The sequence below is a fragment of the Diceros bicornis genome, chromosome 17 (assembly GCF_020826845.1).
Source record: "Diceros bicornis minor isolate mBicDic1 chromosome 17, mDicBic1.mat.cur, whole genome shotgun sequence".
NCBI lineage: Eukaryota > Metazoa > Chordata > Mammalia > Perissodactyla > Rhinocerotidae > Diceros > Diceros bicornis.
In genome coordinates this window covers 16,095,006-16,165,371 of record NC_080756.1, presented here as the reverse complement: position 1 = coordinate 16,165,371, position 70,366 = coordinate 16,095,006, and the positions used below count along the sequence as shown (strand labels likewise).

Genomic DNA, 70,366 nt, shown 5'->3' with positions numbered 1-70,366 from the left:
AGGGTCGGCTGTCTGAGTTTCGTCCGGCTTCAGCAGGGGGCGTGGCCAGGAGAACAGAGATAAGCAGAAACTCGCCCATTTGTGGCCAAAGGGTGAGGGGAGGCGCAGGGCGGTGCCCCCTGTGGCCAGCAGAGGGCGCGCGGGAGGCGGGCCGGACCCGGAGAGGGCTGCGGCGAGGTGGCAGCGCGGGCCTGGGCGCCCTCTGCTGGGGGCCGGCCCCGGAAGCCCGGGCTCGCGGCTCCCACAGTGGTGTGTCTCCTCCGGGTCTCCCATCTCGCGCTGGCTGGGCTACGCTCGCCCTGGAGAATCGGTCTAGGTCTGGGACAGCCAGTTCTGGGGCCACCCGTCGCACTCTTGGGTTCCCTCTCTAGCTTCTCTGACAGTTGGCTCTCCAGCTTTGGCTTCATCGCCTTCAGGGACCCGGACCGAGCCCCTCCCACCCCCTCAACACGCGTGTGAGAATGTGGGGGTACCTAGGCCTGCGCACGCGGCAGTCTGTGCGGCTGGAACTCCCATAGCCCGTATTTGCATAAAACAAAATGCTTTCACCTCCATGACTTCACGCAGCCCTCCTTTCAGAGAACAGGACGGGAGTACATCTCCATTTCACAGATGAGCAAATGGAGGCTTCAAACCGAGGGCGCACGGTTAGTAAGTGCGGGACTTACACCTCGGCCTCCACTCCAAGGCTATATTCGGTGTCCCTACGCTGTGCTAATCCAGGTGTGGTCCCTGTTCACCGATGAAGGGTCACCCAGGGAAACGGAGGAGCGAGAGGACTCCAGCCCGGCTGGCGCAAGCAGGGCAAGGTTCCCGAAGGAGCCCAGGGAATAGGAATCGGGGTACAGGGAGGACATTTCTGGAAGTGCCCTGAGCGCGCCAAAGTGGGAGGCAGGTGGGCGAGGTGCCGCGGGAGCCTCTCTGCGGATCTCCGAGGAGGTCCGCCTCCCGTGTGCGGTCCCAGCCTCATCCAGACACAGCTCGCCCCCTCCGGCTGGGGAGAGGCCCCGGGCGGGGCAGGTCGTGGGGCCGTCCAGGTGTCTGTCCCGGGAGGCGGTCACAGGGAGAGCACCTGGCAGTATGCCGCCTACCCCTTGGGCCCTGCAGCCCCTTTCTTGCGGGAAGGACGGCTGAGGCCACCTAGGCTTCCGCCAAATGTGTCCAATCCTTAACCATATTCTCGCTCCTGCTCCCACCGTCGCTATGGGTTTTCACGGTAAGGGAGTTGCAGGTAATTCGCCTCCAACCCCCGGGCACGACGTCGTCATTCCTTTACACCATCCCCCCACGTCTGACTCCAAGGGGGCAGTCCTTCCTGGTGTCTGACCACCATTCCTCCTGCTGCAGCTTCAGCTAAACCTTATAAATTCTGTCCTCACCGGAGAAAGTGGGTGCTTTAACTTTCCTTTTCTTAGCTAAACAACCCAAACCTCCAGCCCCTTTTCCACGCTGCCATCCCATTTCCCCATCCTGACAAGGCCTCCCTTTAGGGGTCCCGATCTTTGTTTCTGCTGCCTTTCGTCGTCAAGGTAATCCAAGGTTGCTTTCTGATTGGCTGTCCCTTCCCTTCCAATTTCCCCTCTCACTACAGGACATCCCTAGCCTACCAGTATCCAAGTCCCACGCGCCTGAGCACAAAGGATTGCCTCAGTTTCCCCGGTAGGAAGTTGCACTACCTCCGTGGCGCCCTCTTGGTTATCTCATCCCTCCCCCAGCTTCTGAACAGGACGCCGCCACATTCTTTCATTCATCTCAAAAATATTTATTGAGCGCCTAGTATGTGTCTCGTCCAAGTTCCTCGCCTCAACTCCCAGCCCCTCGGGCGACTCCTTAGGCTTAGAGGAAGGAGCGGGAGATCCAGGAACGCCGATCTCCAGCCCAGAGCGCAGAGTAAGAGAGCTGAAGGTCGTCGGCAACTGGGTGAAGCCACTGGGGTAGGGCGGAGGTGGTCAGACGCCGGCGGGTCTGGGTGCTGGGGGACCGCAGAGAGGGCACTGCGCCAGGTGCCCCTGCCTCCCAGCGCGCAGCTTAGCGCAGGATTTCCCATTCTTAGAGCAAGGAAGACCCCTTGTGGCTGTTGTGAGAAGAGCCGGCAAAGAAAGGAGGCCAGAGCAGGGAGATGACAGTCTCCAGCCCAGACTCCTTTCTAGGTCCTGCCTGGGGTAGGGACTTGTTCCCTAGGGGGCCTTGGTGGGTAGCTGCACCCAGATATCCTTCATCCATTCCCATACCATCAAAACCCAACAGCTGGGACCTCGAGAATAGAGTCGTCTCGCCAAACCACAAGGAAAAATAAAATAGAAACAGTAGCAAGTGTGACTGTGGTTAGACTTCTGGAAGGACTTCTCTCGAAGCGGATGGGAAGCAGGAGGACAGATTGCAATGAAGGGATGAAAGAAGACAGATCTTCTGACCGTTCCCTTCCCTGGCGGTGGGGGGAAAATTCTCTGAGGCTGGGGCGCGCGTGGAACATTCCATCAGACCCTGCCCTGCGGCTCCTTCCCGCTCACAGTGAAGGAAGCTCTCTCCAGCCGGGGGGCTCAGGCAGCGTCAGCGCCAGGGGCCGTCCCTCTGCCCACCCTTAGGCGGGATGTGGGGTGTACAAGGTCAGTGGGGACAGGAGGGGACCCCACGTTCCTCACCATAGACTGTCACGGTCCTGAGAAGATGCAGCCCACACCCACACACACACACACACACCCCGTCTGAATTCCTTTGGGGAGCGGAAGAGCACTAACAATGCTGCGCCCCTTCCCCCACCCTTTGACGCTGCTAGCTACCCAGCCCGCGCCCGGGGGATGCGAATTTGCATACATTTGCATACCCAGCTGCGCACAGCTGCATCCGGCTTTGGGCCATAAATTCGTGGCGGGCGGCTGCGGGCGCGCGGGCCCCACGCCGGGCGGGCGCTCTCGCCGCGCCGCCGCCGCGCCTGTTCGCGCCCCGGGGGCCGGCGGGTTCTCACGCCTCCCTGAGCAGCCGCCGGCGCGGCGCGGCGCGGCCCGGCCCGGCCCGGCCCGGCCCGGCCCGGCCCCGCCTCGCGCCACCTTCTGGGCGTCTGTCTGCCTCGCACAGCCGCAGGCCGAGCCTGAACCCCCGGATGCCGGTTCCTCCGTCTGTCCTGGACTCGACCCCTCGACCCGGTCAATGTCTCCTGAGTCTATTCACCTTTCTCTGACGCCTCGGGCCACCGGCTTCTGGTGAGACTTTCCCGCCAGGACTAGTGCGTAGCCTCCTGGGTGGCAGTCCTGCCTCCGGGGGTACCTTGCTAAAAAAGAGGTCTAATCATGGTCAACAGCTTAAAACTCTGCGGACTCCCTAGGCCTGCAGAATAAAGCTGATATATTCACTCTCGCCAAGGAAAGCCCCGCGCATTCTGCCGGCATCCGTCTTTATCTTTAGCCTTATCTCCCGCATCGTAGCCAGACCCAGGCACACACAGCCTGTGCTTCAGTTACACAAAACTGCGGGAGATTCATCAAACTCCCCGGGAGCTCTCTCCCTCTGCCTGGCTTTACCTGCGCCCGTCACCACCTGGACCGCCCCTCCCTCTTGTCTGCTTGACAAACACATCCTTCAATCAGCGCTAAAACATTCCCTCATCTGGGGAGATCTCCCTAATTTCTCGTACTTCGTTGCTGTGTCTCAGTTCCCAGACAGAGCCTCGCCCCAGGAGATGCTCAGAAACACTGAATGCGGGAATGAATGAATGAATGAAGCTGCAGTTCTCCCAGGCACTAGGAGTATGACACACATACAGACACTCAGGGCTCTGCTGGTCCCAAGCAGCCTTTCCATGACATCTGTGAGCCCACAGGAGAGCCCCTCTCCCTGTTCCTTTTGTGTCCTCTCATACCTTTCCAAGCACCCCCCAGGGGTGAGAAACCGGGCCGATTATGAGTGGAGAGCTGGTGCAGCGCAAGCGCACTGGACTCAGTCAGGAGGCCCAGGTTCAAACTCTAGTGCTGTGTGACCTTGGGAAAATTAACTCTCTCTCCCTGAGGCTGTTTCCTCAACTGTAAAAATGGGAATAATAGTGACCACTTAATAGGGTCTTCATAATGATTGAATGAAATAGTTCATGAAATGCTTACTCCGTGTCAGAAAGTGCTGGATTCCTTGAGGTCCAGGCAGATGATGTGAGGATCCATCTCGCCCCCTTCCCCTGGGGAGAGAGCACCTCCACTAACAATCCAAGCCAAGAAGCTAAAGGGATCGGGGTTTTCAGGGCCTTGAATTTCACCAGCATGCATTCTACAAGAACGCCTGGGACAGCAAGGCATTCACCCACCTGGTAGGGTAGAGGTCATACCTGTTTGTTGCCTGAGGACAGTCTGCACTGCTGTTCCCTCAATGGCTACCAGGGGGCAGCACACCCCCCCAAATCACCTCAGGCTGCCTAACGGTTACTGGCAGGTGACCCTTCTGGGCCATCCTCTGAGAACCGAGTCCTGGTCCCCACCTCCCTCCCCTGTTCTTACCATTCCCTCCCAGGCAGATCTTGGTGTCCCATTCACACACACCCTCACCCCAACCCCCGACCCCCACCCCCACGCCTTCTGTCTCCTCCAGTGGCCTTGTGCTCCCAGGCCCCCTAATTGCCCAGTATGCCCTCGATCATGGCTAATCTTGCCGGAAGTAGGCATCGCAGGATTGGGAGGGGCGCAGCCAAAGCCTCTGTGAACAGAACACAGCAGAGAGTTCTGGGGCAGACAGACCTGGGTTCCAGGCCTGGCTCTACCACTAATCAACTGGGACTCCTTGGGCAGATCACAGAGTGCTCAGTCTCCTCCTAGAGTTGTGAGGAATAAATGCATTCATCGCATAGAAAGCTCCACTTTGCTCTATGCTTGTCTTGTTCAACACTGATCCCTCCGACTCTGCCCAGGGTTTACCCTAGGCAGTTTACCCTAGGCACTGCTCAGGTCAGAGCCTCCCTCATACAAGCCCTATTTCTGGTCTGGTCTCAACTTCCTTGAACTGGTGCCAAGACCCATCATCCTTAACCCTGACATCCCCTTGGATACACACACCCAGTCCTGCCTCACCAAGAGATGCAGTCTGGATCCGGCTTCACACCAGACAGGCATGAGGGGTGGTGCCCAACATCAAGGGAACTGATACAGGGTTCCAGCCCCCTCTCACCTATAGAGCCTACCAGGCATCATTTCTGGGTGAGACAACTGACAAATCAATTACCTTACAGGAGGCTGGTAGGTATGTGTGTCAGGGATTACGACATCCAACAGGCTGAGCACCACTGGAATGTCCAGCCCTCTCGCCCCATCCCAGACAGGAGGGCTTGGTGAAGTTGCCCCTGCCGAGACTCATCACCTTCTCTCATGGTGAGGGTGTCCAGGAGGCGCCCCTCCCTCATGTGGTGCCTTTTCCTTCACTCCCTACCATACCTTATCCTTCTCATCTTCCTTTTTACTCTCTTTTCCTCTCCTTTTATGCACCCACCCACTATACTTCCATTTCTCTCTCCTCTTTCTTCTGGGGCTTAGTTTCTTCCCATCCTTCTCACCCTCTAGAAACCCTATCCTTTCTCCATCCCAAATGCTTTCCCCCGCTCTCCTAGGGGAGCCCTCCATCATCTCCCTCCAATCCCCCCTCTGTCCTCTGTGCTTCCCCTCCCAGGCCTGAGACACCACCAGAGCCCTAATGATTTATGAGCCACTTTTTGGAGATCCCAAACTCAGAAACCAACACCTTCTGGTGCTTCAAGGGACGTAATGTGTAACCTCCACTGCTGGGGCAGCCTCACTGCTAGGAGTGTTGAGACTGGGACAGTCCCATGCAGAAAGCAGGAGGACTGGGGGGCTGGGGCCAGAGGTGGCCAGACAGTCTGAGCAGGGAAGGTCTTGCCAACCATTCATTGCTGGCGTTCTTGGTGAGTTTCACACTTGTTGGTGATGATGGAGACAAATCCAGCCTCCCTCGACATCATATCATGTCATTCTCTAAATTACGTTCACATCCTTGTTCACTGTCCATCCTTCTATAATGACCATCTGGTCATCTGTAATGACCATCCCTCAGCACCAACTATGTCTTAGACTGTGAGCTCCAGAAGGCAGGGATGACATGTAACTATCGGTAAAGCTCTTTGCTTTGAGAAGTCTCCAGAATACTCAGGAGGCAGCGAAAAGCAAGTGGATACAGAGGGAACAGAGAAACAATTGACGCCGAGAGATGTAGATTTGGGTGTCATGAACCTTATGATAAGCAGAGGTTGAAATCATGAGAGTGGATGAGCTATCTCGGGAGCAGGAAACAGTGGGATGAGAACAAGAGCTGAGAATGGAACAACAGAACCACCACTCTTTCAAAGGTACGAGGCTGAGATGATGCAGCCCGAGAGGTAGAAGGGGGCCTTCCAGACCGCAGATCCTGACAGAATCCATACATAGTACATTCACAATAATTTTAAACAATCGTTGTTAAGAGTACTTAGTGCTATAGAACTATTTTATGATGTTAAGTAAAAAAATACAAAATAGTACACAGACTGTAAAAACAGGAATTTGGACAAAAACAGTCAATATGGACAGAACCTAGTCAAGCACACAGACATAAAAATATGTATTATATTAACTAGAATTAGGCTTTTTCCAATTTTTCCTTTTATCAATTTTTGTTATAATAAAAGAAAAATAGTTTATGAAAAATGAAATCATTATTCGACATTTGAGCTGAGTCTCCTCGGGAAACTGATATCCAGAGGAGGAAATTAATTCGCTCAATATCACACAGCCTATGAATGACAAAGCTCGACTTGAATTCTCACCTAATGATTTTTTCCCAGTCCCCAGGCTGTTCTGGGCTGGTGCTCTGGCTAATTCTGGAGCAAGGTCAGTTGTGAGCTCATGTTGCTTCCTACCCTCTCCCAATCCACACTGTATCCCGCCACTCTGTGCCCTTGGCCTTCCTAATAGCATGCTGCCCCTGAGGCCCTCTTTGGCCTCCCTGCCTTTCCACCTGAACAGACACATTGCCTGCAATTTTCTGCTTCTGATCTGTATGGCTGTCCTGGTGCAGAACTAAGAGCAGCTTTCCATCGCCTTCATTAATGACTTCTCCCTCTTGGCCCAGAGAAGCCCACAAGGCATCTTCCACAGCCCATCCCGAACATAATCCAAAACACTTTTCAATCGTATTCATAAATGATTTGGGATTATCTGCTGCCTTGAATTACCTAGGCCATTGCTTCCCCTCTATTAGTGACTCAACTTGGACTCAATAGAATTTAATATCTTCAAATGAACACAAACGTATTCAGAGAGTGATATTCAAATTAACACATCCCTCCAACTCTCACACACAAAGACCTGCCATTTTGTTGGGAGGAAAGGGGAGGCTATTTGCCCCATCTCTTCCTTGGAAATAGCAACAGCTATTCAATTCTGAGAAATCTCTGATGTGCATTAGGGTACGTCATCTGCAGCCAGTGAGACACCTGTACTGCCACCCGCCTATTCCGCCCCTCCCCCCAAATACATTCCCCTCTCATTCACTTCCTGGGACCACCTGAAGCAAGATTAGGGATTGAGGGAAGAAAACATCAGGATTCCAGGCCCTCTACCCCCCAACCCACGGTGAAAACTGAAGTCATTCAGGATGCAGACGGGCCTCCTAAAGTAATCAGAAATATTTTTTAGATTTTCAGGGCGGTCATCCAGTCCAGAGCAAAGACTGTTCTAACTCAGAACACATGAGGGTAAATGCTAAATTGAGTCATTGCCCAGAGCTCTTCAGAAGTGAAGTCCCAGCCGTCTGTGCCTGGGTGAAGAAGACATTCTGCCTGGAGGCAGAGGATGCAGCCTGGAGAGCCTCACAGGCCCCTCTGTGAGCCTCCACACTCCCCGCACCTGTGTTTTGGTGCACACACACATCCCCTGCACCTCATCTGTTTTTCTAAGCCTCTCATCTCCCATCCTTCCTCATTTCATTCCAGCCTCCCCGTTTTTCACAGGGACAACCTTGTGCCTCCTCTCTCCCTCGTCCACCTCCCCTATCCAAGCTTGCAACTTCATCCCCAGCCACAGCTGATCCAGCTCCTAAATCCAAACCAGAAACCCTCTTCTGTGCTTTGAGTCAAAGAGACGGGGAGACTCCAGTAAAGGGTGGGGCTGAGAGATCGAATCACCGGTGCTCACCTCCCTCTACAGGCAGGCTGGGGAGGGGAGGGGGTCAGGGAAACGGTTTCTACCTGCCCTGTGATTCCTTAGGCTGATGAATGGGGCAACAGGAAATCCCCAAAGAAGGAAGTTTTTACTCCCATGCTGAAAGGCAGCAAGATTCAGACAGAAATGAGGACCCCGTTGTTTTAGCTGGACACTAAAGACCAGGATTTCCAGTCTTCTTACAAGACCCCAGACTCCAGTCATCTCAAGGAGGGTTATAAAATTCTCAAAAGTGATTATGTTAAATTTTTAAACAGAAAAATAGCACACACAGAACTGACTTTGTTTCTGTGGGGATGGCAAGGGTCTCTCTCACATACACAATCACAAAGAACACAGTAAAAATAGAAACTGTTTTTCAAGTTTAAGAATCCTGTTTTGGACATCATTGCTGAGAGAATCAGGAGGGCTGAGGATGGAGAGAAAATCCCCAAGAGGGATGGGCAATTTTCCCTTCCCCACACCTACAAAGGGGAAGAGGAAAAAGTCTGTACTTTTCTTTCCCTCTCAACCCCTTCCCTCAAGCCCTCTTATTAGCTTTCTACTCCTAGAAACACAGAAATAAAAAAAGGGAGAGAGGAATGAGAAGATGGTAAAAAGAGACAACAGGAACAGAGAAAGGATGATGAACAAGAGAAAAAGTCAGGGAGAGACAAGCAAAAAGAAGGGCAGAGAAAACAAAGAGGGAGCATCTGCGTCCTAGTCTAGAAGCAGGAGACGTGCCCGCACCACACCCTCTACAGCACCCTTGAGGAGCAGGTAGCCCCAGCCCTGCTCTCTCCCTGGAGCATCGTGGCAGCTCTGTCCCCTCTACCTCCTAGCTCCCTGTGCAGACATGCCTGGAATGGTGAGGCAGGACCTAGAGAAAGGGGGTTCGTGGCAGAGGACAAAGGAGCAGTCAGGCCAAGGTCTCTGGGAGCTGGGCTTTCCTGGCTCCTGCCAGGAAGAGCTGAAACGTAAAGCAGCAGAGGGTTGCAGGATGGGGAAAGTGAGGGGGGAAAACGCTGCACAGGGAGGTGCTGCATGGTATTGGAAATCGCAGAAGGAATGGTCCATCCCATTCTTACGCAGCACAGGCAAGGGCTTCAGCTCACCCGCCCTCCCCCTTGCTGCAGAGCTCACTTGCCCCCACCCCGACGCTTGCTGCAGATGTAGAGGCAGAAGTTCATAAGCTGCAGCAGCTGTGGCCAATACCTCAGCTCCCCACCAGCATCCTTCCCCAGAAGACAGCAGCGGCAGGAAGGTGGGAAAAAAGGGTGCCACAATAACCCCAAACCTTTTCGTCTCGGCAGACCCCATATTTATCAGCAAGCTCGATTCTCAGCATCTCTTCCTCTCCCTGGCTCAGAACCAAATGATCACACAAGGCTTTGCTGGGAAGAGGCACCAGGCTGTGGAGCCGGCATCGCCTCTCAACGTCTGGGAGGGGGCATCACATTATACACAGAAAGAGATGCACCTGTTTCCAGAGGTGGCATGGGGTAAAAGAGCTTGTAAAGAGTCCCAGATTGTTGCAAGAAAGATAATAATTTGATGGGGTGGAAACTAAATGTCCAAATTGAGGCTGCTTATGGAATTTAAAGGGGGTGGAGAGAACAAGGGGTGGTGAGACCAGAAATGAGAAGCAAAACGACAAAGAAAGAGAAAACCACACAAGATATAGTAGACAAAGGGGAGAAACCATAAAAGACAAATAAACCAAATAAAGACAGAAGCTGAGAGAGGAGGGAGCCGGCACCTGGAAATCAAGATGTTACAGCTGCAGAGGGGGTGGGGGAAGCAGGATGGCTAAGTGGGCAGGGGGAAACAAAGGCCAAGACCCTTCCCCTCGTGTGCCTTCAGCTTGTCCACGACTCTAAGCAGGTGAGTTCACCAGGTTTCTCACTCAATCTGTCCTCCCCCATAGCTGCTGGAATAACAGAGCCCCAGTACCTGCGTGGGGTGCTCCACACACCAGCTGGCCCCAGCATTTGCACTGTTTACCCCCGCCACCCCCACCCAGGACACACTCAAGGCTTGGGTAGCAGCTTGGCGTGTCCACAGGCTGTAATGGGCATGCTCCCCGCGCAGCACATGCTCCCGTGCAGCAGCCCTCAAGGCTAGGGCTTTCACCCCCAGCTCACACTTCCTTCCAAAGGGCAGAGGCTGCCTGGGGGCTGTTTACTCCTAACAGGGTGATTTTGAGCTGTGCATCAGCAATCCAGCTAAGCGCAGACGCCCACACAGCAATCCTCCATTTTCCCCAGGCTGTCAGTGCTGCATCGATTTCACTAGCTCTGCAGCCCTTTTGCGGAGACAAAAGGGGAGGCAAACTGCCGGGCTCCGGCCTTCTCCAGCACATGGAGAGGCAAGATTCCTGGGAGAAGAGTTATGAGCGATGATGAGCTCATCTGAATGAGTGCCACGCAGGCATACCCTCTGACATGCTGGAAGGAAACAAAAACCAAGTCACAGTTGTTTAGGAGCGGGAGTGCGGGTGTCAGAACGCTGGAGTCTTGTTTTCCGATGGGCCCGAGGCAGAGACACAGAGGTATGATGGTGAGAGAACTAGAAAGAGATCGAAAGGGAAGGGGGCAAGCAGTCCCAGGCTTCAGAGGCAGCAAATAAATAATGTCCAGAAGGGTCTGGCTCTGAAGTGGACCAAATGGCTCTCCTGTCCCATGTTTATGGGGTCACGGACCATTAAACCAGCCAACCTACAGATGTCTTCATAAGACTTTATGAGATTAGACTGGGGAGACCCTATAACTCAGCAGCAAGAAGGGAAAACTACAGGGAGAATTGCAGATAAGAGATGGTGGAAAGGAGGGCTTAGCCTTGGGGGGGGGGGGTCTCATCTCAGTGGGAGGTCGTCTGGGTCCTCAGATCCCTCCATTTTCCTCATTTTTTACTCTTCTGTGAATTTCTGCCCATCTACATTAGATTCAGAACTGCATCAGGCTTACATTACCCAATAAATTCCTGATTTTCTACCTACTCTCTCACTCCTGATCCAACTTGCAGCTGCCCCACCCCACCCCCATGTTCGTGACCCACAATCTTTTGATCCTGAGAAGACAGTTTCTTTGGTATTTGTGAAGCAAATCAGAAAGATAGTAAAATAATCATATTTACAAACTCGCATAACTGAGATTTCCAAACCTGATTTGGATTGTCAATGTGATTTTCCCCAAATTCTAATAACCAGGAGCTGACTTTTCTAGTGGGCCCTGAAGGCTAATATTTATTCTCTGAGCCACTGGCAGCAGAAACGAGCATGGAGGCCAGGAAGGCACACAGTCTGGATTAAGGGAACAGAATAGGGAACAGGATAGATTCTCTTACTGCCTCAGAGTTGCGCCACCCTGTGGCTATTTGCAGCAAGTCAGAGACCAACAATCCTTAGAAAAAAGCCCTCGTTCTCCAAGCCTCGCTGCTCTTTCAGAAAGGCATATGTGACTACTGGCTGACCTTCCAGGGCCCGATTTAAGGAGGCGGTGTAAGACCCAGATCTTTAAACCACCACTCATGATCCATATTTGAAAAGCAACCGTTTATTAGAACCAATACAAGAATATGAAAAGAGGGAAAAGAGGGGAGTGGAGGAGGGGGAGAGAATGAGGTCTGCACTGGATGTCAGTTGTGGAAACACATAAACTGCCTACTTTAAACATTTACATTTAAAAGGCGAACATATATATATATCACTTATCCTAAAAAATAAAAAAATCAAAAGCAGACATGTTTGGCTGAAATAGAACCAAGAAATACAACCAAAACTCCCCCACAAACCGAAAATGTCCATAGAGAACTCAATTTCCCATTTTTCCATTCAGAAATCTGGCTACAAAGTGTGATTTGTTTTACTCAGGATGGTACAGAGTGCTGAAAAAAACCCAGCCTCTGGAGTCTCTAGATCCCATCCTGTGGGAAGGGGTGGGGAGGCCATGGGCGAGTCAACTCCTGGCTACTTGGCAGATGTCAGACTGTGCTCTCCATCCTCCGGGACTCCACAGAACCTCCTGGTGCCGCCAGTGCTGGGTGAACAGAAGAGCCGAGTCCACAAAACACGGAAAACCGGAATGTGACCACAGCAAGGGGCCAGGACCTTGTGCTTTTTCATGGGTTACACATCTAGGGCCAAGGAGAGGAAAAGAGAAAGAGCCCTATTGGGAAGGGAAGCTGGCTGAGTCCCTAAACTGAGATGGAGAGTAAGGCTCTTGAGCCCACACTTGGGCAAATAGAAATAGTGTCCAAAGTTTTCCCAAACGAGAGTGAAAAAAGGTCAAAGTCAGGTTCAGACTGTGGACACTGAGAAAGAGATGACAGATGCTGAATACAGTGAATTGGATGAAGCTTTGAGGAGTACCGATGCCCAATTCTGAGTGTTCAACCTATCTCTAGGAAAAAAAAAAAAAATTTCCAACGTGGCTCTTTTCTGGTGGGGGATGGAGGAAGTGGTTATGTTTACTGAACCAGCTGGTTCCTACGGGAGGCAGAGGCTCGGGGACAGATATCACGAAGCGGTGCAGTGACCTAGATGTCCAGGGATCAGTTCGGGGAGCGACAAGCAACTATATAAATCAAACCCACTGTGTCTGCTTTGCTCCTGAGACAGCCTCAGTCTGTTCCAAGCCCATGGGGCATGGGACCTTAATTCCCAACCTGCAGAGAAACAAGCAGTAGCATCCCTGCCTCATGATTTCCTAATTCAATGCTCTTGGGTTTGAAACAGCCTCTCTTTGTGGATGCAAGACATAGAAAATACTAAGTGCCTTCCTCCATAACATCCTACATCTGCACTATTAAGACTCCAACATTCACGAAAACACTGTCAACATCTGAACTAGCAGCTTTGATGAGGGGTGGGGGGCAGAGAACTTGCCGAGGTCACTAAGTAGTTCCAATCTTGGGACACCTTAGCAAGGACTAAAGCCTATGTCGGGCCTAGACTTCAGCTCAAGGCATCCTCCGTCGAGGACCCTAAAGTATTCTATCAACTGTGATTTATAATGCCTCACAACACCCCTGTGAGGTAGGTCAGTATTATTACCCCCATTTGACAGATGGGGAACTGAGGCATTGAAAGGAGCGACTTGCCCAAGGTCAGCCATTATGAATCCATTGAGGAGGTTGGCACACATAGTCAGCACCCACTCAGTTCTTGTTCCACTCTCTAGAGCATATGACTTCTTAGAGTGCACCTGGGAGCAAAGGGAAGTCAGCAGGTACACTTCACTCTGCAAACTAGATGAACTCAATCAACCAATAAGGATTAATTGAGGGCCTATTCTTTATCTAGCGAGGAACTTGGAGAAACAAACTGCTTCTGAAAGTCATGTGTTAACGGATGTTTTGAAAATAAAATTACGCTTTAAACATTAAGGGCATGATTCTTTCATAAAGAAACATTCACTTTATCCTAAGAGGTGAAGGACCAAGACACACCAATTTCCCAAAGTTCTATACTGAGTAATCCAAATTCCTAAAATCCAGAATGACACAAGACCACACTCAAGCAGGAAGATAAGAACCGTTTCCCAGGGGTGGTCTGGGTAGTGCTCTGAGCTGCAAGGTTGGTGGGGAAAGGCCAACACCGGCCAGAGCAGTGGCAACATTCTCTACAGGCTAAGCTAGAAGCACAGGAATCCCGGCCCACGGAACACCCTCCTGCTGCTTCCTTTCCCTCCCACAACCCTCAGAGGGCAGCACCTTCCCAACCTTCCTCCCTCAGCCCAACTTCAGGAGTTGCAGCATCTCCACACAGTTGAAGATGAAGAACATAAATGGTGACCCTACCTTTCCATTCAGGGAGAGGGGATGAAATGTTCTCCATAATTAGTCATAACACTTGTAATATTTTTTCCTCTTGCCAGAGGCATAACTCCTTAACAAAAGAAAAAACACTTCTTCCCGTCCTTTGGATTTACACTGGATTCTGGTGAAAATCATTATAACCCTTATCCTAAAACTAGGGGGAAAAACCTACACCCACAGCCAGCCCTGGTTTACAGTCAAATCATAAAGCTATTGGAAACTGCAAATGACTGACTGAACCTTAAAAGTGCCTTAACATGACTCAACTCTATGTTCTCAATCTCCAGGCAGGAAGCCCCTCCTTTCCTCCGTACCCACTCGCAGGAGCCAGAGCAGCAGGATTCTACATACATTGGGAGCTCAAAGAATGATTTATCAGCACACCAGGGACACTCCAGTTCCAGGAAGGACCAACCATTCCAAGACCTAAATATAAATGTTATAGAACTTTTCCATTGATTGCTGATCACACTGAACAACTCCAGGTGATGAGAAAGTTCAAGGCTGATGAAAGCAGCAATGACAGCCAGGTTCAGTCTGTGTTGGAATTTCTCAAAAAGTGTGATGAACTGGCCACCGGGGCCTGGATCAACCGTGAGGGTCACACCTGCCAATGCCAGGGGACACCACAAAAAAAAAAAAGAGAGAGAGAATGACAAGATAAAAAGTTCATTGCATTCAATTTGGCCTAATTTCTTGATAATAGTTTCCTATTAGATTTTCCGATTAATACTGATGGCTCTTACCTAGGCTGTGATAATTAGGTTTTGATCTATTGTGACATTAATGATCACAATCAGTTGACTTTGAAATTGACTTAATTAATGGCTCTTCCCTTGTGGGTGCCTCCAGTGTGGTTTCTGTCCCCTCCCCCACCAACTTGTTTTAACTCCTTCTCTTACTGACCTCAGAGACAAACAGCACTGGAGGATCACTTTCTTCCCACAAACCAAAATTTTAAACTATTTTAAAACATTTCTCTGACAGAGGAGCAAGACGAGATGATGTTAGGTGAAATGAGGATCAGGACGAAAAGGCAAGAGAACATGCTGTCAACGAATAGGAAAAATTCCATCTTAGGAAACAACCAAATCAGGCGTGATGTTAAAGTGGCAATGACAAGATGAAGTAACTCTAAAAAGAGAATATGAGGTAGTTTAAAATTCAAGAAATCCAGCGCAAGCAAAAAGAAACTAGAATTGTTTTTATGAAGCTGGCCAAAGAACCTTCACACTTTAATTTTCCAGAACAGTTACTCTAATTCCTGGGAATTCTGACTTTCAAAGCTAGTCAGCTCTCAATTATCCAGGCAGAGAAAAGTATCTTTTTCTTGTGGTTATGTGGGTCAGAACTAAGAAATTTCTTAAGGTCAGACTGTTTCCCAACAAGGCTAGGCCTCGCCCTAGACCTCCCTAGACTGACTCAAGCAGAAACTCCAGGGGATGTGCATTTCCGAGAGAGAGGTTTCCACATAATTGACACAAGTGTCTGCTTAGAAATTACCATCTTGCAGTGTTGAATAAAACTACATTGCCCAGAATAGATGCCCAGGTGTTAACAGATGTGCCCAAACCTTCTTTTTAGCAAATTTATCACTGGAAAGTATGTCCCTGTTTTAGGCTTCAAGCCAGTCATGTTAACTCTTCCAAAAGAGATGAGAAACTGAAAAAGGTGTGAGCAACTGTCATAAAATGTCCATGAGGAATCAATGTTACAGAACTCACAATAATGTAGCAACACACAACTGGATCTGCAACACACTTAATACTTCCCACAAGCAAGGATTAACCAGACCATTAAATACTTTGGCAAAGAGCCTAAAACAGGGATTCAAATCAGGGGTTCTCAATCCCCACTCACCTGTTTTCTCGCTCAGAAATAGCATTTCTAACCTTCAGTTATCTTTATTTCCTGGAATAAAACAAGCCTTTGTTGTGTTCTATCTACAGCTAGTTAGCTCCATTCATTCCAGGTCATATAGGCCTTTTCCACAGATGAACCAACCAGCACCTTCCTACTTTAGCGCCATGAACTATACCAACCAGTTGCCTCTGCCTCCAAATCAAAAATGTATACCCATTTACAGCATTTATTACACTGAACTATTAACGGATCATCCCACACCAGTATGAAAGTTGAGGTCAGAGACTGCATCTTTTTGAACTCTGTATCCCCAGGGCCAAAAAATGTTTATTGAATGAAATGTTGTGTACACTAATGTGGCTGAAATATGGATGGCTCACTACAAATCCACCACTATTAATTAGGTGGGGGGCACCCAATTCTGAGCATATGCTCTTGGGCACAAGGCTGGTAACATCTCTATTTTCGAAAACATAACTTTTATGATTAGTGGTAAAGCCAGGATGAAACTGGAATACACTGGGTCCAGACCTTTCCTCTCTGCCTTGCCACAGGTATGCTTGCTTGGTGGTCTGATTACAAAGGTAGAGACTTCAACACTATAATTTTTACTCTAAAAATCTAAACCAAAAGGATGGAATCATGGCTGCAAAATGAGCTTTTCCTTTGACCTAATTTGAGAGAAACAATTGCCACATTTTAAACCTAATGACACGGCCCTTCCTGGGGTTCGCATGTCATTGCAAAGTAGTATTTTAGGCCCTCAAATTTGAACCCTAAGGGCAAAGACAATTGCTCCCCAGCCCACAGATCCCTCTGATGCCTCCCTATACCTTAGGTGAGCTGGCCTAAACACAGATCCAACAAAATCACATGATGAAAATCCCAAGCACCTTCCCCAAGGCCCTACAATTTGGCTTGAATACAAGGAAAATGGATTGCAGGGTGGCTACAGAACAGAAATGAGAAGAGTTAAGAATAACCTAACTGCCCAAGCTACAGGAACAGGACCAACTTTTCATCAACAACACATAGTATAAAGCTATGGCTGGGAGACAGCCAAGGACCACGTAGCCTTCTGAGTGCTAAGGAGCACCACAGGTCCAAATGTTCCCTTGTGTAGACAACCCTGGATTGCAGCAGGAAAAATGATACGGCTCTCCCCAGATTAAAAAAGGGTGCTTCCATCAGGGCTGACATTCCTAACAGCTGATCTTAACGTGAAGGCATATGCCCAGCCCAGGGCTCAGAAAAGCAGCTACGATGACCTTGGCAGACTGCTGGACAAAGCTCTGCTACACTCTGTGGAAAGGGAGATCCTTGAATGCTGATCACCAGGAGAAATTCAGCATTAGAAAAGATGTTTTGAAAGAAGACCAAAGACAGGAAAAATAGACTTTGAGCACCTGAGACCTAGATGTTTAAAAGTGCTTACTTAGCCTCTGGCTACTAACTCTTCTGAGAGGAGAAAGCCCCATGAAAACAGGTTTCTGTTTGAGGCTGCAATTCTCCAAGGGCCAGGACAGCTACTCAGCACTAACAAATGCCGGAGGCAAAGGCTGGCATCTGGTTTCCTTTCTGCTGAGGTCTGAAAGCAGTACTGGCCTCCGGCTCCCTCCATTCCTAGAGAAGAAGCTGTGGATAGGCAGGGAGAGAACAAAAGTTGTTTCGGTGGCACTCCGTACAAGACCATGATTCAATAAACCGTGTACAGAAAAGAGGAATGAAGCAAAGAGCAAGGTATTAATGGGGTAATGAGTAGTCGATGATACTGGGCTTATTTTGTTAAAAGAAAATCACATTTTGATGAATGTCTTAAATATTACCCATAACCACAACCACCACGTATCCCAAGTTTCTCAGGACCAATCTCAGTACAAAATAATTCCGTTGTGTTCTTCGTTCACATGCTAGATTCTGGCTTTAAAAATATGGTCACTGTAGTTTACATGCCCACTGCTCCTGGGAGACACACAGTGGCTACTTGGAGAAGCTGTCATTTTCTCTACCTGCAAAGTGAGAGCCCAGATCACCTCCTCAGGGGCTATGGTCTACTTCTGTCCTATTCTTGTCTACCCTAATTGATATCCTTGGTTACTTATATGACAAATTTGTTTCCTGACCACCCTTTCTTTCTTTTAGATACCCATCAGATTAAGTACTAACAACTGTCAATTAACTAGCACTTGATCTAGGCCTTTAATTCCTTCAGAGAGTAAAAGAAGATGGAGATAAAACTCCTACCCACTTGAGGTATGGATTATGAGTTCTCACCCAAACACATTACCATTCAGAAGGATTTTCCTGGATGACTTAAACCAAAAGCTTCATTGTTCCAGTCTGTCATGTCACTGCAGCAACAGCTGTCTTCTCAACTGTGCAGTATAATTTTTGACATAATTTATACAAGCCCACAGAATTCAATCAGCAGCTGAGCAGGGAAGCAATGTTAACAAATGCTATGAATGGGCATATGATTTGCATGTTATTCGGCTCATCTGTGAACTGCAGCAATCTATCCACTCCCCTCATTACTCTGAATAATCCAGAAATGGTTGAACGCTCCTGGCCAGACAGCTATATGTTTTAAAAATCAAAAGCAACAACAAAAAAAACCTCAATGGCTGGTGAACTCTAGAGTTAAGGCGATTTTAAGCATTTATTCTTATTTCCTCAGCTTTGGGCTGGGACAAGGATGCTCAAACCCCTGCTATTTCCTTACTTTTAGTCTTGATTCTCTAGCCTCCCTCAACTACAAGACGAAAAGGGTCAAGAGAAGCAGGGCATTTCTTGGGGGACAAAGGCAGAAGGATATGATCAGAAAAATAATCTCTCAATATAATGGCAAGGCAGGAGGAAGCCAACAGGGAAATATTTTGCTGAGTAGGGAGAGAAGGTTGTGTCAACACACTAATGCCAGGGTTTGTCACTCTCTGAAGTGATAGTCTTCCATAGAAACGCATTTTTAAAAATAAGATACAAGTAAGAGTTTGAGGGTGGAAAAAAGAAAGCACGTTAACACTTTGGGGACTCTTGGTGGCAAATCCAGGAGTCAACAAAGCAGGAAATTTATGACTATAAACGCTGTGAATATTTATGATATTGTGACTATCATAATTGATATCGTGGCCAATGGCTCCCCTCCAAGAATTCCCCACTGAAAATAATGGCACAGGAGGGGAAACTTGGGTCCACTGAGAAGTGAGAGTCAGGTTTGAAGCCTCTTTGGTAACAGGAATGCTTTGGGAGGCCACAAAAGTTGGCAGGGTTGGAGGGTGCCTAGCACCTTGGCACAAGCAAGCACCAGGCAATCACACACCTACATGAATATATAATCCAAATGCGAGGGGTGGAAGGAGATAATACATATATGCCATATGTGATAATAAAGACAACTGTACCCTACCCCATCATCCTCATGTACCAATAGCTAAAAATCTCCACAGTTAATTATCTTGTCATTTTATGACAGATACACCACCTTGCAGAAGCAGAATCAGGGATTGCTAAGAAACAAGGCCAAAAGTCCTGGGGCTAAAAGAAGTGCCTTGACAAATTTGAATGTAAAATTTCAAGTCCTCCAAAGGATGGAGCTATTCTGGGAGGTTGGGTGAGGATGAACAACAGAGGGTGGCCCAGAAGACCACACTAGGAACCCTATATTCTCCTGGGTAGAGCTGAATGACGCTGGGAAAGCCCCAACAGGTAGGCAGTTGCTATTGGCTTTTTAAAAAGATGGGCAACATCTTTTCCATCCCAACATCTCAAAACAAAAAGCCTAGGTGGTCATCAACATGTTCTAAGAACCAAAGCAAGAAACCTAAATTCATCACCATTGTAACAAAACCCCCCAATCTAAAAAGCGACCAACCCTGAAAAGATCAAGACTCTAAGGTGATTAAAAAGTTAAAACTCATCTTGAGGTCACAGGGGAGCAGAAGGAAGAGATCAGGGCAAAGGAAAAAAATTGTAGGAATAACACACAGTATGTAAATGCCTGGTCTTCACAGAGAGACACTTATCATGAATCAGACCATCAGTTATGTTACAAGAGAACCAATATCAACATTTCTCCTGTGGAGCACAGTGATAAGCACATTTTTTATGGATGTGTTTAGGATAGAAGGGGGTGGATAGAAGGGAGAGGAGGCAGGGAGGTAAATGTATTATGTACAAAGAGAAATGACAGACACCACCCCCTCCTTTAGCTCTTTGCTGTTTCTTTCTCTTTGTTTTCCGCATCCTCAGGATATGCGTGCCACGTCAGTCTCTCTTCATAAAAGGCTATCACAATCTGTGGACATTTTACATTAGCTTCTTTTGCAAGAACCAGGTCAGCTTCATCTGTGTCTTTCCTGGAGAGAAAGAATACGAGACTTAGAAGGAGAGGAAGTAAGAGTGAGAGTCTGTCCAAGCATAGGTTTATGTCATTAAGGATTTAGCTGACTTGATTTCCTGGTGAAAAGGACCCTAACAGTTCAATATTTTCAAGGAAAAATTTAAGTAAATGAATGATTAGTGAATATCACTTAACTACTACATCAGATAGAAACAGAAGTCTTCAGCTAGAATTTAGATGGAAAACATAGGATTAATCAAAAGGCTGATAATTACATTATATAAATTCTGCTCCTATAATTTTTATTTGTTTGTATGAGCAGGTGAGTGAACACACAATCAAACCTACATTCAGCCCTATTGATTATGCATAAACTAATCAATCCAGTTTCTAGATCATCTAAGCCAAAGGGTCCTAACCCTCCTCATATCTTGTGGCCTTTTAAACACTCATTATCCTTTTGGTCAGAACTGGAGATTGGAACAATGAGAAAACAGAAATGTACATCAGCAACAGAACTTATAAAAGGGAGAGTAAGGGAGAATGTAAAATCTAATCACTAAAACTAAATGTAGGGATTAGCTACAAATTTCAATTATCCAAGTCACACAGGCTCTACTACCTGTATAACAAAAAATCTAGAGCCAGCCCTGATGGTCTAGCGGTTAAAGTTCAGTGCAACACTGCTTCAGCAGCCTGGGTTGGGTTCCCGGTTGCAGAACTACACTACTCGTCTGTCAGTTGCCACGCTGTGGCAGCAGCTCATACAGAAGAAGTAGAAGGACACACAATTAGGATATACAACTATGTACTTAGACTCTGTGGAGGGTGGGGAAAGATTGGCAACAGATGTTAGACTCAGGGCAAATCTTTCTGGGCAAAAAAAAAAAAAAAAAATCTAGGGAGTTCCTTAATCAGGATTCCAAACCAAGAAAAAAAATATTTTAAATCAAAATTCCACTGAGATGTGAGCAAAAACAACTACCCCCTTTTCTAGAAAACTGAGATGTTCAATTCACAGAGGTAAATATTATGGGTGAGAAGAAGAGGGGAAAAGACACAGCTTAGAGCAGATACTCATATTTGGACTGTGGTGGAAAGAGCTAGTTAACATGTGAACATAAATCATAAGTACACATACGGCTGAGTGGGAAAAGCAGTCAATACACCTCCACACTTCTGACAGAATACAGTGATTCTTCAAATATAGGCTTCTGGGTAATTTACTAGCAAAATTTCGATCAGATAAAATATTAAACCTTTTGATTATACAACTTTTAAGGTAATTAGCTTCTTTAGTGGCACTGTAGCACGAACCCTCTATTTAGAGACCCAACTTAAATCACAAGCCCAGAACACTTGGAAACAGAGAGGTAGTGAGGGCCACACCATAAATCACCCTGTCTTTAAGAAACCAAATTGAGGGGAAGTAACTACACTTTCCTCTAAGAGCCATTCCCTCTACCGGATGAAATAACTTGTGCTTTGGCCACTATGATTCTTAATGCTTTTTGCTGAGATTATTTTTCCCTTTTAGACATTATTCAGTGGTCTTGGTCCTCAGTGACGGCAGAAAGCCTCACTCAACTCCTATCCCACGGCCACAGGCTCACGGTCTGACGGTAAATGATTCAGAACCGTGTAAATAAATGGTTAGGTCATGTTTATATGTTTCCTACCTCAAATCTACCTTCTTCTGGTATGTGGGCTAATATATCTATAATTTGGCTTTAATACCAAAGCCTGAGAATGTCTTAAAACCATTCTGAACCGTAATTCCCATTTGATACTGACAGCTGGTATCAGTTAAAGATCCTTGACAAGCAAAATTCTTCTTGGGGAATACTCAGGCTTCCCTCCCTATCTTCCATACAAATTCAAGTCACTGGGAAAGAAACACAATAGTAGAGTGAGGCCCAATCTCTCTCACCATTTCATTAGGAACATTAAATCACCACAGGAATCTGTCGCCCCAATGATCTTTTCTGGTTCCAGTCCTCTCTCAAAGCCCCGAGCGATATCATTGCTCTGCTATAAATAGAAGATGAAGAAAGGTTACAGCTTGGAGAAAGAGTAAAAAACCTCCTGGTTTCTCAGCTCAACAAAGCACAACCTACGTTAATATGACCTGATACCATTTTTGTCACCAATTCATAAAATTCTTAGAACTTAAGAAATACAATACTGGGTCAGCCAGTGACCGTAATGCCAAGAGATCTTTTTGCAAGATGCAGTTGTCCTTCCAGCATTCCTTCAAAAGATTAGGAGCGGCCCCTACAATTCTTTAATATCCCTTAAGATATTCTGGAGTCAACATCTAGGAACTCCTCTAATCTAATCTCCTTAATATTATAAATTCAATAGCCCTAAGTTGTTGCTTCCAAGATAACAAGTCCATGTTTAGCCAAACTAATCCCTTTCTTTCATTTTATAAACTTTAAATACACCACCCCTCAATCTTTATTTTTTTAGACTCTTAGTTTACCTTGACACTGACCAATATTTTTAATCCTTCTTTTCACATGTCATTTACATTGATGAAAGAATGGAGGTAAGAAGGATTCAAGGCACTACCATAAACTACAGCATTCTTCCAGAGCTCACATCCCACAGAACCCACGCACTTGGGGAAGAGGCCCTGGTCTGTGCCCATCCCTCCTGATGTGCACGAGGCAGTAAGTAGCATTCGAGGGCAGACCTGGACAGTGATTTAAAACAAACAAACGGATAATTCTTTAGGGGATTATTCAAACTTGGTCAAAATGCAATCATGCCATCTAGACAAGGAGCTCACAGTCTGGTTCAGGTGTGATGGCACTGGTGAGAGCAAAATGGAAAAATTTTATACAAACTAGGTAATTTAAAAAATCTTATTATAGAAGATAAAGCAAGCTTATCTAGCAGCAACACATAAAAAAAATTTAGAAAGACTGCCCAAATGAACTAAATCTCTGATGTCCGATTTTCATAATAAAATCTCTTTGATCTGACATTCATCTTGCTTTCCTCCAAGAAATACAAAGCATTCAGGGTCCAGGTGGTCCCTAAAGATACCAGAACCCACATTGGGAAGGAAATTCCATGTATGGATCAGGGGAGATACTGACTCAAAAACACAGCCTCTTTTGGGGGTGCTTAAGAGGAGGAGGTTCCCAGATGTGCCCACAGCTGCTCACAGCTGGAATGCTGGCGCAAGAACTGAGTCATAAATCATAGCCGGCGGCTGAAAACAGTTTGCCACATAGGGAGGGAAGGGAAGAAAAATGTTCCAGCTGCTGAAAAGGAGCCGAGGTGAGGAAAATGCTAAAATCATCACACAGGCAGTAATCTTAAATCAGGCATAATGTCGACTAACAAATTTCTTCTACAGTGATCTAAAGAAAGAAACTCAATCCCCTCCTGTACCTTGAAAACATACAATCACCTATCTTCCCAGCTGCCTACCTGACAGCCGCCAGCACTGCTGAGAATGCTGTCAGGGGCCCCAGGTGAACATTACAATGTAAGGGACATCGTGTGGGGGTTGTTTTCAAGGTCGGCAGCATCAGAACCTAGCCTGGGAACGAACTCTCTGCACTGGCCAATGGCTCTATGCCAGACTGCTCCTTTTTAAAAGGACAGAAACCTTAGGTTGAGGAAATATACAGTATAGTCATGAATGGCTAGTCAGAAGTCTTATGCTGTGTTGTTTTTTGGTCTCTTTACTTAGCTAGAAAATGAATCAAATGACAAAAGCCAGGATACAAAGGACTAAGTAAAAAAAAAAAAAGCAAGAAGGAACCATGTCTTAGCTCCTTAGAGAAGGGAAGGCATTCTCAAATTCTTTATCAATACAGTATATCATAATAATATACACACCTCACCAGAATAGGGTAGTTTTAAAAAGCAGGTTGTAACAAATAAAATTAATCAGTGAAACAAATAAGGAGACAGACACAAACTCAGAGTCTACTTTCACTTGCAGCCGCCAGTCTTTCACTTTTATTTCACTTCTTTTTGGAAAGCTGGTCTTCTATTTTCCCTCCTATGGAATCACTTGTGTAAGTCTTTATAAAATACTGATGCCTAGGGCCAAACCACAGAAATTTGAATTTAACTGGTCTGTGGTGCATCTTGGGCACTGGACGTTTTTTAAAGACCCTCCCTTCCCCCAGTGCTTCTAATGTGCAGCCAGGGCTGAGAACTAATGCTCTAGAAAAATGGGTATCCATGTAGAATGAAGATAAATAGGGATGCTTATGGCAGTGATGCTATAAGATTCAGAAGCGGACTTATGCTTTTATTTTATTAAACTTTAAGGGTATGATACATCCTTCACCACAAAAGGCTTCACAACCTTGAAATAAATAAAAGGAGTGGAAGCTAGTGGGTGGGGTATGTGTATGTGTGTACAGATAGAAAAGATACAGATGAAAAAAGAGAGAGGCAATAACAGTGCTTAGGCTAGTTACTTGAGAGCTGAAGATCAGAAGGATTAAAGCAACCAAATCAACCCAAAATTTCATAAATACACTTTCAAAATAGAATAATAAAAAGATTCAAAAGGAAGACGAAAATTAATTTCTTATTTGCAGTATATAGAAATAATAGGATCAAAAGAGAATATACATGCCACTGAACTGTACACTTTAAAATGGTTAATTATATGTTAGTGAATTTCATCTCAATTAAAAAAAGAAAAAATATAATGGCTTGGAAGTAAGTACTATCTTTGGAACAAAAGAAAAAAGGAACTGAAGTGGTAAACATTTTAAAGCCCTTTTCTATCCTTAAAAAATTCAACAAAGACCTTCCCTCCTTAAGATAACTTAGCCGTCTATTCATGGAGAAGGCAGAGAGTAGCTGAATGTTTTACAGTGATTTAATTCAGCACAATTCAGTGGACGTACACATATTACATTTCTCACGCAGCCAGGAGGGGGAGCTGTAGTTAATCAACATACCTCCCTAGAAGCTCTTTTGTTCAACAATTTACCTTGCAGGCCATCCTTAGAACAGAAATAACCAAAATAAGGCTTTTTTGGTGTGGGGGAGGTGGGGCGGCGGCCGCAAAAGAATAGTTTGTGGGAAAAAGGGGAAAGGAAGCTTACCTCTCTCTTTTTTTTGGATTTGATATCATCAGCACTGTTCGAGAAATTGGATTTCCTCTTGTTACTTTCTGACTTCTCCCTGGGTTTGTTATTTTCACCCTCCTTCATCTTCTTATACTTTTTCATAAACTCAGAAATTAGCTCAGGGCAATCCAAATTTTTCTCAGGTTCCCAAGTATTGTGCTCCCTGGGCACGAAGAATGGAGAAAAAAGGAAAATGAGGAGAAAAATAAAATCCAATGCCTTATTTTAAAGAAGACAAGTAGGCAAAAAGGAAAGAAACCCTATGCTTAAAGGAGATAAAAAATTTGATCCTAGAAATTTATCCAAGAGAAATGAAAAACTATATCCACAAAAAAACTTACAATTATTTATAGCAGCATTTCAACAGCCAAATACAGAAAACAATTCAAATCAACTGGTGAATGGACAAACGAAATGTGGTATATCCATACAATAGAATACTATTCGGCAACAAAAACAATCACAGTACTAATTAGTACCTGCTTCAACATGGAAGAACCTCAAAAACATTATACTAAATGAAAGAAACCAGATGCAAAAGGCTATAGATTGTCTGATTCTATTTCTATTTATACAAAATGTCTAGGAAATACAAATTTAGCAGATCAGTCGTTCCCTAGGGCTGGGGCTTGGGATTAACTACAAATGGGCTCAAGGAAATTTTGGGTGGTTATGGAAATGTTCTAAAACTGGAGTGTGGTGATGGCTGCACAACTCTATAATAATTAACTAAAAATCATTCAATTGTCCATTTTCAATGAATTTACGAGGTAAATTATACCTCAATAAAGCTGTTAAAAACTCAAATATGCATTCTGCTTTATAAGTGGCAAAAGAATGTGATTTCAGACATAGAATCATTTATGCAAATCCTGAAGAGAGGACAATCTAATAAATAATGCACCCCCAGTTTAAATAATGCACCCCCAGTTTACACTGTCTTAAATATGCTACTTTTATTTTGAAGAAATGTCAACAAAATTTTGGGGGATTGAAAATAGTCATTTAGAAAAAAGGCATTAAGTAAGGGCTCAATTAAGACTTATTTGAGAGTAAGGGCTTAAATCATTAGAATATAGGCAAAACCATAAGAAGGAGAAGACTCAGAAGTGGGACTTAGAGTGCATTAATTCAATGCCCTGGATTCAAGTCTACAGTCACTAGGTAATCAAATACATTTTTACAATAAGCAAAAAAAAAAAAAAAACCCAAACCCAAACTAAATAATTGGGTCTAATTAAACTTGGATCAAGGGAGTCCTATTATGAAGAAAGCAAATAGTTGGTACTCACAAAGTCATTCTCTGTATTCCTGACATGGGTTTTAGAACTAAACCAACTACATCATAAGCTTATAGAATCAAAGCAAGAAAACATGGGAAAAACTAGAGCAGGTATTGTCTTCGCTCCTGGCCACTGGCAGAGGTTCTTTTGATTTATATAGTAAGGACTAGTTTATATTAAGATACATCTGTAAATATATCATAGAAGGAGTATCTACAATCCCTTCATTGACTTGGGAAAAAAGTTCTTAATGTATACACTATCCAAATTAAGTATTTTATTGGTTTTGTTTTTAAAATAAGGTATCTTTAGACAGGAATGGTTTGAACACATGCCATAATAACTTGACTCAAGAAGCAGAATGATGGAAAAATCTGAGATATTTACTCTAGACTTAACTTTCTGTAAAACGAGCTTAAGAATGAGAAAAAATTTATTTCTAAATCATTTTGAGCTAAAACTGGAAAAGCCTCTCCTTCATAGCTCCTTTCAGCAAAAAAAAAAAAAAAAAAAAAAACCCACAAAAACCTCATACAGTAACCTTCCCCCAAATCCACAGACCAGAAGGTTTACTATCCCAGAAGAAATTAAGGCACCAAAATCAAGAGGTGTGCCAACACTATAACATAAGTAAGTAGGTGTGGGAGTAGGAGTCTCTTTTAATAGCACTGAAAGCCAGTCCTATAACGGGATTATTCCTTTTCCTACCATATTGGTATTGCTGTTTCTACATCAACCAATTTTCACCCAAAAGACAGCATGGTATAATTTAAAAAGTCTTGGTTTTAGGGCCAAAGAAATCTCATATTGGAGCCTTGTTCTAGCACTTACCAGTCATGTTATCTTCAGCAAATAACTTCACTAATTTCCTCATCTGTAAACTGAAAATACCTCTAATGGCGTTATGAGAATTAAAGAGAACACAAGATAGAATCTGACCACTGCCTAGCAAACAGTAGGTACTTCGTTGTACACAATGCTGAAGGGGCAAAATTTATCCTAGTCTTTAATGAAATCCTGGGCATTTCCGACAAAGTAAGAACAAATGCTTAATCTGTCTACCCCAAACCTTGTCTTTCCCTCTTTGATCTATGTAAGGTACCAGCAGCTCAACTGCAGTTATAGACAGTTTCAAGTACCTTCTAAATGCCCAAGAATTTCCAGTGGTGATTCAACAGGCCCAATAAACACCTGCAAAATCTTTAGGTGTCATTTAAATTCCTATTTCATAGTTCTCAAGGTCTCTCAAACTCAGTTCCCATGTGCAGAGGATGCTGTGATACTACTCCTCTTTAGAAATATGAGGGCATATTCTGATGGCTGTGCTACCCACATTTAGTGCTCTGTGGGCTAGTGATGCTGAGCATCCTGCAGTGCATGAACTGTCTGACCTAAACACCAACGTGCTCTAGATGAGAAACTTTCATCCATGTAATGAAATAACCTTAAGTATGTTCTGAAGGCTCTTGATTCATACCTTTGTCCAAAGGTACTGTCAAAACACTGAATCTTCTAGTATATTTAAGTCTTGACTTTAAAGCTGTGATATTCAATATGGTAACTACTAGCCACATGTGGCTGGTGAGCACTTGAAATGTGACTAGTCTGTGCTATAAAATCTAAAGTATACATCAAATTCTGAAGACTTAGCATGATTTCCATCAGTTTTTATGTTGATTAATGTTGAAACAGCATTTTGATATACTGTTAAATAAAATATATTATTTAAATTAATTTCACTTTTCTTTAATGTGGCCACCATAAAATTTAAAATCACATATGCGGCTTGTATTATATTTCTATTGGACAGCACCACTCTAAGGAGCCTAAACCAGTTCCTATCAGTTCACTGGGGTTCTGAAAAATCCATTCGTTGTTATCAGGCATCCTAGGAAGAGAATTAATCAGAAATGCCTAATGAATACACAGCTTCACGTATTCCACCTTTCAAACTACCTCTTCTATGCTTCAATATGTGTCTAGTTCTATACATTCCAGAGGAAAAATAATCTATTTCAGCACTTCAGCACAAAGCCAGTTACTGCCTAACAGACATTCTAGTCAACATTTCAGTATCATTCTTAAAACTCATTGTCTTGAAAAGAGGGTTTTTAAGGTCTTTTTTTAAAGAAAAGATAGAGCGGGGCTGGCCTGGTGGCATAGTGGTTGAGTTCAAGCGCTCCTCTTCGGCGACCCTGGGTTCATGGGTTCGGATCCCAGGTGTGGACCTGCGCACCACTTATCAAGCCATGCTGTGGCAGGCATCCCACATACAAAAAATAGAGGAAGATGGGCACAGACATTAGCTCAGGGCCAATCTTCCTCAGCAAAAAGAGGAGGATTGGCAGCAGATGTTACCTCAGGGCTAATCTTCCTCACCAAAAACAAAAACAAAAAAAGATTAATGGATACAGGGATAGATGGATAGATTACATTAAAATGTTAATTGTAGAAACTAGGTAGTGTTTATCTGAGTGTTTACTCAATTTCTTTTGCCTCAGCTGTATATTTGAAATTTTTACAAATACATATTGGGGGGAAAAAATGTGGCCTTCAGATTTAAGTTTCTTATTAAGATGAGTGCTTCGTTCTAGGACACTTCTGAGATCCAAAGACCATTTTGGAAAGCTATGGGCTATGGGATCAAGGATGACTTCTGCTGCTGCTTAAATGTATCTATTTTAGCTCAGTTATATCCAAAAGAATAGTAACAACTGTTAATACTTACACTGAGCTTAGGCATCAAGCTCTGTACCATCTACCCAACATCTCTATGACAAGTACCATTTCTTATCTCTATATTTTTGAGGAGGAAAAAAGATTAAGGAACCTAACCAAGGTCATCCAGCTTATATTATAAGTTGTGGAACAAGAATCTGGACCCAGGCAATCTAGCTCCCAAGTCTACATTCCTAACCAATTCATCTTACTGCCTCTCAAAAGCATTATTATTAGAACACCAGCTCCAAGTATAGTTTATTGCTGTGTCTTCTGACTCTTAGGAAGGAAGTGCAGGTGGGGAAAGAAAAAAACAAAGATAGCCATGGTTCATGGAGAAGTAAACCAAAGGTGTCTACCTCTGCAGTCCTAAAGCCTAAGAGAAGGCACTTACTCAGAAAAACCTTTCCACTTCAGTAGGTATTCCACTTGCCCCTTAACCACGCGCCTGTCTAGCACCTTCTCCACAACATACTCCTCCTCATCCTCTGAAGAAGAACTGTCAGCTGTCCGCTTGGTTTTCTTTCCCATGTCGCACACTGTCCCACCTGAAGGACGAAGGCCACCGGGTTCCCTGCAAGTGAGAAGGACAAAATGGTCAATATCCGTGTGAGGAGTTAAACTTTGGGATGTGGCAGGTATAACACAAAGTGGCCATGTACTCTTCTCTTGGGTCTGGAAGCATTCCACAGACGAGTCCTAAGAATTTAATCTAAAAATAGGTCAATCCCCACTTTCCCAACCTCAACTTTCTCTTCAGCTAACAAGACCAAAATTATTAGACAATTGTCTAACTCCTCTGATTTCAGATTCCAAAAGACCAGTAGTGTGGTATGTTACTTCTGGTGACTTCCATAACTGTTTAAAAGCCAGGAATTCAAAGAGAAATGTCGAAAAACCTTCTGTTAAAAGAACTGTGATAGAAGGAAAACCTTTCCCTCCAAGGTGAATAAGGTTATTCATAAAAATGAAAAAAGAAAAGCCACCAAAATGTAACTTTCCCCTGCTCTGAGCATCCTGACCGGTCTCTTAGAAGCACAAAAAAGGCCTGCTCAGGCATCTTTCACTACATTTTCAGTGACTCGCTACATTTCCCTTAAACAAATTGAGCTTGGCCCTTCAGAGCATCCATCAGCTCACAAAAGCAGGGCTGACATCTCAAACACACTAAGCCTCCTTTTTCATTTGGGGATGGGAGGGAGGCCAGGAGGAGAAAAAATTTTTTTAGTCCTAAAAATCAAAATTAGCCATTGGATTGTTCACACGTCTCCAAGTTCAACTAACCCAAATAGCTAAGGAGGTACCTCTCCTCTTAACTGAAGTTGACTTTGGGCCAAAGGAAGAGGAGGAGGAAAAAGTAGTCTGGCCCCAGACTCACATCAACATGAAGCCTCAAAACACAGAGGAACCATTCATAGGCCCAAAGAAAGCTGAAGCACGGCAACACAAATGGAAATTGAGTTAAGCTCAGAAATATGCACAACCAGGGGGTACTCAGCAGAGATTCTAGTTTTTTTAATTTCTACCTTGTTGTTACCATAATCATTTTTAAGAATTCTTCCTTAACTATGTTAAATGGTGCCCACAGTCTGGATGATAGAGTAGCAGGAACTGTTTTCTTAGCTGAACTCCATTTTAATTTTGCTGTAATCCTTAAAGATTTTTTTCAGCATTCTCTAAAATATTTCCATCGTGACCAGAAGACCACTCCCAGGAATAGGGAAGGCCACTACTAATCTCAGAATTTTATTTAAGTCAAGCAGCATAAAAAGTTGCATTTATCAATTTACTTCAAATTAGCAAAATTTAAGGAATTATTCCAAGAATATATAGTTGGAAACCACATCTCCAGAACTTACTAGCAATAGGTCTGCCCACCCAAAAAACTGTCTGTACCCATTACTGCCCTGTAATAAAACTAAGTTTTCATTAAAATACTTTATTTGGAAAAGGGGGTAGGGGTAAGAAAGTAGGTAAGGGGTTTCAACATAATTTTTCCATGAATTTAGGAGAGAGTCCTAAGCTTCAAGAAAAAAAAATCTGATTTATTTAAAATAAAAACAGCCTCCGACCTCACCAGAGACAGGAAATGTCATATTCCAGGGAGAGTACCCCACCCCCACCCCCACTCACCTTGGAATTTCCGGGAGTTGAGCAGTTTAGGTCAGAGCGCTGGGGTTAAAACCAGCCCTGGGTTAGATGCATGCAGTTAAGCATTGTGGCTATGGCCTCCCCTGCCTCACGAGGAAAAACAAGGATTTACATATGTGTTCTTCAGTTTGAGGGAGGGAAGAGGAAAATCTCCCTTTATACCTTCATGCAGAAGAGAAGCCCTAAAGGTAGAAGATGAATGGGGGTTCCCTCCTTTACCTACCGGATCGCCCCAGTTCTTTCTTTCCCTCTGGGCTAACAGGAGGGGCCTCCCCTCCCAGGTCTGGGGCTTGGCGGGCTGGCAGCTCCCCCGCCCCCACCCAGCTGCCTGGGCGCCACTGCGCAGCTGTCCCAGTCCGTTGCCATGGCAACTGGCAGCAGTACTAGACTAAAGGGGGAGAGGCAAACGGAAAAGTTAAAAGGCTTAACTTTCTTTTTCAGTGAAGACTGGGTGGAGAAGTTGGAAGGTACCTCCCTTAGCTTCCAGGCTAAGGCATTCAGAGCTCAAGGGAATTGGTTCTTGCGTTTTAAGTGCAAAACTTGTGCTTATTCCTCTAAGAGCACTGGGAGTTAATCAATAGCATTTTAAGATCATCTAACAGGATTATAGCTCAACTGGAAGGGGGAGGGGAAAAGCAAGGTCCTTCTACAACAGGATCAGTACAAACCACCCACCCCCTAATCCAGCCCACCAGAAGCACTTTAGACAAGGCCTTTTCTACCATCTGTCACTGGACAGTTAATTAAAACTGCTGGGGGGAGGCGGGATAACAGGAAAGGGGGGAAGGGAAGTATTTCAAAGATACTATAGAACTTTCCTCCTTTGGGGGATTATTAGATACGGAAACAGAACCCAGAGACTTGAAGCACTACCAAAGAACCTTTCAACTGAAATTACAGGTAGAAAAAAAATTTAATCCTTAAGTAGTTTAAAAAGGGAGAAGGGAGAACAGTCCCGCCATCATCATTACTGTTAAATTTACACCACTTCTCATTAGCTGTTCTTGTAATGTTATAAAACAAATTTTTTAAATAATTACTACCCACTTGAAACATTAATATATAATAATTTAAAACTCTGTGTATCAATAATCCCTAATACTTGAGAAAAGGACTGAGATAAAGAGACACTTAAAGACTTGCAATCCTATCAATTCTCCTTTCTCCTGGCTCTAAAGAACATTTTAGAGAGTGCCAAAATCCTGCTCTGCTTTATAGATACGGGTCTTTAGAGCCAGGGGTTGCTGCCACAGGAGAATAAGAAAAAGGGACCATCAAAAGCAAAAAACCCAACCAAGGAAAAAACCAAGAATGGTGATTGTTTTGGTTATCAAACAGAAGAAACTACAGAGTATTGAGAGCAAAGCAGACATTTTTCAACTACAGAGGATTTCCTCAACTTTGAATGGACCCATCAGGAAATCTCTCAGTAAAAACAGCCTTTTTTGACTCTTCCTAACTTTTTAAAAAACTTCTTGTAGTTAAGGGATATGAAAACAACGCCAAAGGAATTAGACCAGGGTTCTGATTCTGTGATTAACTTGCCATGTGTGATCTTGAGTGAATAAATTTTAGATCGTACCCTGGAATCATTAAAACAGTCCAAATAAATCCCCACTGCCTACCTCCTAGGGAAAGAGCGAGTTTATATTGAAACCAAAGAGCTGTTAAGTCCCCCCAAAGAGAAGCTTTTGTAAAAATGTTATAGGGCCAAATATAACAGCAGTAGGAAATATGTGACCTTCCAAATTCCTAAGCCCTTAAACCGTATCACAGGCAGTAACTCCTGCAGCTCAGCATGTTAGATAGCAATAAAGGAGGAGCAGTGTCTGTTAACTAGGCGCTGGTAAACTAATAAACCTTCAGAGAACAGACAGGTACGTTCTCTCTCAAGGGTAAGATACTTACTCTTACTTCTTAAAACTCAGAAAAGCACTGGAGATGGCAGAATGAAAAAACTAATTCAGTGAAGGGATAAAGGACAGGAAAGAATGACAGCAACACTAACATTTTGGCGAAATGTTTCAGGGAAAAAAAGTAAATTCGACGAGGAGAGGGACAAAAATATTCTGGTGCCCACTCCTCTCCCTAAAACATTAGGGGGGCCCGCCCCAAGGCGTAGTGGTTAGGTGTAGTGGTTAGGCTCAGAGCGTGCCCCTTCAGCAGCCCAGGTTCGCGGGTTCGGATCCCAGGCGAAGACCTACACCACTGGTCAGCCACGCTGTGGCAGCAACCCACATATAAAATAGAGGAAGACTGGCACAGATGTTAGCTCAGGGACAATATTCCTCAAGCAAAAAAAGGAAGACTGGCAACAGATATTCCTCAGCAAAAAAAAAATAAAATAAAACATTAGGAAATAAAGAGTCAGATCAATTCCCTCTTTCCCACTCTTTAAGAACTGCCTAAAGGGCACACGGCTCAGGTCCCTTTCTCTTTGGGAAATGGGTTTTGTAACAGCTGACAAATCAAATTGGGCCTGATGCCAGGAGTCTGAGACCAACCATAATATTCTGTAAAGAATGGCATGCAATTGTCTTGTAAATCTCCTGGACAGTCACAGATCAGAAGCTGGCAAGGATGACGACATAGTTCTGATGGAATGTGTCTTATCTTAACCTTGAAGTTACAGATCTGCTCAGGAGCAGCAGTAAGAAATGAGAAATGCACTCAGACACTGGAAGGAACATAATTCTCTTTTAGACAGTGCGACCCAGTACATTAGGGTCAAATGAAACACAAAGTCAGACGGACAATTTAAGGGCTAGAGCCTGGACCAGATAAAGCATCAAGACTGGTGGTTCACGCTGAGCTTGGGAGGAGGGAGCATTCCCATATGAGAAATGAGACACAGCTGGCAGGATGATGGAGTGATTAAGGTAGAATCCCGATACCATGACGGAGGAAGAGAAGGATGAGCCTCTGAGTGCAACCTTATCCTTATGGAAATCTCCATGGGAAGGGGTAAGGAGATTCTCAAGTTTCCAGAGTCTTTCAGGCATAACAGTCCCAGCCCTTTCTTGAATATACACAGGAACTCGAATATACACAGGAACTCGCTGGTAAAGGCATCAATAGCTATAGATAGATTCTGGCAATTTAATTGACCATCAGGACACGAGAAAAGAGCAGATCCCACCAACTCTTCATATCAAAGATACAAGGCAAATTCACCTTATAGGCCTCTGAGTGCTGGGGAAATAACACCTAAACGAGGGATCTGGTGAGAAGTCAGCCTTGGAGAAACATCAAAGAGCTCTGCGGTCAGGCACAGTCAGAACCCACATTCCAAGTCGCTGACAGGAGACTTCTTTAACAGATGAATCTTCCAGAAAAATAAGGGAAGAGGTGAGGAGGTGAAACAGAAAGAGGAGAGGGACAAAAAAATCCCACACATTATAAAGGTAAAAGAAGAAAATGTCTAAAACTGGCAGTCCCCAGAAATTAGAGAGGGCATCACAGAAAGCTGAAGCAAGCCAGAACAACAGATGTAATAGTTAGCTATTCGAACTAACCAATCAATTCTGGAACCACGGAATCACAAAACCACCCCTCGGGGTCTCTGGTATCTGTATGCTCTGTCGGGTTCAGGCTCTGCTTGTCCCTCCAGTTACGACTTTCACTGCCAGCTGTCTTGGTGGCTTTTCTTAGATCTTGGTGTAGCACATTTTATTTTCATCACTACTTACGAGCGAAAGCATATATATAACAATTCTAAATCTCTCTCTAACCTTTCTTTGTGTTGTTTAAAAAGTAATGAAAACCAATTGGTAAGTTGCCTCACTGAACTATTGGAGGTGGTAGGCAGACCAAATGTCAAAATGAGCTCTCTCTTGATTTCATAGTTTCAATATAAATTCTATAAGCCCATTAAGAAGGCAAATCCTCCAGAAAGAAAGCCAGGCTAAAGAGTAGGAAAGGGTGAGGGCATATGCAAAGCTCCCTATCACATGTATTAAATATGGCACTGACGGGTGACTTCAGTCTGTCCAGGCTTGAGAAATTCCCATTTCTCCCCTAAAGCCCTTGGGGAAAGCTAGTGGCTTAGGTGAAGATTAAATTGTCAGCTACGGCATCCTCTATATTATAGCCCTATTGTAGCAATAAAACAGGTGAAAAGAAACTAAACGTACAGAACCATTTTAATCTGGTCTATGTTCTTTGCTCTTTATGAATCTAGATGTACCAATGGTTTTAGGTTTGTAACACATACAGCATAAAACTAAAATACCCTCTATAAAGATGTTTTCTTCTACTAGATTTATGATTTCCAAAGTATTAGCCATGTGGCATTCTAACAAAAACACAGCATAGAAATGCACATTACAGCTGTCCGGACTGTCTCAGGTTTTGTTAAATGGGCTGATAACTATCACTCCACCTCTACCAAAAGCCCACGAGCACCCAATTCAAGGGGAGTTAAAAGCTTTTTAAATGTCTATTTAAGAGACTGGATTAGGAAAGAGTTGAGGAGGAAGATTAACTGTGGTCGTTAACACCCCTATCATTAACAAGCCACATACAGACAACACAAACTGTATTAATAGAGAGGAGTGTGAGAGAGGAAATGCTCTCCCTTCGGCTAGCACAGCTCCAGTCCGTGAACCTTTAAAAATCAGGCCAAGGCACTGCTTCAACTAGTCACAGAATTATTCTGGGGCAAAGTATCCTGTGTGTTGATTATTCAAGCTTCCTGCTCTAGTGAGCAAGGGAGTAAAGGGCCTTTTGTTCTTTTAGATTAAAACATATATATTATAAATGGAGATAAAGGCTGCCTTATAAATTTCATTTGGCTGTACTGTCCTCCAAGCTCTGACCATCATTAAAAAATATAAAAGAATGTGTACTACAGCAATTCTCAGAACTGCTGCAAGTTATACGTCTGGTTCACTGGTATATCTAGCAGTAACACACAAATCCTTGTTATCTCATTACCAGATCACAATCCTACAAAATAATTTTGTATGGGATTTTTTTTTTCATTTATTAAAATCTACTGAATTTCTTCTCTCAAGTATCAGTCTCCTTTAAATTTAGTCAGGGCACACCTAAACCCATCACTGGGATATTCAATTGTTCCAAGATTTATGAGAAAGTAGAATTTGGCACCACTGTGGGCAAATGTCTTCCAGATGGCGCTTTCCAACAACCCTATCCTTGGAATGTACTGAACTCATCGCAAGGCACCACAGTTTCAGGTGGGTGTTAATCTCACATCTACTCCTCTCTTAATTAAATGTGATGAAGCATAACTAGTAGATCCTGTCATCTTTCATGAAGAACCTGGCGATTTCATCATAAATAAATCTTAAGAAAAATGGGTAATAGCAATGTCTGAGTAGATTACCATGAATCTTAGATTTTTACATACCACTTTGGCAGAGTATGTTCACAAAATATGGAAGGATTAAAAGAGAACTAAAGTGTACACCCCCAAATAAAATTATAGTTATAAAGCATTTTTCATCCAGCCATAAAATTAAGACTCGGTGCTTACCCTGGCATCATCTAGCTTGTACAGATTTTGGACATCAGCAGCTTAAGGGTTACAACAGCCTCTTTGGGTCATTTCAACAAATCCTCCATTTTAACGGCTACTACTGTGCCAGACAATTTACATTCTCTCATAGTCTTAGTTTAGCAAAGACATTCAAGAGACATAAAAATTAATTTGCATAACCATAAACTAAAATTTCTAAAATATCTCTAATTTAACTGTTGAGATGGTATTAGAATTTAAATCAATATGCTAAAATCTGATTAATACATGCTGACAAAAAAAGGAGTTTTTATATAATTAGAATAAGAAAGATATTTCAGACTGTAAAACTTCAGGGAGTAAAAGAGAGCATTCCTTCAACATATGGCATAATTTTGTGCTTTGCCATTACCTTGGTGTATCTGTAACATGAATTATATTGAAGTCATAGCCTACAATTTAGATAAATAAAATCAAGCCAGTATTGAACTTTTTCCCATCCTGTATAACGGTATCCTTGGCAGCTCCTTGGCCATTTATTATGATCCTGACCAATTTCTCTCTGTGGCAATTTAAAAGCTGTAAAAAAATACATAATGGGTGATGACAGGAGAAACAAACCCCACCAGAAATTATTGAACCTTGTGGGTCTTTGCAAGTGTCTCTATTGACATTTAAGTGTGAGTTACTATGCCACAATATCATAAAAGTGTGCTCTACACTTCAGATATATTGATAGTTAAATGCAAAAAAAGGCCACCATCAGACAAACGGCTAAAGGGATGGCCAATTTCAGACCACCCAGCTCTTCCACTAAGCGCTCTGATGTGTTACTTAAGCCAAATAAGATGTTTCTGACTCTCTCTTTGTCCGGTTTCCAACTACAATCCCAACGCAAATTCTATGCCAAAGGAATGATTAATATAGTAATTCTGATCCTTGCTCTAAAACTGTTGGTTGGTTATGGGATATTTATCAAGGGCCTAGTAAGTGTCAAGCATTGCATGGGCACTGAATCTAGCCCAGTCTTCAACTTAAGGGCTAAGGTTTTAACAATTCCTCCTTGGTTAAGTCAGCACTGGTTAGCATCCTCTCCAAAGGCTGTTACAAAAAAGCTACTAAGGGGTAACTTGTTAAGAGTGGCAAGATCAGGACTAGGAATAAGCAGATGTGGGTCCTATCCCAACTAGATCATTCAAAGGTCAAAGTGGACAGTTCACTTAACCTGAAGGGTGTTAAGTTATTTGCCCTACTCATCTCATAGGTCTGATATAGGAAGAAGAAAAACTAGAAAACACTTTTAAAAATGTAAAGCAAACAGGGGGCCGGCCCGGTGGTGCAGCGGTTAAGCGCGCGCGCTCTGCTTTGGCGGCCCAGGGTGCGCTGGTTCGGGTCCCAGGCACGCACCGACGCGCTGCTCATCAAGCCATGCTATGGTGGCGTCGCATATAAAGTAGAGGAAGATGGGCACGGATGTTAGCCCAGGGCCGGTCTTCCTCACCCAAAAAAAAAAAAAAAAAAAAGTAAAGCAAACAGAAGTTAAATGTCTGATAGGAGATAAAGTTAAAAATAACATGATTTGGTAAGTGTTCCCTCCTCTTCTATTTTTCGGAAGAGTTTGTCTAGAATTGACATTGTATCCTCCTTAAAGGTTTGGCAAAATTCACCAGTGAAGCCATCTGGGCCTGGAGTTTTCTTTGTGGGAAGGTTTTCAACTACAAATTCCATTTTCTTAATAGATATAGCACTAGTGAGATTCTGTATTTCTTCTGAAGTGAGCTTTGGTAGTTTGTCTTTCAAGGAAGTGATTCATTTCATCTAAAACACTGAATGTACTGGCATAGTTGTTCCTCATATTCCTTTATTACCTTTTTAATTAATGTCTGTAGAATCAGTAGTGATATCCTTTCTCTTTTTTTTTCATGAGGAAGATTAGCCCTGGGCTAACATCTGTCCCCAATCCTCCTCTTTTTGCTGAGGAAGACTGGCCCTGACCTAACATCCGTGCCCATCTTCCTCCACTTTATGTGGGACACCGCCACAGCATGGCTTGACAAGCGGTGCATTGGTGCGCACCCGTGATCCGAAGCCCGGGCCGCCACAGCAGAGGGCGCGCACTTAACCGCTACGCCACTGGCCAGCCCCATGATATCCCTTCTCTTATTCTTCATGTTAGTGTCTTCTTTTTTGCCCTGATCAGACTTGCTTGGTTTATCAATTTTATTGATGTCAAAAAATTCAACTTTCAGTTTCATTGATTTTCTCTACTGTTTTGTTTTATACTTCATCAACTATTGCTTTTATCTTTACTATTTCCTTTCTTCTGCTTACTTTGGGTTTAATTTGCTCTTCTTCTAAGTTCTTAAGATAGAAATGTAGGTCACTGACTTTAGACCTTTCTGCTTTTTTAATGAAGTATTCAATACTATAAACTTCCCTCTAAGCACTGCCTTAGTTATATCCTACAAATTTTGATCTGTCATGTTATCATTTTTATCCAGTTCAAAATATTTTCTAATTTTCTTTGTGATCTCTTCTTTGATCCATGGGTTACTTAGAAGTATGTTGTTTAATATAACTGCAGATGTATTTCAGTTTTATCGTTTTTTCTTCCATGTATTTTGAAGCTTTATAACCAGTTGTGTAAAATTTAGGATTGTGTGTGCTCTTGATGAATTGATCCCTTTATCATCTAACATGCTGTTAGCTATTTGCCCTACCTACTTCATATCTCTTATGGAAAAAGAACAAGAAAACACTTTGGAAAATATACAGAAAACAGAAGGTAAAATGTTTGATGACAGAGGAAGTTAAAAATAACTTTAATGAATTTTCTGAACTATCTGTAAGTTTTATCTATGCTTGTCTCCAACTACTCATATAAATGAGGTTTGCCTATGTTTTATCAGATCCTTAGATATAATTTACTGTTGTGAAATACTGAACAAATTAGCAGCATATTACCCTCCACAACTCCCTGTGAGGTAAGTGAGTCTTACTGATTTAGGGCTGAGAAACAAGGCACGTGGAGTTCAAGGATTTGTCTCAAAAACTAAACTTAAGATAGATTTCCCAGCCTGTTGGTCGACCTCTTTAGCACAGGGCATTTTGTTCCGACATAATTATGCCCACTGGCTCAGATAGGAACTTGCTTTATTCTAAGAAATGTAGATTATGATCAGAGAAATACTTGAATTCAATTTAGTTCCTCCTCTCCATGGAAGAAATAAACACTGAGAGTGTGTTATAAAACTTGATCTTGAAATAGTCCTTTCAACAACACCATCTCAATCTCATGCTTTCTAGTGTCCTTCCTAGCAATGAAGCACAATAGAACAGGCACTCAGTAAGTCTGAAGAATAAAACTGCGTGTGAAAATTTTTAAAACTAGGTCCGTGACCTAGTTTCAGGTAGAAAAGTCTGTCAGTGTTTAATTTTGACGAACCACTCTTACTGGAAAGGAAATCCAGACTACACAGTCCACAGCCTCATAAGGATAAGAGTGAAAAATGGCCCAGCTAGTGCATTACACTCTTTTTAGAAAATTACACACAATTAACAAGTACAGATTTGTTATCTTGTGTTAATACCCCAAGGAGTTGACAACCAGCCAACAACTCAGTCTTCTACCCCTCAAGTCCTAGGCAAGACCACCACAGGACTCCACTGGCCCAAAACATTACAACGAGTTCCTAATTTGCATTTAAAATTATCGACTGCATAAATAAACTCCAAGATAATTTTGGAGTCACTTCATAAAAGTCTTAGGTCTAGAGGGCTATTAGCTATCATGTATCTAATTCCTTTCACATAAGATGAAGAAACTAAGGACCAAAGAGGGCAAATGGCTCACCCAAGGTTATATCACTAGTTATGAGCAGAAGTGGGAAGAGAACCCAGGTTTCCTGAGCCTTTTGTTTGTTATTTGCCTCTCATTTTTAAAAATAACCTTTTCTTTTGTGAATTAAGTAAAATTTATTTGGATAGGGGTTAGAGAACCAGGGTGTAATGGTCTGAATGATGCCCTGCCCCCCACCCCCAGATATCCATGTCCTAATTCCTCTAACCTAAGAATAATCCCTTATACGACAAAAGATGTGATTAAAAGATGTGAAAGGAGAAATTTATCCTGGATTATCCAGGTGGACCTTAAATGCTTCACATGTATCCTTATAAGAGAGGCAAGAGTTCTGAGACAGATATACAGGAGAAGACAATGAGAAGACAGAGCAGGGAGAGATGAGGTCACAAGCCTAGGAATGCTGACAACGACCAGAAGCTGAAAGAGGCAAGAAAAAGACTCTCCCCTAGGGCCTCCAAAGGGGGCTCAACAACTTGATTGCAGACTTCTGGCCTCCAGAACTGGGAGAGAATAAATTCCTATTGTTTGAAGCCACCAAGTCTGTGGTAATTTGTTACAGCAGCCATGAGAAACTAATACATAGAGGAAATAAAATTCTAAAAATCATAAACTGGACATATATAAAACCAATTACTGACCTAAAAAGAATTGTGCTTCAAGTGACCCAAAGAACGCTCAAAACCTTTAATCCCTCATTCCAAAGAGTAAATTGAGGCAATCACAGGATGCAATTTACCCAAAAATATTGGCAGATCTGAGAAGACAAACTCAGAAAAGTCTAATATTTACATAGCTGCTAACAAGAACAGTGTAGGTTTTTCCCCAAACATGCTAGCTGGTAGAGCTCCTGGACAGACTAAACATAGGCAACAGTTGTCACTGTGGGTGTTCTGCCAACACAAGTGTAACGTTGTCATCAGAAATGAATATGTGGCTCCGAGTGGCTTACAGAAATCCAACAAATCTGTGTCTTGGACTCCGCACAAGCCAGCTCTTCTCAGGATGACCTGGACTCCTTCCCATTAGTACAATGATCAGCTAAAGCCATCCTCCATAAGGAGAGAAGGAAAATCAAGGTTTATGTCAGGGAAAAAAGATAACTGCCCAGAGTCGAAGTTCATGAATAACAATGTGTTAAGGGCAGCCATACTGAGTGAGTTATCAGTGATAGCTTGCACTGTAATTTATTACATTTAAAATCAATATCCACAGCACAGAGCTTTAGGCCCAATTTCATGTAAGGTGAATGGAAATAAAAATAGACCAAGTAAAAGAACAAAAAAAAGAAAGAAATGCTTTACCAGGGGTTGTTAAATGGGCTATTCCAATAAGATATGTAAATCATACTATGTGGTTAAATAAATACCTCAATAAAAAGCAAAACTACTCGTCTTCATCAGAAACCTATGTACCCTGGGTACCTTCCTCTCTTTTCTAGAGCTACTGTCAAAGGCTCTGAAAATCACCAGAACTTTCCTAGACATATAAAAATCCAGTCACTTCAGAGGTATGTTTTTTCTTTCTCTTTCCCCAATCATCATCCTGGTCACCTACAACCCAGATAAAAGTTTCCTATTTATTGGTTTTCAGACAGACCAGTGAAGATGTATTATTTTCCCTTTTAGTGAACAATGTCCTTTTTTGGTTTGGTTGCAATCTTATGCCTCTAAGTTATAAGCACAAGTGCTCAAAATTTAATTTTTCTAACAAGGACTCAACATTTTGTCTTGTTAACGGAGTGGTACAAGTTAACAACCAAACCTGTCTTCAAAGGCAAGAAATAAAAGTCTAAAGTTAGGATTTTCAATGTGATAATCTCAGAATATCAATGAAAAATCACCCACTAAAATTTCCCCACCAGGGAGAAATGTTCATCAGACCTATTAGCTATGACACTGCAAGAGAATTCACAATAAAACAATCTTTACTTGTACAGCACAGTAAACCAAGAAGTCTATGTTCAAATCCTGAAATCTTTCAAATTAAAGTATACATTAAAAATATCAAAAAGGGGTCATTGATTAATTTGTTTATAAATCCAAGTTGCTGGGGCTAGAGCTGAGAAGAATTGACTCACAGAGACATCTAAGATGGCATGATTTGGTTACCTATTCTTCAGATTGCTTGTTTTTCTTTTTTCCCCAAACTGTGGGTCTGTACACAGCTGTGAAATCATTTCAGCAGAAACTGATCTATGTTTTTAAGAAAATGAAATAGTGTCCTATAGATGAGGAAATACCAGAGTGCTTTGCACATTTATATTTATATACATATTTGTATAGTGTATACATTGTTTCAATGTGAGTACAGGTTCAGTATAAAATGTGTATTTCTTGCTGAGGGTCAAGGTCAAAAAAGTTTGAGACACTGATCCAAACGAATTCCAGTAAAGGAAAGAGACTTAAATCAGGTGAAAACGTAAGAAGCATCAGAAGCAAAGTCTACCTTCTTCAAAAACATATTTGCCATTCATTATTTTAGGAAGCCAAATGAACACAAGATGCAATCATGTTTAAATTGCAAGGAATGGTAAAAATCTTGATGAAATTTTCCTTTTATCCAATGAAACAATTATCACTGTATAGCCGAAGAGATAATCATTAGGATTTAGTGATCCATTAACCATAGGCCAATTCCTAAAAACATAAACACTTCAACCATCTTCTTCCTCTAATTTCTAATTAGTAAAATAAAAGATTTTGATGAGATAACCAACTCTAGTATCTGTCATTTTAGATCAATGGTTTTCAACTGGGGGAGATTTTGCACACACCCCACGCACCCACTCCAGGACATCTGGCAATGTCTGAAGACATTCTGATTGTCATAAATCAGGGTGTGGAGAGGTGAGATGCATTTATCCAGCTCAAGACATCAATAGTGATGAGGTTGATAAACCTTGTCGTACATCAAGATTGTATTCCTTTCAAACCTAAGGGACAAATAGCCTTAACTTGTGTCTCTTCAGTTCTTATAAGCTAAGCAGCTGCATTATTAGCATACCTACAAATAGTTTATAACCAAATATGAAATAGGTCCTTTGCAAGTGCCAGAGAACGTGGAAATCTCTCCTCTGTTCATTACAAGCTCAACTAAGATCATCTTTCTTTTGTACAATGTCAGAAAACTCTAAGCATAAGTGTGCTCCATATGTAGTTGAACTTATTACAGTATTTAAATTTTTCTCCTTTGACCCTAAATAAATCAACGAACAATGGAGCAGTACAGACTCTAATACAGCCAATATGTAATAAAAATTTTTATATTTTACGAAAACATCTTGGAATAAGCAGAATGGACATTACCAACAGGAGATGGACTGCATGTAAAATAAACACTGAAGGAAATACAATCAAAAGGCAATAAATAATCCAGGTGATAAATGAGACCTCCTGTTCCCAACACCCTAAATGTCATCACTCTCCTTAAGCAACTTCCTTCTTATCCAAATTCAGACATCCTCAAAGGAGCAGCAGAAAGAAGGGCTTAGAGAATCTTTAACGATGCAAAGAAAGAGACATAAGGGGGGAAAAGTTCCTCACAGGCTAAGATAAAGGCAGTGGGGACAAGGAAAATGCTTGTAAAGTGCTGAGCATGATGCCTAGCAGGTACTAAGCACTCAAAAAAAAGTTACCTTTTTAAATTTATATTTTTATACCGAGAATCACCTTAGTTCTTAAAGGGAAAAACAGCTCTCTTTCGAGGTGTAAGGAGAAAATGGGTGACGAGAAGTACGTGATTATGACTGGAAACACAAAAACTGACCTTTTAACTTAACTTTAGTCTCAAAGTATTATCCCTGCGAGGATTTAAGCATTATAGATCCCACCTGCCTCGATCCCATTTTATGCCTAGAGGTAACACACTCTGGCATGTAGCTTTCCAAAACTTTTTCTACGGATTTACAAACATCGATTTGTCCGTGGAAATATGCATTATTATGATGCAGAATTTCTTCGGGCGCCTTTCCACGAGAATACATAAAGATTTATCCTCTTCATTTTAACATTTCAAGTCAGTCTTCCTAGAGAAGCGAGTTCCTAAAGTCAAAAAACCTCCCTTGCTCTCCCTAAAACCTATGAAGTGGTGGACGGCGGGATGCACCGATGTGGGGAAAAAAATGCCGAAATCGAGACACACGGGAACAAACTTAGAGCTTCCGGACCAGGGAGGTTTGGGGATGGAGGCCCATGGGCTTTGTTAGAGAGAAGTCATTGTGGATGAAATACCTACCCCGACGCGCCATCACGGGCATTGAATCCCCTCCCCACTACCCCAAATCTAAGACCTCCCTCTTCTGGAGCGCTCATTGGACGACCTGCGCGAGCGCCTTCCGGAGGCTGACCGCCTACTGGCTCCAGAACCGGTCCATCCATTTACCCGCCCGACTCCCGCGTTCCCCATTGGAGTCACACGGCGGCCTCTCGGAGGAGCCCAACCTACCGCGCGCTGCGTGCTCATTGGCTCGGAGACACGCTGCTCAGGAGGGGAAAACCCGCCTCCCACATTCCGATGGCCCAAGGACCGCGCAGTCGGCGGCTACAGGCAGACCCAATTGGTCTATACACTCGCCAGTCAAACGCCTCGGATGCAAAGCTCCACAGAACCTATGCGGCTAAAACATCCCGCCCCTCTTCTTCCATTGGCTGGCCGGACCCACCGCTCCCCTTTCACTGGCCCCCACCCTACAGTCCATTCATTTCACACAATAACGGGCCCAACTGGAGTCGGTTCAAGACCTCGTATGGGTAGGCAAGGCTGTCAGCCACTTACCCGGGATGGAGACCGATCACTCACGCTAACGTCTTCCCCGTTCCTCTATGGTGAGGCCGGACCACAAGCCACTGCTGCCGCCGCCTTCTGCGCAACGCCAACCGCCCGCCAAAACGGATCCTTCCCTGCGCCTGCGCGACCAATCCTGGAACCGGACCCTTTCTCCGCCCATTACGCCTGCGCAAAACGGAGCACAACTCCCGCCACTACGCAGGCGCTGTAGGTCCGCCGCTGTCTCCCGCCCGCCATTTCACGTGTTCCAAGCGCCAGGGGGAACTTCTTAATGCGCCTGCGTAAACTCGCCATTTTACTACACATGCGCTCAGCAGGCGATCTTTGCAAAAGAAAAAAAATTATCACATGCTAACTACTTTTCCAATACATAGTATTAATCATACATTGCTCCGTGGGTTGACTATAATATCCGGGGCGTGGAGGATTAAAGTTATTTACATAGCTTACGTGTATTAAAATATGAATGATTGATTGGCTAGCCAATCAGTCTGGTTAAGAATAATATTAGTCGGGAACCAATGGCCCCCAAGGGGTGGAGACTGCGTAGAACGCCCAAACGGATGACGTTATACAGCAGTGCGGCACCACAGACCAATAGTAGGGGGAAGCTGTTTCAAATAACCAATCAGAGCTACGCAGGGGCGGAGTCTACCAATGCCGACACCGAGGAGGCGGGATAAAAAAGCGAGGCCGAAGGTAGGCTGGCAGATACGTTTAGTAGGTTACTCCTTTCTGCTTGTGGACGCCGCTGAGGAAGCATCGTTAAGGTCTCCCGTCCCACTGTAGTCATGTCTAAGTCAGAGGTGAGTAAGACGCTCTCTCCAACTTCAGTCTCTTCCTCGCCCTCCCCTGAGTTCGGTAGGACGCGGCCTGGTTTGGCTGCTTGTACCAGCCCATTCGGTAGTTCTTCGATCGCTGCCAGGGCCTACTCCTCCCAAAGTTCAGGTCGCCATTTTGTCCTCGTCGTCGCCATGAGGCCGTCGTCTTGCAACCCTTAGCTACCACGCCGGGCTCGTTCTTCCTGGCAAAACTCTTCGGCACATTCGATCTATTTTTTCCCCTTGTCTCGGTGGGCGAGTTTCTTGAGGAGCAGCTACAGTCCCGTACTGGCACGTACCAAGCCCGCCGGGTCCTTTTGTTGCGCGTGCGTCGGAAGGAGAGTGGCGACGCATGCGCTCGCGGCTCCCCAGCCCTCCCAGCCCCGAACATAACGCCTCCCCTGATGGGGGGAAGCACGTGGCCTGCTGCGGCCCCAGGGAACAATAAGTGCTTCGTAGGTTGCTGTCTAGTTATGCTTCTCTCAAGTGGAAGGTGTTTCGCACTATAGCCCAGTTAACGCTTTTTTCCCCTGCTCCTAGTCTCCTAAAGAGCCCGAACAGCTGCGGAAGCTCTTCATCGGAGGTTTGAGCTTTGAAACAACCGACGAGAGTCTCAGGAGCCATTTTGAGCAATGGGGAACGCTCACGGACTGTGTGGTAAGACTTGGAAGAGGCAAAAGGCGATAGAACCAGTTGATTTTCTTGGCTTATCTTGCTATGGTTCCTGTCCGACTGCTTGTGAAGATTGTTGACAGGATTCGAGTTAGAAACAGCTTGGCAAGGGAAGGTGGGGCTTTGTTAAATTGTTTAAAAGCTCCTTTTCAATGGATTTACCCGAGGTGGGTAGTGGGAAACTGAAGAGCTTTGCATAGAGCCTCCTATTAACCTTACTCAAGCTAGAAATGACTGTAGGTTTTGGAGTCTTACTGTGTATTAAATCAATTGACATCTCAGGTAATGCGAGATCCCAACACCAAGCGCTCCAGAGGCTTTGGCTTTGTCACGTACGCCACTGTGGAGGAGGTGGATGCAGCCATGAACGCAAGGCCGCACAAGGTGGATGGGAGAGTTGTGGAACCAAAGAGGGCAGTCTCAAGAGAAGTAAGTGATATTTTTTTCCTTCCATTAGTCATTTAGAAGTGTGCCACTAGGTAGACGTCACATTTGTGGGTGTTACAGGGTTTTTAACATTCTTGATTTTGGGCTAGATTTCGCCAAAATAAACAACTTAATGGGGTTTTTCCTGTTAGGATTCTCAAAGACCTGGTGCCCACTTAACTGTGAAAAAGATATTTGTTGGTGGCATTAAAGAAGACACTGAAGAACATCACCTAAGAGATTATTTTGAACAGTATGGGAAAATTGAAGTGATTGAAATCATGACTGACAGAGGCAGTGGCAAGAAGAGAGGCTTTGCTTTTGTAACTTTTGATGACCATGACTCTGTAGACAAGATTGTCAGTAAGTATCAGACGATGGGCACTTGCTAAGGGTTCTGAAGTCCATGTTGTATTCCAAACGGTGAGATCATGTTCTCTTTATCTTTGACATTTTTTAGTTCAGAAATACCATACTGTGAATGGCCACAACTGTGAAGTACGGAAAGCCCTATCTAAGCAGGAGATGGCTAGTGCTTCATCCAGCCAAAGAGGTGGGTTTTTTGCTTAATTAAACCTTAAAGATCACTTTGAATAATTCCAACCTGCGTGGTTTAACACTTAAAACTTCTCTCTCAAGGTCGAAGTGGTTCTGGAAACTTTGGTGGTGGTCGTGGAGGTGGTTTTGGTGGGAATGACAACTTTGGTCGTGGAGGAAACTTCAGTGGTCGAGGTATGTATTGTTAATGGTTTACTACTAAGAATTAACAGTAAGCTTGTGATTTAATTACCCCCAGGTAACTTGTCCTTTTTGCAACCTGTGGTAGATGTAACTACTAGCCCACGTTTTCAAAGTTAGATTTTATCCAAATGTAGTTCTGGCTTCGTAACAAGAAGTTAAAATTCTTGGTATGGAAATCATTTTTGCAGTACAGGAACTGCTTCCTAAAACTTAAGACTTAGAAGAGTGTGATTTGTATGCAATCCGTAAACGTCAAACCTGGTTTAAAACACTGCTTTATTCCAGGTGGCTTTGGCGGCAGCCGTGGTGGTGGTGGATATGGTGGCAGTGGGGATGGCTATAATGGATTTGGTAATGATGGTAAGTTTTCTCAAGGAATACACAGGTGGAAAATATTTTGACAACCTTTAGAATAGGTTAGTAGAGACTAAAATTTTAGTGCATGACAAGCTCAGCTCTGACCATAACAGCATGCTGTGAGCAGGCTTTTAGCCATTACGCTTGCACAGGTTTTGATTGTTGAATACTTTTGTCTTATTGAGAAGAATTGTATTCTTGTAGGTGGTTATGGAGGAGGCGGCCCTGGTTACTCTGGAGGAAGCAGAGGCTATGGAAGTGGTGGACAGGGTTATGGAAACCAGGGCAGTGGCTATGGCGGGAGTGGCAGCTATGACAGCTATAACAACGGAGGAGGCGGAGGCGGCTTTGGCGGTGGTAGTGGTAGGTATCCAGTGATCCAAGTACTTGGTGCAGTAGCTAGATTAGCCTCTTGGAGTTGATGCTCATGTGGGGATTTGGTGCTCTTAAAGCATTAACGTGGTACGCTGCATGGTATTCTTTTTTAATGGGCTTGCTAATGCTACCTCCTCCTAGCTTTAAGCTGGGGCCGCCTCACTCCCAAATAGATGGGTAAGTGGATAGTGGTGTCTTGAATTGGAATTAGATTAGCTTCTAGCAGGATTTAGTTAGTATTTTAATTCCTTTGGGACCTTAGGCACTTAGTTGATGTATCCAGCCTGAGTTTGCAATGTCCCTGAACGGGTAAAGGCCTTCATGGCTAGAGAAGATGCTCTGTGTTATGCCATGGTGAGTTGGGTAAATTTTTAAGCTACTGGATTATTCAACTGAATGCCTTGCCCAGAAAGGATGAAATACAAAGATAATCATTGGACCCACCAGAGTTTGGGAGGAAGGCAGGCAGATCATGCAACTTTTTTCACTCTGAACAATGAATAGAAGTCAGAACTATCAGCTACCCCAAGTAACAGATAAAGACCCTCTTTCCATTCCTAGGAAGCAATTTTGGAGGTAGCGGTGGCTACAATGATTTTGGCAATTACAACAATCAATCTTCAAATTTTGGACCCATGAAAGGAGGAAATTTTGGAGGCAGAAGCTCTGGCCCCTATGGTGGTGGAGGCCAATACTTTGCCAAACCACGAAACCAAGGTATAGTATATATGTAGTACTGATAAAGGAGTGCATTAAATCTTTAGGTGATGTATGTGTAGACAATAAAAACCTAACAATTTAAAACCTTATAAAACTTAAGTGGCTGGTAACTTGCAGTCAAGTTGGAAAAATCATATGAGCTCAGACTCCTGAATTCTAGTTTTTTATTGCCCCAAATATGAAAGCATTACTATTAACAAATTTCGTTATTAGGTGGCTATGGCGGTTCCAGCAGCAGCAGTAGCTATGGCAGTGGCAGAAGGTTTTAATTACTGCCAGGTAAGTAAGCACCTTTTTGTTTTGACTTAATTTTTATAATTTAATGAACCCAGTAACCCTAATGTAGCTGAGCAGTGCAACGTAGTTAACATTAATTGCAGTAAAAATTGTGGATCTTAAGTTAATGTTCAGATCAGCAAAATTTGTGGGAAACAAAACTTGATATTGGATTGTAGCTTTGAGTCTTAATATGTTTAGATTAACAACTTTATTCCATATTGTTCAACAGGAAACAAAGCTTAGCAGGAGAGGAGAGCCAGAGAAGTGACAGGGAAGCTACAGGTTACAACAGATTTGTGAACTCAGCCAAGCACAGTGGTGGCAGGGCCTAGCTGCTACAAAGAAGACATGTTTTAGACAATACTCATGTGTATGGGCAAAAAACTCGAGGACTGTATTTGTGACTAATTGTATAACAGGTTATTTTAGTTTCTGTTCTGTGGAAAGTGTAAAGCATTCCAACAAAGGGTTTTAATGTAGATTTTTTTTTTTTTTTGCACCCATGCTGTTGATTGCTAAATGTAATAGTCTGATCATGACGCTGAATAAATGTGTCTTTTTTTAAATGTGCTGTGTAAAGTTAGTCTACTCTGAAGCCATCTTGGTAAACTACCCCAACAGTGTGAAGTTAGAATTCCTTCAGGGTGATGCCAGGTTCCATTCGAAATTTATTTATAACCTGCTTGGGCACAGAAGCCATTGTCTTCAGAAACCTTGGTGTAGTTGAACTGACAGTTACTGTGTTGTGACCTGGAGTTCACTGTTAAAAGGGTCACCCAAGCAAAGTCATGGAGTTTATTTGGTTATTAATATGATTGTTGGCACATCCTATGCAATATATCTAAATTGAATTATGGTATCAGATAAAATTATAGATGGGAATGAAGCTTGTGTATCATCCATTATCATGTGTAATCAATAAACGATTTAATATCCTCTTGAATGGAATGACAACTGTATGGATTTGGGACTGGCAGAGCTTTGGACTTTCCCTGCCCACTACCCCTGATCATGTTGACTGCTTCTATCACAATTCAAGTTCAAAACTCTGCCAGAGAATAGAAACCAGCTGCTGGCTAATGCCACCCCATCAGTCCACAGATTAGAAGTGTTTGGGAGACCTTTTTAAACTGACCAGCACCAGTAAGAATATCTTATTCTTAACACTAAAACAGGCTTACATTAAAGGAAAACTGCAGTTTTACTTTGTGGTTGGGTGGGTCTTGATAGAGGTTTATAAATTAACCACAGTAGTTAGCTATTTGGAGATTAAAATTATGGAGATGGTGAGGAACCATATTATGTACTTAACATTGATGCTAACTGCAGTTTTCCTTTAAATATGACATAAGATCACACAACCATCCAAAATGTTAATTGTATAGAAAATGATTTCTAAACCTTTACAGTTACGTAATATCCAATCATTGTTATTTGTATATAGGTCCTTTTGAGCCCTCCCCTTGGTACCCTCAATTTCAGTAACAATGTACCTAGCAGCATAGAGATTGTTTATCACTAGGACTGTATTCCATCCCATGGGTGTGTTACTTGGAAGTTTGGGGAGGAGGGTGGGTGGAGGTTGGTGGGAGGCGGAGGTGGGTGGGGAAGCATGGATGATAGTGCCATGGGTTTGATATTGGCTGAGTTTGCAATGGCAGGTGGAACCTTAACTATTGAGGGAGTTTGCAGATACCTCAGGATTCGTGACAATGCCTTTAAAGATCCAGGAGAGATGTTCAGCTACTAGGAACTGCTAGCAAGTATAGCGCGAATGGCTCCGAGCTCAGACACTCTGCAGCTGAGAGTAGACACTTGTGGTATGTGGAGTACAGATAAGCCAGGGGCAGGCCACGCACGCTCCATGAAAGCTAGGAGGGAGTGAAGTTTCAGTGACCATCGCAAGGAAGGAGGCAGACGAGAGTAAGGCACACCTGACTCTTAGGACTAGCAGTCAGAACCAGGAGGAAAGGTTTTATTGCTATGCTGGTAGGTAAGAACAGATTTTACTTACATCCATATAGCTATCTAAAATCCAGTTTTCTGTTATATTTTCCTTAATATGTTGAGCCAAAACTAGTCCAGTTAAGCTGAACTTGGTTTTTCTGGAGATGAATTGTTTTAAATTGACACCCTAGTCTTGGTGGCTCCCAATTGAAGGAAGTGAGCATTTTAATTATTTTTACTGTGATAATCCTTTTTGCCCTTTAATTTTGATTTATTTCCTACCTTCCTTTGACCCATTTCCTTAAATCAATGGCTCACAGTAATGCATTAGAATCTTCCCCAAAATGGTGGTGGGAGGGTGGGTGGACCATTAGTGGGGGTGGGAGGTTTAGCCTGAGATGGGACTTGGTCTCAGAGAAAAGCTGGTACTAAAGGTTGTTTACTTTTCTAGGGAGGAGTCTGCCACTACAGGCTTATCAACTGTCTTAAAAAAAAAAACAGAAACTCATCTGTCCAAGTTCATGGCTAAAAGGTAAGTTTTTGTAAAGTAATGGTCAGCAAGAGTGATTGGTATTACCAAAATAAAGAGAAGAACAAACTGCCTCAGAACCAAAAAAAGGGGGGGCAGTTCTCATAATCTGGTCTTAATGGAAGCTGTAGCCAGCAAAAACAGTTATTAAAGCAAGTGGGTTCCCAGTGAAGAGAATGGATGTAATCATAGAATCTTTCACTTGCTTGTGTACCTTGTAACCTTTTTTTTCTTTTTGCAGGAACATCCTTATGAGGACAACCTTTATCTGAGCCACTGTGCACTTTATTTTCACTGCCATGCAGTTGTCATTAGCTGCTCTGCAGCTTGAATCAATCATTCAATTTTGTGAATGGGCTTTTTAAATAAAATGCTTTTAACTTGGTTGTTTCTTGTTTTCTTTGTGCTGTTCATGGTATTGATGGTAAGTAACTTGAACTGTTTTTTGCCATTTCAAGTTTGAGAATGGGAAATATAAGAGTTAATGACATATCAGATGTCTAGTAAACCAGAAGAATTTTTAAGAGTGAAAATCCTCCCCTTCATTCCTTAACCAGTGCTTCCTTGGATCCTTTTAAATCTAAAGGAGCAAGGCCTTACGTAAGTATGTAGTCAGTGCATCTTGAAGGCCACAGTTTAAAGAAAAGTGGAACAATATAAATGCTTTAAACAAAACCATAATTCAAAATAGGAAGGATGGGGTGGTTGGAACTGGTTCTTAATACTGTGTATTACTACGTTAATTGATCCTATCAGCATCATGGTTTAGTGAAATCAGAAGCTAGCTCTCACTATGGGAGTAAATCTTGACCCAGGTAGAAGTAAGCTGGTTATAACTGTACCAGGTGACTGTGGCCTTTTTCTAGCTTCCCTGGCAAGGGAAAATCTAGTAAAAGCCAACAGCTGCCTTGAGCTCAGTTGAATCTTTGCTAGGAGAAGAGCTTATCTATGCTTACCTGTTAGGTTCTGGAGGGGCATAGTGGATCTCTGGCAAACAAGTACTTAATTGGCCAGCTATCTCAGCCTTCAAAAAACGAGCCAGGGATAAGATGAACTGAATATGGAAGAGAAGCAAGTCTTAGCTTTTCAAAGGTAATGAGCCTAAAAATCTGTTCAGAAGCAATAATTTAAACCTTTAGCAAATGCTCACATTTTCCCCTACCATCATGAAAAGTTCATCTGGCTTTAATTTTCAATCTAGCAAAAGGGTGAGTGAGGTGTGTGTGAATCCATAGGTCAGTCATCTTACTGCCATGGTTCTGATTAAGAATCTCCTTCACTTGTGACTTTACTAGTTTCTGTTTAACATAATCATGGTTTGGAGGGGTAGGAAAATAGGCTACCTGAGTTTGCTAAAAGCATTTCCATTGAAGGAAAACTGTTAGCCTTCTATTATATCCTGTGTACTTGTTACATGCTTTACAAGATTGCTAGTAAATTCTATGTATCTTACATGAGGAAATAGACTCAAGGAAGATAATTACCTTGTTAAGTTCTTGCAACTTCGGGATCACATAATCCAGGTCGCTCTTCCTAAAACTATATTCCACCTTTGGCTTTAGGTAGGCACATACCAAACAAGGTGTGTGTGTATGATGGTCTTCCCCACACAGTGTATCTCCATGAGAGCAGGGCGTTTTCTCTCCTGTTCACTCTATCTCCAGTGCCTAGATCAGTACCTAAAACTTAGGTGCTCAGTAAATATTTGTTGAATAAACAAATAAACGTCTAAATTTGCCTCTGAATTACCACCTTTGTGAACTTGGTTAGAATGAAAAAATCCTCCAGTGTCTGATGTCCGTTAGGTAAACTAATCAAGTTTCTGAACAGCTAACCCCAGGCCCTGAACTTTACAATTTGACCCCACATTTTCAGTTTTTTGAGAAAACAAAGCTCACAAGTTATCTGGACTGTTTTCAGATCTATTAGGAATAGGAAGCTTTAAGTTGCTTTTATTCCCTAAACCTAGGTTAGAGATGGTTTTTAGAATCAAGGCATGAAGATTCCATGCCTTGGAATCTTTGATCACTTGTGTCTGCTTTTATGTCTCTCAACTGTGGTGTCTATCAGAACTTGGAAGAAAGATTTCCCTGTTGGAATGAAACAAGTAAAATAGAAGTGTAAATAGAAGTAAAATACCCCAAAGAGGTAATTTGCATAATTCAGTGACTGGGAAGGTTGAGAACCTCCCAACTCCAAGCAAGATGCAAGTATAGTGTCAGGTTTCGTTGGACTTTGATTGATGTGAAGGATTCTGAAACTTAATCATGTTATGTTTCAAGAAAAAATATATATACTAATAAAAGGTCCTAGATCCTCAAGGATCTAGAAAAGGAAAGCCCCAAAACATGAATTGGGTAGTGTCTGTCTGAATATAACCAGAGAGAGAAAATTTTACTGAGACGCATAGTGTACTCCACTGTGGAGCAGGTTTTACCCAGACCTGGGTGTGAAATCCCCTGAAACTTAGGTGTCCAATCAAATTCTCTCATTCCAATCAAGAGCAGCTCATTCAGTCTTCTGAGAGAACTCTGCCACATCAGGACCCAAGCTGAGGGAGTCCTATAGAATTAGGCAGGAGGAGAACAGAAAAAAAAGCCCGTGGACATTCTCGGCTTCTCTGTGCTCCAAAGATTGAGAAAGGAGAGGCCTAGACCTCAGGGACTTGGCACAGAGGGTCTAGACAGCTTTGGTAGCAATCCCAGCTCTATAAATAGGGGGCCACCAGGGAAGGTGGGGTTTCTCAGATCATCCATGGCCTCTGGCTCTGAAAAGGAGGATGAAGATGGTAGACCACACTGCTCGAGCCCAGGTGTCGTGTGTACCTCTCTTACACAGAGCTGCAGGGGAGAGAAATGAGCTTGGCAGGATTCCCTCCCCACCACCAACAAGTAGTGAGTTCTGAGGGGTGCTCAGCTTCATCACCCTCCCTTGAGAAGGAAGACACAGTGGAAGGCTATTTCTGTAGAGTGCTTTATATACCAAAGCTCAAACAAGAGGTGGAGGTTGGAGACCTGGGAAGCCGAATCAAGGAAGAGAGATTCCAGCCCTCCCCTCACATACTTGCCTCAAGGCAAGCTTCACTGAACACACCTTGGACCTTTCAAATGCCAAGTTTCCCATTGTTCCTTCTGGTCTAGAGAACTCGGCTCCTGGGCCTCAGGGTTGGGGAGTACCTTCACTAGAAGGGAATGAAGGAAATCTCCATCACCAGTCCCACCCTTTTGGACCAGCTCAGTCTGTGGCCTCCACCTTGGTCCCCCGGGGCACCAGGAAGATGGCCCCATCGGCAGCCTGTTGCAGCACATACTCTTCAGGGGAGTAGTTGTTGCCCGCTTCATCCCGCAGGTGCTGGAAAATGTCCCGGTAGAGCTCCGTCAGCTGTTGGCGCATAACCTCCAGGGTCCGGTCGGCCTCCCCTCGGGCCCGGAGAAGCCGCTCCCGCTCACTGCCCAGCCGCTCCAGTTCCCGCTCCAGCTGCACGATAGTCTCCAGCTTTCTCTTGCGACAGTTCTGGGCGGCCACCTTGTTCTTGCCCCGCCGTCGGATGTCCCGGACCAGTGCCAGCTGGCTCTCCGTCAGCGGGTACCGTGCCAACAGCTCGTTAAAGTCATCTACTGGCAAGTTGACAATCTTGTCCGTAGGGAAGGGGATCTTCATGGCCAGGGCCCGACGCTCATCCCGACTCCCCGCCTCCCCCCGTGCAGTGGGCTTGGCCCGCACAGGGCCCGAGGAAGGCTCTAAGGCTAAGGGGGTCTCAGCAGGCGGCAAGGCATAGTTGGGGTGGGCCAAGGAGTTGGGCATCATCGAGTAGGGGTACTCCACCGGGTACATCTCTACATACTCGCCACGCCGCCGACCAACCTCTGTCCCCTCCAGCTCAAGAGATTCAGCATCACTATAGTTGAGGGATAATCCTGAGTCTGATTCTGGGTCTTCTTGGGGCTTGGGTGGCCCTGCTGGCAGCCCAATGTCCAGGAGGGCCAAGGGGTCTGGGAGGGGCTCACTGAGCAGGCCTGAGAGGGTCAGTGGCTTGGAGACTGGTATGGCCATGTTACCATAGGAGTATGGGGGGTCTGGGACATGAGATGTGGGTGCTGGGAGCTCATAAGGTGGCGGAGGAAGGGGGAAGCCAGTATCCGGGTGGATTGAACAGGGGCAGTAAGTTGAGGGGTGTGGGGGTCCAGGGTATGGGGCTGGGGCTGGGGGCTCAAACGATGGCTCAGTTGGAGCATTCAGGCCCTGCAAGAAAGACACAGAGAGGCTGAGACAGGCGGAGGAGGAGAACCAGCTCTCTCAGGCCCAAGCTGGGGCCTTCTAAGAGACCCAGTGAGATAACAACAAGGGAACAGAAAGGTCCTAACGATCATTGAAAGCTTTCTGTAAAATTGCAATGCAGCTATTCCAAGAAGAGAGCAGCCTAAACAGGCATGGAAGTCTCTGAGGTCAGACTTTAGAAAGGACTACCTAACGTTGCAACAATTGTGGAATCTCTTCCTCAGGATAAGTTCTTACTGGGTTGAAACGCCTCATGTCCCCTTATTTCCTTCAGGAAGACAAGGAGTTGTTATCCAAGACGACCCCTCGGAACCCTTTCCTGCTGTGGTTATCTAGGGTCAAGGGGTCAAGTTCAGCCCCTGGCCATACGCAGGGTGCCCAGCAGAGGGAGCTGCTGTGTGGGAGGAGGGCTTAGGGCAGATCCTGAGGGCCCAGACATGGTGGCAGGAGAGAGAAAGGGGGCAGGCACAGAGCCAGGTCTAGGGGCTAAGAGGCACCTTGGGGAGCCGGCACAAGCTCTACCCTCTCCTCTTCAGTCCCTCTGTCCCTGCCCAGGTGCAGAAAGGAGGAGAGAACATGCTGGAAACAGGGCCCCCAACCCACGTCGGGGAGCCACTCTGCTCCAGCCCAGCTGGGGACAAAGGCATCATTGTTAGACCAACAGACACCCTTTTGTCCAACTAGCAGGAGAGGACCCCGGCATAGTCTGACCCCCCTTCCCGAGGCCCCTTACTACTCTGCTACCTGGGGGAAAGGGGCCCAGCTGCTGAGGGCAGGGGGAGGAAACGAAGAAAGAAGATGGGCAGAATTGGAAGAGAGGGAGGTCAGAAGGGAAGAAGGTGAGAAAAGGAAGGCGGGGATGGGAGGTGGGGTAGAGAGATGCGAGCAGAGTGGCCGCTGAGAGCTTATGCCCCCAATCAGATTCTTCCTCCCCACCACTCCTCTCCCCTGCTCACCCACACCCCCAGCCTCTCAGTGTTCTGCACATGGATCCAGAGCTCCCTCCTACTCCAGCCCTTCCTTTTCCAGTGCCTGGAACATTTCCAGCTTGAGACCCTGAGCCCTGCTTGCTCCAGCCCCCTGCCTCAGTCCCAGCCAGACTCTCTGCCTCTCTCCTTCCTCACCCCGCCCCCCGCCCCCACCCCAACCCTGCTCACCTGCAGCTCAGTGATGGACATGATCTCTTGCCAAGTCAGTTCCATCTCGCCCAGCTCTGGAGTGGGCAGCTGTGTCACCCTGTTCCTGCTCTGCTGGGGAGGACACGGGGGCATCCTACTGGGCCAGGGCCTGGTCCAGAGTCCCCCAAAGCCCAAACAGCCCCAGCAACCTGTGTTGAAGGAGAAATGGGGGTTAGGGTGTCTCCTGCTAGGGGTCAGCAATTTTGTCCTGCCTCCATGGAGAGGCTCCCTCCAGCTTCACCTGAGAGAAAGAGAGACCTCATCCCCCAACTTGGCTGGACTCATCAACCAACTCCTTAAGCTAGAAAGTCTTTTTCTGCAGTGAGAGCTCCACCTCACCTGCTGTGGCTGTAGTCAGCTCCTTTGGGAGCACAGTAGGTTTTTACCTTTTTTTCAGACAAGATGCCTTCTCTTCACCCTACTTCTTATTCCCCAAAAATGTATCACTGGCCAGGGCAGAAGTCATGTCTTCTGGGGGGTTTTCCCATTTTCTGGGGCAACATCAGGGATCACTCCTGCTTTCCTCCTCTGTTCTGTTTTAGGATCTTTTCTTCCCAAGATGACAGTGAGTGCTTGGGGATCCCCAAGGAGTGTGTTATGGGAAGAGCCAAGCAGACAGCCCCTCCCCTTCCCTGAGATATGGCCCAGGCCTGGTGGGTGATAGCAGCCCTGCCCTCTCCTCCTATCCTGGCCCTGGGCTCCTCTGCCTGGGCCAGATAAGAGGTTTATCAGCTGCAGGCAGCAGAGGAGGAATGGTCCCTGGAGACACCGGACCTCTGCCCTGTGTCCCCACAGGGTCATCTTGGCCATAGCCCAACCCACACAGCCAGGAGTCTTTTCTCTCCTAAGGTAATATAACAACCATAGCAAAGACTCATTAAGCATTTGTCAAGAACTGTGCTGGCGTTTTACAAGCATTAGTTTATGAGATTGATTTTCGCAAAGATTCTCTATAAGGTCCATTCAGAAAGATTGATTTTCACAAAGATTCTGTAAGGTCCATTCAGAAATTGAGACCCAAGCCGGTAAATAGCAGGGGCAGGTCTGGAATCTATACTGGCTGACTCTGCTAGCCTATACTGCCTTCCAGGTGCCTTCCCATCCCACTCCTGTGTCTCCACGCTCCAAGCCTCTGTTGGTGGTCTACATCAGTCAATTCCTTCTGTGGAATCGCAGTCTCTTTTCTCTTTTTCTGGGGAATATCTCTGTAGAGCCTTGGAGACACACTCCCCTCCAGCACCTTTTCTTCTGATCTGGGCTCTAGCTACAGGTCAGCCACAAAGCAGCAGTGTGATGTTGGGCAAGCCATCACACTTCTCTGAGCCTCTGTTTCTTCGTTTATAAATCCAGGGAGTTGGACAAGTTGAACCCAGAGGTCCCTTTCTCCTTAGACGGCTTAAGGTTCTCAGCAAACTCTCACCCCTGCCTTCATCTTCCCCTCTCTGTCAGCCCCTCTCCTCATCCTACCTCCCTAGTCCCTGACACCTAGCTCTCCTGTATCTGTTCTCCCTGCCTCCAGCAAGAGATTTCAAGTAGATTTGGCAGAGGCCTCCTGATCTCTTGGGCCAGACACCACACCCCACCTCTGCCATATAACTAAAGGGGGCAGGCTAGGAGTAGGGGAAACTTATAGAAGGACAAAGGATAGGACATCAGAGGTCATCTGACCTCAAATTGCATGACCTTAGATCACCACAAAGATGGCCTATCACAGCTATTTAGTATGGAATCCACTCTTTGACTTACCACAAAATTAGTGAGAGCTGCAAATTCTCCTTTTGAAGGAGGATCTCCCTTAGCCCCTGCCCCCACCCCTTTGTTATACTGCTGTCCTCTGGGAGCTGGGAGTTGGTGTAGGCACAGGCCCTTGGCCAGTGGGCAGAGTGGGTGGGGTGTTTATGTCTGTCCAGGATGCCATTTCAACACCGGAACCCCACCCTCCCGCACCCAGGTTCTGGCGGAAATTGCTCAAAGGCAAAGTGAATGGAGAAGGGGTTTAGGGGGCAGGGACGATGACTCTTGCCTCATAGTCCTTCACACACACCCCCACCCCTTGTCCCTCCTTATACCTTCCCGGATCTGACTCTTAGGTGCAGTACAAAGACCCTGCCCTAGGAGGCGGGAGACCAGGTTCTCTGGCCTTCCAGATGCATGACCTTGGGCGCATCGCTTCATATTCAGTCTCCTTGGTTAAACGGAGACGGAACTAGAGAACATCCTTGCTGTGAGAGGCAGTAGACTGCATCTGGCTCAAGCAGTCACAAACTTTATTGTGCACCACATTCCCCCAAGGGACTAGTAAACACAGACTCCTGAAAGCCTCCCACCCCAGACCTACTGAATTGAAGGTGCAGGTACCCAGCATTCAGCATTTTAACAAGTGCCCTGGTGTTTCTGATGCCAGAAGTCCACCCCCCAATTGAGAACTACTAAACTCAGCTCCATCTCCTCCTCAGCTTGGACAGGGAAATGAGAACTCAAAAGGGGAGCAAGGAGAGACAGGAGGTTGGGGAAGGGGGAGTTGAGGAGAACTTCTGGATCAGCTCCAACCAGCTCTCTAGTGCAGTGGCAAGTTTGCACCAGGTCAAAGGGGAGTACAGTCATGCATCGCTTAACAACGGGGATATATTCTGAGAAATACATTGTTAGGTGATTTTGTTGTTGTGTGAACATCATAGAATGTACTTACACAAACCTAGATGGTATAGCCTACTATACACCTAGGCTATATGGCACTAATCTTATAGGACCACCATCGTCTATGCGGTCCACTGTTGACCAAAACGTCATTATGCGGCGCATGACTGTAGTATGTTTTTCCGTAGACACTCAGGGACTGGTGGTGGTCTATATACCAGGCATAGGCCCCTCTGGGTCTTAGGAGCCTACCTTCCTGATGACTGGCCAGGGGGCTGGCAGCCAGTGATATAGATCAGGGAGGACGGTATAGTCAGAAACGGATCAAATAGAACATCATAGAGGGTGCAGAAACTAGAGAGATACTGGGAAAGTGCAGCGGGCCTCTCTGTGTCCCTTTTCTTTTACAATTAACAGTTCCCACTTTCCAGTTCAGCCCACACTTTGAGGTCACAGCCATCTTACTCCCCAACATTATGTATCAGGTAGGACTGGAGCCATCTCCAGGGACTACAGTCCATCCTCTTTACTCTCATCCTGATAGGCCTATCCAGAAAGATCTTTGTCACAATCCCTGAGGACTCATAGAATGACATGGAGCTTTATGCTTAGGGATATGGGATGAGGACGATTTAGGGAGGGATGCTGGGGAGAGGAAGGCATTTGGTCTCAACTGCAGCCCCAGGGCTCTAACAACCTTGACAAGGGGGGAGATCAATAGGGGGTTTGCCTCTGGGACCCTGTTCAGAGGCTCATTAGACCACCCCACCCTGCCTCTCCAAGTGTCAATAGGGGCAGTGAAAGGATGATGAGGGATCAGTGAAACTTGGGGTGTGGAGTGGCAGGTGAGCAACCTATTTAGAAAGATTAGGAAGAATCCCCAAAGAGGGAGAGGCACATAGAGGTGAGAGAGAAACAAACAGAATGGAGGAAAAGGGGAGGCAGGGAGGGAGGGAGGGAGGGAGGGGGAGAGAGTGAGAGAGAAAGAGGGAGATTTGACCAGAGTGAGATTCAGTCTCCTGGAGGCATACATGATTCAAACAGGTGTATGGGAACAAGGGAGAGAAGGACAAGTTTCTCCATCCTGTCACTCGGTCCCCATACCCCAAACTCCAGTCCTTTGGGGGCCAATGACTAGGGAATCCCAGCCCTAGCAGACCTGATGCCTCCCCTCTTCTCTTCTACTGCTTCCCAGCCCCTACCTCTCAAGCTGCCAAGATTTCCAGTTGGAAGGAACTACACTGGGGATGGGATGCCTTCTTCCTCTCCCTTCCAGTTCCAGCTGATCCCTACTGCCTGGGGCCAGAGAAGAGAGGGGCAAAGGTAGGCAAGAACTGAGCACCCCCTACCTCCACCCCCCATCCTGCTGCAACACTTCTCAGCCTGCCAAGCATCCTGTGTCTCCAATTCCTCAGCTGCCCCCAAACCTTCCCAGCTGGCTGGACAGGGCAGCATGATGGAATGGAGTAGGGGAAAGGGCAGCGCTATATACCTCAGAGTCTATCCCAGGGCAGACAGCCTGCTGAAGGATTACTCAGGGTCACTTCCCAGCCCCTCAGGGACCACTCTCTGGTCCCCACCCACAGCCTTTCACCCCAAGAATCCCAGAACGCTCAAGAAGCCATCTAGGTCTTCTCCCAGAGGAGTTCCCAAGGATGTCAAATTCCTAAACCAGGGACAGCCTGGGAAGGTCTGAGATCTCCTAGGAATGTGCGGAAAGTTGGTTATTTTCTCTCTCTGCCCCCTCCTCCACCTCCCCAGCCTGCCCCTGGATCCCACTGGAATCTCCCTCCCACCCCGCCCCTCAGGCACCTGTGGCAGGGTCCGAGCAGGGAGAGGAGAGAGATGAGGCTCCGGGTGCTGTCTCTGGGGAGGCTGGGCCTGGGCTGACACCTCCTAGGTGAGGATCCCTGCTACCTCTGAGAACCGGGGAGGGCCGTGCCCCGCCCCCGGGCCATTGCTGAGCGCTGAGCGTGGAGGCTGGGCTGAGCACGGAGCTCCGGGGCGGCGCACCAGCCTCCTCGCTGAAGCCCTCGGCCTGAGTTCTCCGTCCTTCCTCCAACCCTCCCCTTTCCCCGTGGCCCTCCTCTCCTCCTGCCCTTTCTGGCCAAGAGAGGAAACTTGAGCCCGGTGTGGTTTCTGCCCACACCCCGCCCCCACCTTGCTCCCGGCGGCGGGGCACGCATGGCTCCAAGCCTCTCCCAGCCCTCCCTTGGAGCCCAGGAGGCCAGCGAGGTCTGCGTTTCTCCCATGCATATGATGAATTCTAACCGATGGTCCACTCCAAAGTGACGTCCAAACTCTATACAAATTGTAACCTCCTTCCCTCTGGCCCCTTGACTCTCTTAGGGACAGGGAAACTGAGTCATGGCAAGGTGGAGGGCAGCTGAAGAAAAGGACCAGGTGTCTTGCCTCCCAGCTGTTTAGGCAGGTGGGCATTTAGGGCACTGCTTTTATTTTATTTTATTTTATTTTATTTGTGTGTGTGAGGAAGATCAGCCCTGAGATAACATCCATGCCAATCCCCCTCTTTTTGCTGAGGAAGACTGGCCCTGGGCTAACATCTATTGCCAATCCTCCTCCTTTTTCCCCCAAAGCCCCAGTAGATAGTTGTATGTCATAGTTGCAGATCCTTCTAGTTGCTGTATGTGGGACGCCGCCTCAGCATGGCCGGCCAAGCCGTGCATTGGTGCGCGCCCGGGATGGAACCTGGGCTGCCAGTAGCAGAGCGTGCGCACTTAACCGCTAAGCCACGGGGCTGGCCCCGGCACTGCTTTTATTTAAGGAAAGCTGGGTTCTGGGAAAGGGGTCGGGCAGCTATTTTGGGGAGGAGGGGCAGCTGGCTGCTTTGATGTGTCCTTTCACCTGTCGCCTTCTCCCCTCCCCCACAGCCTCAGACGTCCTAGGACAAAGACCTCTTTCTTGGCCAGGTTTGTTGTCAGTGTGTGAGGGGAGTTGGAGGGGGGTACCCGGCAGGGACATTATTCACCTTCCTTAAAGGGACCCTGGGTGCCCTCTGTCCTCCTTTCTTCCAGGCAAGGCACCCCAGCCACATGGCAGCCACATACCCTGGACAGGTCAGGACACGTGTGTAGGATATCAGGTCCATCCCCCAGCACCCACAGCAGCTCTGTGTCAGGCCAGTAAGTACCCCCAGAAGTCACTTATTCATCTTTTTGCCTCCAACACACAACCCAAGTCCCAGGTCAAACAGATCTCTTTCCAGAGACTAGGAGAAAAGAGTCTTGCTTCCTCCTACCTTTTATTTGCTTTCAGCTTTAAGGAAAGTCCTTCCTATGTCTAGCTTCAGTCCTTACAGCTGCAGCTTATACTTTTTCTCTATTGTTTCTTCTTATGGTGTTCAAGTTAAATTGGAAACAATTAAAGACTGAGGAGGCAGACAGGTGACAGCCTAAGGCAGGGCTGGCATTCAGCCAGCATTCTCTGATAGGATTGTGTTCACTGTTAAAATAATGAAAATGTGCTGTCCCAGTTGATAAAGAATAGCTGCTGGGAATTCTCCAAGTGTTCTCCACCACTGTATCAGCCACTCCAGTTCTCTCTCAGGACTCCCCACAACCCAGCAACACAACCAAGCAACTCAAGAGGCAATGTGACACCTCCTCTTTGCAGCCTCCTCGCAGCCTGTGTGTGGGATTGATCAACGCCCATGCCAAACCTGTGGTTAAATGTTTTGAATTTCATCCCTGTCCTAGGAGGTCATGATTCTCTGTGCATGATCAGTGTAGGACAGGAGGTGACCCATGGCTTTATTGCATGTTACATGTGGGTTCAGAATCTCTGGATGGCCTGGGCATGAATCTGGGTCACATACATGGGCATTCAGATATAGCTCACTTTCATACTTATTTGGGCCCTCAGAGGGGGATGAGGGGTAGTGATAGTCACGCTTGTGGCTGATTAAATAACATCAGGTTACAGCTAGTCAACAAACATTTATTGAATGAAAACTACAATTCAGGACACTGTTTGTGGCATTGCAGATACAACCATGGATAACACAAACCTCATCATTCATTCAACAAATATTTACTGAATGTCTACTATGTTTTACATTCCAGGAACACAAAGATGAATAAGACATGGTCTATGTCCTCATTCACAGTCTAGTTGGGGAATTCCGTTAGTAAAGGTCCATGTAAAGTGCTATGGAGATTAATTTCTACCTGGTGAAATTCAGAGAAGGCCTCCTGGAGGAGGTGACGATGGAGCTGGGCTATGGAGAATGACTAGGGGTTCACCAGGCAGAGAAGGGGAGAAGGGTATTCCGAGCAAAGGTGTGAAGGCACAGAGGCATAAGACACAGAGTAGTACTTTGGGTTTACTAGGGTGGGGTGCAGGGATAGGAAGTAGTAAAGATAAGCTTGGGAAGTTTGGGGCTAGGTTGTCAGGTGTCTTGAAAGTTAAACCAGGGAGGTTGTATTTCATCCCGTAAGCAACAGGCATTCGTAGAAGTGTTTGAAGCAGTTTACTGCTTAGTTAGGGGAACACACATGGTCACGTAGGGTGAACTAAGTGAGTAGACAGCCTTCACTTAGGCAACTGGCCAGGCGGAGGTGTCTCTCCACCTCACCCCCACTCCCCTCCTGTAGGAAGAGGCCGTTACTGCGGTTCCCAGACTGTGCCCTGCCTCTAGAACACCCTTTACAGCCCCAGGGGCAGGAATGGTTCCTTTAGCCCCCTCCTCTCAGATTCCTCATATCCAGAGTCAACAGCCTTCTACCATAAGTCTCCTTTGCTTGATGTACGATTAGCAGGGGATTAGGAGCCTGAATGGGGTGGGTAGTGCCTGTGGCTTGGCAAGGCAGGATACTTATGATTTTTCTATCCCCAAGATTCTCCCACTTAAGCAAAGGTAGCAGAGAGAGAATCTGGAGAAAAATGTGGCCACATATCTTTGCTGTCATACCATTCTCCATCCATGCTGCTCACCCACCCCCACAAGGCGGACTTGTTGCCACCCCTGCTCAATCCACCCTCACCCTCACCCCAACGCGTGTGCACACCACCACCAGCATCAGGTCAAGCCACAAGCAATGTTGCCAAACACCCCACTGGGTTATGCAACCAGCTTCCCGAGTAGGGCGGGGCGGGTAGAGCTGGAACCAGGGGAGGGCCTGGGTCCCAGAGGGAGCTGGCTGCCTTGCCTGCTTGCCTGCTGGTCTGACCACAGTGGCCCCAAGGGGCGGGGGCAGGGCTGGCCCTTTATCAGTGCCCTGCAGGGTTGCACCCGCCACCCCCTGGCTTCCTCTCTCAACAGACGGAAAGAGGAGGCAGCCACAGGGGACAAGGGGAGGGCTGGGCGTTATCCTAGGCAGCAGAGCCTGGCGGTTACCCCGGATGGCTGGGGGAGGTGGTGGAGGGGGTCTGGGACCAGGGAATAGTGAGGCCCTTCTTACTAAAGTAAACGGGGGGGTAATTATAAACTGAGGCCCAGATCGTGTAGCCAGATCTCCCAAGCCATCCATTGTTTTTTCCTTGTGTTCTAGTTTGGGTAGGGATAGGATAGGATAGGATAAAAAAGTCTTTGAGGGGGTTCCTTTCCACAGATAAGAGTTCTCAGAGGATTGACTCAGGAGTTGAGGGAACACCGAGCCCCACTCTCAGGCCAAAAGAGCTTGTGGCTCTCAAGGGTCCAGGGAGCTGGGTAGGACTGAGGTTCCCAAACCCTGGCATCTAAGAGTTATGCTCTGCTAGCAGAGCCTAGCACTAAACCCAAAATGGATGAAGGCTGATAGATGAGTCCAGAATAACTCAGAAGAAATAACCCCTGGGGCTTAATTCTAAATCTAGAGAGAGAAGCAGGTAGTGTGTGGTAGAAGGAGGGAGGAGGACCAGATCTTGAATCTTGAGTCCCCGCATTTACTGGTTGTGTGACTTTGGGCAACACAACCTTTCTGAGCTTTGTTTCTTCACCTGAGAAAAGCAGATGATGATGATAATACCTATTTAGTGGAGTTGTTGGGGAGATGAAATGAGATCAATAAGAAAATGAGTCTTATTATTAGGAGATGGAAGCTTAGAAACCTAGAAGCAAGAGTGCCTCAGGGGCTTGAGGAACTGAGAAGAGTCTCTCTGGAAGCCAGACTCTGGTAGAGAGATGCTTGGGACAGACCCGAGGCCAGCGGGCAGCCTGATTCTGGAAGAGAAGCAGGGCTAGGATGCAGCAGTGTCAGGTTTGGGGGGCTGGGTGGTGGCCAGACTTCCAGGAACAAGACCTCAGGCATGGCTCCCCCACCCCAGGACTATTGGGCAGGGCCAGTTTTAGCCACACGATGGGCATAGTGCCAAGCTTATGGGCTTACATTCACCTTCCAGGAACCCCAGAACCCCTACCCACACCTCACCCTGTTGCAATCCTCTGCAGTGGGCGGAGCTGCCTAGGAAGGCCCACCCACTGCTCCTCAGAGGATGGAAGGCTTGATGTCTGACTATTTCCTCCTTTTCACAGGCATCCTGCTCATTCCAGCCAACTCTCCTCACTCCTGCTGCTCCCCTCCATCAGAACGCTCTCCTTGGCCCTTTCTACCAACCTGAGGCAGTGTGGAGTGGAAGAGAGATCTGGATTTGAGTCTCAGCTCAACCCTTAGCAGTGTGGACTTGAGTAAATTATTTAACCTCTTTGAGCCTCAGTTTCCCCTTGGTAAACGGGGAGAACGGAGCTTCCATCCCAGGTTGTTGTGAGGGATCAAATGAGATAATATACGTACAGTGTTTATTATACAGAAAGTACGTTAATGTTGGTTGCCTTCCTCTGACCCACTCTCCACGGCCCAGCTCAGGTCCAGTTCTATCTCCATAACACTTTTGCTGGCTACCTCAGCCCTACACATATTTCTCTTGTGTAACTCCTTTTGCAATTATTATATGTACCAGAGAATTAATCAAACCTCATTTAAATATTTTATTTAGGGCCGGCCCCGTGGCTTAGCTGTTAAGTGCGCGCACTCCAATGCTGCCGGCCCAGGTTCGGATCCCAGCGTGCACTGACGCACCGCTTCTCTGGCCATGCTGAGGCCGCATCCCACATACAGTAACTAGAAGGATGTGCAACTATGACATACCACTATCTACTGGGGCTTTGGGGGAAAAATGAATAAATAAAATTATTAAAAAAATATATATATTTTATTTATTTTTTTATTCTCTTTTTTGTGTGTGTGTGTAAGGAAGACTAGCCCTGAGCTAACATGCAATGCCAATCTTCCTCTTTTTTCTAAGGAAGATTGGCCCTGGGCTAACACCCGTGCCCATCTTCCTCTACTTTATATGGGATGCCGCCACAGCATGGCTTGACAAGCAGTGCGTCAGTGCGCGCCCGGGATCCAAACCTGCGAACCCCGGGGCCGCCGAAGCGGAGCACACACACTTTGCTGCGCCACTGGGCTGGCCCCTAAATATTTTATTTTCTAATTGAACTATATGACTTTGTGTTTTATTATGTCATCCTGTAACAGTGATGGTATAAACTGTATGGTATAAAACTTGTCTCAGGCACCATGGTATAACGGTTAAGAGCATGAGTTTTAGAGTCAGAAATGCCTGCACTCAAACCTGGACTCTGACAGTCACTTTGAGATCTCAAACAAATTCTTTAATCTTTCTGAGCCTAATTTTACCCATCTGTAATTTGGGGGTAATAATAATACATATCTTACATGTTACTGTAAGAAGTAAATGAGTTAAAAACTGGGTGCGTGTGTTTAATTCAGTGATTCAGTGCCTGGGACATAGTAAGCACTATTAAATGGCACGTATATGGTACCTCTAATATTATTATTAAATAATTAAATATATTAAATTATTCAATTAAATTATTGTTAATTTTATTTATTTATTTTTTCCCCCAAAGCCCCAGTAGATAGTTGTATGTCATAACTGCACATCCTTCTAGTTGCTGTATGTGGGACGCGGCCTCAGCATGGCTGGAGAAGCGGTGCATCGGTGCGTGCCCAGGATCCGAACCCCGGGCGCCAGCAGCGGAGCGTGCTCACTTAACCGCTAAGCCACGGGGCCGGCCCTAAATTATTGTTAACTAATAGATAAACTTCTTATTGAGAAGGATTGCATTTTATTCTTGTCTTTTTTTAATGTATACCTCTAAGTGTTTAGTTCTGAGTACTATATACTGTTACTCACTCAACAAATATTTATAGAGTATTTAGCAAATTGCTAAATTTGGAGGATACCAAGATAATCAAGGTGCGCTTGTTGCCTTTGGGTGCTCACAGTCTAATGGTGCAGACACACATATAAACAGACAAATGGATGAGGCTAGTGATGTGAGAATAAATAAATTAAGTTTTTTGGGAGCAAAGAAAAAGGAGCAACTAACTGTCTCAGGGAAGGCCTCAGAGAGGAAGTAACCTTTCAACTACTCTTGAAAGATGGAAGAATCTGAATTTTCTAGGGAGAAAAATGGGGGACAGCATTCCAGGCAGAAGAAACAATATATGTAAATGCACAGTTGTGGGGGAAACGTCTATAAAGCTTTGATCGGTTATAGCGTATGGGAGTCCCAGGGTTGTAAAAAGAAGTTTGGATGGAGAGGAAGCTTCCTGCAGATTCCTGGGACAGCAGGGTAGGTCATGTGACCAGGGCCACGCCCACTCCCTGCCAGGAGTCTAGCTGCCAATCGAAGTTCCCAGATAGCCCTCTCCCTCAAAGCACTCAGGGGCAGGTGGGCTGACCTGTTCTGGGAAAACTCAGAGGGCTTTACTGAGGGGCTTCCAACCTCTAGGAGTAACCACTTGGCCAAAACTAACAAGGAGGGGGCATCCGGGGATTCTTTTCACTGTGGTGAGCCTGGGCCCCTTTGATTCTCCAAGTCTCATGTACATCACGTGGAGACACAGGGATGAAGGACACCTAATTTCCCCTGTGCCTCTGAGCCCCTTCCCAAGTTCTCTTGTGTTTAAAGCTCTCCCGAAGAAGGCTGTCCACACCGGGGCCTCACACTCTCCCTGTCAGCAGTTCTTCTTGTCTGTGTTCTCTCTGGTTGCAGCTGAAACCATGCTCATAACCTGATTGCCACTGCCCCTGGCAATGTTTTCCCCAAAGAGACCACTTGCCAGAGAATGAGACACCCAAGAGGAGGAGGCATAGGGCTCCTGGTCTCATCATTCCCTAACTATCAGCTTTCCTTTTCCAGATTGAAGAGACAGGGGCTGGCCCGGTGGCCGTAGCGGTTAAGTTTGCGCGCTCCGATTCGGTGGCCCGGGGTTCACGGGTTCGGATCCCAGTCGCGGACCAATGCACCCCTTGTCAAGCCATGCTGTGGTGGCGTCCCATATAAAGTAGAGGAAGATGGGCATGGATGTTAACCCAGGGCCAATCTTCCTTAGCAAAAAAAGAGGAGGATTGGCAATGGATGTTAGCTCCGGGCTAGTCTTCCTCACACACACACACACAAAAAAAACCAGACAGACTGAAGAGACAGAGAAAGAGAGAGATCCATATGGAGGATTGGTGGAGAGGATTGATGGAGAGCCAGCAGCCCAGTCACTGAGACAGGAAATGGAAAGCAGACTTCATTGCTTCTTTTTCTCTTGTGGGAGGAGAGGTAGAAAGAAGAAATAAGGAAAAACCAAGGGTTGGAAAGGAAAAGAAAGCTAGAACAATTCAATCCAGATAAAATCCTCTGAAATGTTCAAGCACCTCACCCACTGTTTACTATTTTCTGCGTTTCCTTCTCATTCCCTAACACGCTTCCTCTCTCCTAACATCCTCCTCCCCAAGGACCTCTAAACCATCAGTATTGTGTTTCCATTTTATTTTTTAAATAATCCACCCACTCCCCATTATATCCA

At 45.2% G+C, this 70,366-nt stretch overlaps 3 protein-coding genes across 8 annotated transcripts; 1 reads left to right on the top strand and 2 right to left on the bottom strand.

Annotated features, from left to right (window-relative positions):
• Positions 1-11,699: 11,699 nt before the first annotated feature.
• CBX5 (chromobox 5) lies at positions 11,700-45,685 on the bottom strand. Of its 3 annotated transcripts, none has more exons than XM_058558073.1 (5): positions 45,565-45,685; positions 29,694-29,873; positions 25,275-25,461; positions 22,115-22,215; positions 11,700-20,200 (listed from the first exon to the last, which is right to left on the bottom strand). In XM_058558073.1, the coding sequence occupies exons 2-5, from the start codon at positions 29,828-29,830 to the stop codon at positions 20,050-20,052; spliced, it is 576 nt and encodes a 191-aa protein (XP_058414056.1). In that variant the 5' UTR covers positions 29,831-29,873; positions 45,565-45,685; the 3' UTR covers positions 11,700-20,049. The 3 variants fall into 3 exon arrangements, with proteins under 3 accessions (XP_058414056.1, XP_058414057.1, XP_058414058.1); XM_058558074.1 differs by lacking the exon at positions 45,565-45,685 and adding an exon at positions 31,674-31,733; XM_058558075.1 differs by lacking the exon at positions 45,565-45,685 and adding an exon at positions 31,433-31,591.
• Positions 45,686-46,275: 590 nt separating this feature from the next.
• Positions 46,276-52,829, top strand: HNRNPA1 (heterogeneous nuclear ribonucleoprotein A1). 3 transcript variants are annotated; one of them, XR_009222529.1, is made up of 12 exons: positions 46,276-46,382; positions 46,938-47,054; positions 47,352-47,498; positions 47,648-47,858; positions 47,956-48,048; positions 48,135-48,227; positions 48,522-48,596; positions 48,798-48,956; positions 49,530-49,685; positions 49,902-49,967; positions 52,366-52,446; positions 52,685-52,829. XR_009222529.1 is itself a non-coding variant. In XM_058558070.1 (11 exons), the coding sequence occupies exons 1-10, from the start codon at positions 46,368-46,370 to the stop codon at positions 49,955-49,957; spliced, it is 1,122 nt and encodes a 373-aa protein (XP_058414053.1). In that variant the 5' UTR covers positions 46,276-46,367; the 3' UTR covers positions 49,958-49,967; positions 50,197-50,910. The 3 variants fall into 3 exon arrangements, 2 of the variants coding, with proteins under 2 accessions (XP_058414053.1, XP_058414054.1); XM_058558070.1 differs by lacking the exons at positions 52,366-52,446; positions 52,685-52,829 and adding an exon at positions 50,197-50,910; XM_058558071.1 differs by lacking the exons at positions 48,798-48,956; positions 52,366-52,446; positions 52,685-52,829 and adding an exon at positions 50,197-50,910 and having other exon boundaries at positions 46,277-46,382.
• A 2,571-nt stretch (positions 52,830-55,400) lies between these two features.
• On the bottom strand, positions 55,401-62,538 carry NFE2 (nuclear factor, erythroid 2). 2 transcript variants are annotated; one of them, XM_058558068.1, is made up of 3 exons: positions 62,349-62,538; positions 57,879-58,048; positions 55,401-56,685 (listed from the first exon to the last, which is right to left on the bottom strand). In XM_058558068.1, the coding sequence occupies exons 2-3, from the start codon at positions 57,990-57,992 to the stop codon at positions 55,678-55,680; spliced, it is 1,122 nt and encodes a 373-aa protein (XP_058414051.1). In that variant the 5' UTR covers positions 57,993-58,048; positions 62,349-62,538; the 3' UTR covers positions 55,401-55,677. The 2 variants fall into 2 exon arrangements, with proteins under 2 accessions (XP_058414051.1, XP_058414052.1); XM_058558069.1 differs by lacking the exon at positions 62,349-62,538 and adding an exon at positions 59,646-59,732.
• Positions 62,539-70,366: the final 7,828 nt, after the last annotated feature.

Coding starts and splice junctions, on each gene's coding strand:
- CBX5 (XM_058558073.1), bottom strand. CDS start 29,830: ATGGGAAAGAAAACCAAGCGGACAGCTGACAGTTCTTCTTCAGAGGAT. Junction 25,462..29,693: donor AAGTGGAAAGGTTTTTCTGA/GTAAGTGCCTTC, acceptor CTTCGTGCCCAG/GGAGCACAATACTTGGGAAC. Junction 20,201..22,114: donor TTAATGTTCCTAATGAAATG/GTGAGAGAGATT, acceptor CTTTCTCTCCAG/GAAAGACACAGATGAAGCTG.
- NFE2 (XM_058558068.1), bottom strand. CDS start 57,992: ATGCCCCCGTGTCCTCCCCAGCAGAGCAGGAACAGGGTGACACAGCTG. Junction 56,686..57,878: donor TGTCCATCACTGAGCTGCAG/GTGAGCAGGGTT, acceptor TCTTTCTTGCAG/GGCCTGAATGCTCCAACTGA.
- HNRNPA1 (XM_058558070.1), top strand. Junction 47,499..47,647: donor AGAGGGCAGTCTCAAGAGAA/GTAAGTGATATT, acceptor TTTTCCTGTTAG/GATTCTCAAAGACCTGGTGC. Junction 47,859..47,955: donor CTCTGTAGACAAGATTGTCA/GTAAGTATCAGA, acceptor GACATTTTTTAG/TTCAGAAATACCATACTGTG.